Source organism: Macaca mulatta, chromosome 12, assembly GCF_049350105.2.
Source record: "Macaca mulatta isolate MMU2019108-1 chromosome 12, T2T-MMU8v2.0, whole genome shotgun sequence".
Taxonomy (NCBI): Eukaryota; Metazoa; Chordata; class Mammalia; order Primates; family Cercopithecidae; genus Macaca; species Macaca mulatta.
In genome coordinates, this window is record NC_133417.1 from 23,548,243 (window position 1) to 23,620,331 (window position 72,089).

The 72,089-nt window shown below is 42.9% G+C and overlaps 1 non-coding gene across 1 annotated transcript; it reads left to right on the plus strand.

Moving 5' to 3' along the window:
- Positions 1-41,147: 41,147 nt before the first annotated feature.
- LOC114671665 (small nucleolar RNA U3) lies at positions 41,148-41,363 on the plus strand. The gene has a single exon (XR_003721688.2). It is a non-coding gene; the product is annotated as a small nucleolar RNA U3 (small nucleolar RNA).
- The last annotated feature ends 30,726 nt before the right edge of the window (positions 41,364-72,089 follow it).

Sequence of the window (72,089 nt, forward strand, 5' to 3'; positions counted from 1 at the left end):
GAGAAAATCATTCTGCAGAGAAAGAGTGAGAATGGGGTAAATCCAAAGACACGGACAGAGAGTGATTCCGTAAACTTTCTGCTTCCTGGTTATCTTCCAATTGACTGACTGCATCCCTGCCCTTGGGGCTTATGACATGCTCTATATCCATACACAAATTATCTGTTCCCTTAGATTAACTAAAGTTAGTTTCTGTTCTGCAATCCAAAATATCCTAAACAACACAGAAACAACACATAAAAGGGAGTTGAGAACACAGCAACAGCATATGGGCAAATATAGTTGATTACTGAAGGCATCACAGAGACTCATTATCTGGTGTAGGCCTCAGAAGATGAGTAGAATTTTTATGAGACAAAATTGAAAATATTCCAGCTAGAGAAAATAGTATAAGCAATAGCAAGGGGGTAGAGAACATTCAACCTTTAGCTGAGAGGCCTAATGTGTCAAGAGAAGTCACCGGAAAGAAAATTAGATAAATAGATAAAGGAAAAATTTTAGAGAATCATGAAAACCATTCAAAAGAAGTAAAGAAATTCTTAAATTTCAGCTGAGGGTAACAGGATAGAATCTGTGCTATAGATGCTAATTATTAAACTAGTACTTAGGACAAAAATCAAAGAGTAAGGGGACTGGAGACACGGGCAGCAGATAGAAAGCAACTGCAATAACCCAAGAAAGGAGTACTGAGGGATCCATCTAGGACAGTGGTAATTGGAATAGGAGGGGAAAAGGCCAGTTTGACATTTTGGTGCTGAAATCAGAGTAGGGAGTGAGTGATAGTCCCAGGGCAGAAATAATCTCAGATCTAAATGGTGCTAAACGTGGCCATGTCTGAGACGATTTAATGAGCTGCTTTCCTGGTAGGCGAGGCTACTGGACAAGTTGGATGGATGCTGTAGCAGACAGGTGCTGTTTCCCAACTAGCAGCATCTTTCCCCTTCTTTGGGTAGCATCACTGCAATTTATTTCGAGGAATCGGATAAGGAATATCTCCTAAACTTACAAGATCCATCTCACCTCAGAACTTTAGACATGACACAAATATCAGTATCTCTGTAATGTCTCTGTCATGGAAAGAGACAAGTGAAGCAGTATCAGACTCTGTAGCTCTCAACCCTAGAAGTAAAGAGTCAGGTTTACAAAAACCTCACCCTGAACTCACCTGTTGTGTGATTCCCACTCCAAGTCAGACATCCTTGGTGAGGAAGGTGCTCTGTGGGCATCGAACAACTGTCATACAATTAATCTTCCAAGGCCCCCTCTTGCTACATTTTGCACCGCAGAGTCTATAATGTTAGAATTTTGACTCTCCCATTTGCCAACTGTGCAACCTTGGCCAAGATAATTAACTTCGTTTTGATTCATCATCTTCATCCGTAAAATGGGAATGACAGTAATGACCTACCAGATAGGTATTATGAAGATTAACCTAAGACCCCCAAGGTGCTTAGGACACTGCCTGGTACATGTAGAAGGCTCAAATAAGAAGCTAATAGTATCAGAAGTACTTGAACGTTTTGGCTGGTTATTGTCCAAAAAGCAGCTCAGCTTCTCATTGCGCAAGGGCTCAGATAGTTGCATTTGGCACATTATATCCAATTTCTCATACACAAGCCTGCCCATAAAGTAATTTCATGGTCTACTTAAGAGTGCGCTTCATGGAAAACTCATCCTAGTGGGCCTATTCCAATGATGCAGCTAAATTTGAAGTCAGAAGTTTCACGGAGATTATTCTAATATCCTTCTTTGGTGAGTGAAGTGTTTGGATGGTAATGTGTGCCCTCCACTTTTTCAAAACAAATAATACAGACCTTGGAGTCTAAACCATATACCTTTGCCAATGATTTTTACATCTGCTGTATTTTTTCTTTTAACAGAAAGGTTTCTGTCTCTGGTTTGACTAATACATGGCCCACATGCCAGCACTGCTTTTCCCCAAGCATCTATCACCAAGCATCTCTGCCAAGTTCACGTGCAACCTCAGACCCATCTCAGCCCAGAGGAAGACAGCCTCCCTGGGCCTTTTAAAACTAGATGATGTAAGACCCATTTGCCATGTAGGGTAACTTTTGTCAGGGTGAGGACCAAAAACTTATTTTTTCAACAGAATGGTGAGCTTGTCTCTCCAATCACTTTTTAAATTTGTTTAATTATTTTATTTTATTTTTTGAGACAGAGTCTTGCTTTGTTACCCAGCTTGAAGAGCAGTGGTACAATCATAGCTCATCACAGCTTTGAACTCCTGGGCTCAAGGTATCCTCCTGCCTCAGCCTCCCAAGTAGCTGGGACTACAGGTCTGTGTCACCATGACTGGTTTTTTGTTTGTTTGTTTGTTTGGTAGAGACAAGGTCTCACTATGTTGCCAAGGCTGGTCTTTGAACTCCTGGTCCCAAGTGCTCCTCCCACCCTGGCCTCCCAGAGCACTGAGATTATAGGTGTGAGCCACCACACCTGGCCTCCCTAATCACTTTAATCAACACTGCAGAATTTTCATAATACTAAGAATCAGTGCTGTAGACATTTGCTAGATAATTTGATTGTCAATAGACTGAATATTGAGAGAGCCACTGTAATAGACAACCAACCACATGATTTCCTAGGACCTTTAGGCTGTCTTCTTATTAGGTCATCAGAAAGCCAGAGATTTGGACCTTACATACATAGGGCAAGGGGTTCAGGTTAGGAGCCCTGGCTCCAAGTCCCAGACCTACCACTTATTTGTCATGAGACATAAAGACATTAATACATGTGCTGTTGACCTCCAAAGGGTTCTTATGATGAACCAGGGTGATCACGTGTGTGTGCACATGCTAACACCCTCGCATGCTTGCTCTCCAACTTGTTACCATAACATAAACCTCCAAATATCTGTGGAAACATCTTTGGTAAGGTATGCCTCAGGGATAGGTCTGATGCAACGTGCTGTCATTCATATTTAAAGACATTGCTCACTAATGACTAAATGCTCCTTTTAAAGCAACTTGTGGGTAAATTCCACCTTGAGTTTAGTCCCAGGGAACATTTATTATTTATCAAAATTTTTGAAGGATTTCTTTTATCTGACAAGGAAAATTATGTAATTTTAGTTCACTTTTTGGTTTTGATGTAGAAAGCTTGAAGCCAAGATCAATGAAAAACTGTTAAATTAGCACATTCTAGGTGCCTGGGAACATCTATTCCTGTTGTTCCTTTTAAAGCATGAGTTCTACTGCTATTTTTAACCCAACTCTTCTACATTATATTGAATTTTATATGAAAGCTCACATTCTTTCACAAGGAGGAGTACAAATTAAGGCGAAATCAAAGATGAGTAACTGAGGAAAACTGCACCATCATTCACCGTGAAGATCTTCCAGAAGGAAACAGACACCTGCCCAGCAGGCCAGACAGTCATCTACCCGGAGGTACCTTCTAGGGGCCTCTTTCAACTCGGAGATTCCTTCACTCCATCTGCACCCATGGCATTGTGGCAACAGTAAGATTATTTAGGACAAAGACAATCAACTCAAGAAGCCTACCTTGATCCCCAGCCCACCAATAACCCTTCTCCAGGTGCCAGCAAGTTCCCCACTGGAACCTAGCGAGAAAGGCCCAAGGTGGCTCCTCTCCCAGTCCCTTGGGCTGAGGACAACAGAGGCAGAAAATCCCAGGGCATACACAAGCATCCTCTTTTTCTCTTGGTGTATTTCCAGAGAATTACTCTAACGTTACTTTGTGATAAAGTTAGCAAACATGTGCGTTTTACCCACTACGTGCCAGCAACACATCACAGGGAATAATATAAGAAGCAATTCCTAATCCCAGGGAGACCAAGTGTTGTGGTGGAAAAGAGGCCAGTGATGATACAACCACAGTAGAGGACAGAGTAGCTGCTACACAAAAAACATAAATCAGTTCTGAGACAGTGTGACAAGAAACAGAGAGGTGGAGCGATCAACAGCCTGGACTCCGAAGCCAGACACTATCTTGGCTCAAATTCCTCCACTGCTGTTCACCAAATCCGCGGCCATGAGCAAGTCGTTTAATCTCTCTGTGCCTCAGTTTCCTCTAGGGTCAGGATAATAAGAGTGTCTACATCTTGGGTTGTTATGATGACTAAATGAGTTGATCTATGGAACACACTCAAAATAGTACTAGACATATAATACATGATGTATTGGAGAGAAGGAGTGACCCAAGGGAGGATCAAAGAGATGTAAAAGAAGGCAGTGACCAGTCCAATCTCCTCGTTAAACAGACCCCATGGTCAATAGTCTATGATCCTTGCCAAAAGGGAGACCCCTAGAGCCAGATTGCTCTTGCCTCCTGACAAACTGGCTCCTTTGATCATATTGTCTAAGATACTCCATGGTCACTGGGGCGATGACTCTGCATTAAATACTGAGTGTCAACAACACTTTCTTGTGCCATTAAAATAAATCTAAATAATTTTAAAGCATTAAATTAAATCACTGAATGTCCCTTTCACTGATTTTGTTCAATAATGGTAAGTTTCTCTCCATTTACTTTTGGGATTCAGCTTCCATTTAAAACTTTTCACCTTTTAGTGATTAGTCTCACTCAGTAACCTTAATTTCATCTCAAATATAAGAAATAAAGGGCATCCTAGTGTCCCCAAATAGCACTTGGGGAAGAGAAGAGTTGGAAAGAGAGAGTAAATGCAACAAATGTTGCTCCTTCAAACTGCCCATAACCAGACCCTTCCCTACGTGCAGGGAGGAGGGATCAGATTCCACAAGCGTAACGTAGAGCGTATGTTAGGAGTACTCTGCCCTCACCTTAAAAGAGACCTCAAGCTCCATAAATGGGTGAGCATAGCCAGCTAGTTATCATAAATAATAAAGTGAGATGAAGTTTGGATAGATAGATGGATGGTTGGATGGATGGACAGATATGTGTGTTTTTAAATATCAAGAAAGCTTTTACGTTCTCGAATATTTTCCCCAATCTAAGATTTACTGTGCCTGAAATTCCACTGTTAACTTGTTTTTCATTAAGCCTCGCTCTTTGCAGACATTATTTAATACATTCGAATAGTTTCAAAATGGGTAGCTCGCTATGTCTCCGATACCTTGGCATGAGCCGTCATCAGATTGCCCTCCGCCTAACTGGAAGAACAAGGATGGTGGGAGATGAAACCTGCAGAGAGTTCTTGAAAGGCCAGCAGCAGAGCAAAAAGGTAGTCAGTGCCCAAGACAAACTTTCTGCTCTCAGTGTTTTGCTGAGAGCTAGTCTTAGATCCCTGCCTTGTCCAATATCATTATCTAACTTAATAAAAAGGTCAGAAAAAGATTTGTCCTTCAGTCTTTGCTGTTGCCTTGTAACTGGAGCTTCAGGAAAGTGACGGTTGGACATGCCTCAGTTGGTATGTCAGTCGTGACTTGGTTAGCACACTTTTTAATTGCCAGATAAAATAAATAGTCGAATTATAATCAGTGATGACATTGCTCTGAACTGCTTGGACTGCAAGAAGAGAAGTAAGTGGGAGTGAAGATGCTGAAAGAACAGCATCGTCATGGGTATTTCAAACCCAATCCAGTCAGCCAAATCAATCAGGGTAAAAAAAACTGGCTAAAGGCCACCCTCTAGTCAATCCAGGAAGAGAAAACTGTAGCAACATATGTTCCCTTAAAAATGGAAAATTGCAATTCATTTCCAAAGTAATCATTTCTAATGCCTGCCCCAACTTTTTATGCCTCTCTAAAGAGCCCAAAAACTTTCTTCCTGTGTGTGTGTTCACGCTGTGTTTTATTTGCATTGCAGAATATCACTGTAGCCCTCCCAGTCCTTATAAATTAAGTTTATTTTGAGATGAGAGAAATGGAACAGAAGTAGTCCCTGCTGTGACTTAATGTTGTAAGAGTTTATTTCTTTGTTTTTCTTGGGAAACAATATTGATGGGACAGGAGGGGAGAAAAAGATAAAATCCCCCTCCTCCTACTCCATGTCTGTTTTCATTCTCATTTTTAAAAAGCAAATGTATTCAAATAATCTCTTTCCAGATGTACTCAGATCAAATGGGGACACTGAATAATTGAGAAACAAGATTTCCATCTGCTCTATCCATTGAAAAGCAAAAAGTGGGAAGGCCAAAAAAAAATTGAATCAATTCATTCTTGCCCATGAGCACTATGAATTGATGGTTGATCCAAATGCTCCCGGGGCTGAGCCTCGCTGAGATCCCTGAGTGACTGACAACTGCAGCTCCTCCTCAACCATGCTGAGTGCCTGCATTCTCCAAGGCTTTGACTCAGAAACAGGCAATGCCCCCCCGGCGTCCCATCCCATTGGTTGTCATGTGTCTCATGCCTCACCCCCATTGGCTGCTACAGTTTCTTTCCCCATCCCCATTGGCTATCATACATGCATTTATTCACCTATTGAACCAATATTTTGGAGGCCCTTACCACCTCACTTTTCCTCACTAATTTAGGATTTCACCACCGCCCTACGAAATGCAGATGGACACCCACTTTGTTTTCCTAAAGTATTGTTAACTCCCACACTGTATTAATCTTTTCAGATATGTATATTTTGTTTTTCAAGCTATATTGGAAGCTTTCCAATAGCGGGAAGCTTGCTTTTCACACTTCACATTCTCCATATTTCCTTCTAGCAAAAAGCCTTGCAGATAACAACCAGAAGTACAATAAATCCAAATGAAAAAAAAAAAAAAAAAAGGTTGATTTTATTTCATCTCAAAAAAGGAAATGGTAACTATGTGAGGTGATGTATATGTTAACTAACTTGGTTCTGGTAATCATTTAACAATGTGTGCATATATCAAAACATCAAGGCCAGCCATGGTGACTCATGCCTGTAATCTAAGCACTTTGGGAGGCTGAGGCAGGAGGATTGCTTGAGGCCAGGAAGTCGAGGTCACAGTGAGGAGCTATGATCATTACACTGCACTCAGCTGGGTGATAGTGAGACCCTGTCCCAAAAAATTAGGTTTTACACCTTATATATATACAATTTATATTTGTCAATAATAGCTGGAGAAAAAATAGCATCAATAAAACTGGAGAATAAAATAGACCAGGTGTGATGGCTCACGTCTATAATCCCAGCACTTTGGGAGGCCAAGGCAGGCAGATCACCTGAGGTCAAGAGTTTGAGACCAGCCTGGCCAACATGGTGAAACCCCATCTCTACTAAAAATACAAAAATTAGCCAGGCATGTGGTGGTCACCTGTAATCCCAGCTACTCGGGAGGCTGAGGCAGGAGAATCATTTGAACCTGGGAGGCAGAGTTTGCAGTGAGCTGAGATTGTGCCACTGCACTCCAGTCTGGGCAACAGAGAGAGACGCCACCTCAAAAAAAAAAAAAAAAAAAAGGAAAAGAAAAAGGAAAAAAAGAAAGAACTATAATGGTATGCCCAGCAAAGCAGAACTTCATCACATATGAATTTATGTTTTTAATTAGTAGTGAGGAACTGACTTTCTCGAGTCTCAGCCCTTCCTATCACAAGCAGCAAAAAAATCCATTTTGGAGCAGATCATTGTTTTGAGAAGAAGCATTTCAGTGGTCTCTCTAAATTATTCAGGTTAAGGCAAGGGCCCATTCATTCTGGAAGAAGAGTATAACTGGATATTTTTGTCTTAGCAAGGAGCAGAACTTTGCTATGACAGGTAGAAGTCTGTCTGTGTCCTTTCCTGGTGTTTATATTTCCCTCTGCTAATTTAACCCAGGGCCCAGAAGTCTTCTGGTAGACAGGGGAGTAGGGCCCAGTCCCCTGCCTGTTGCATTTAAAGTTATTGAACATGTCCATGGACTACGGTAGCAGCTGTTGGGAAAGAACAATGGTAGCAGCTGTTGAGGCTTCCGAGGAGAAATGTGTCTTCACTGGGGAACATTAATCAGCTTAGGTCCTGCCCCTCATTGAGGAGGGCTGGGGCTGGCCCTGGTGGATTCCCTCCAGATCTGCCTCCATCACTGAGAAAGACACTTGTGGAAAATGGCCACATGCATGTTGTCATGGACTGAATTATGCCCTCCCAAAATTTTTATGTTGAAGCCTTAACTCCACAGTGTGACTGTATAAGGAGACAGGGGCATTAAAAAGGTAACAAAGATTAAATGACATCATAGGATGGGGCCCTAACCTGGTAGGAGAGTTCTTTCCTTCTCTCTCTGCCATGTAAGGACACGGAAAGAAGGTGGTCATCTGCAAACCAGGAAGAGATCGTACCAGAAACGGACTCTGCTGGATCATGATCTGAGACTTCTAGCCTCCAGAACCGTGGGAAAATAGATCTCTGTTGTTTAAGCCACTCAGTCTATGGTATTTTATTATGGAAATATGAGCTGCCTAATACAACTATTATCATTCTTATTTGGTGGGTAAAAAAACTGGACTCAGGAAGATTAAACAACTTGCTCAAGATCATACAGCCAGTACGCAGTAGAGTCACTCTTTTCATTTTGCCATTCTTGGAATTCTCATGGAAAGCCACATTCATGTTGATCGATGCTGTTACTTAAAGGGAGGTAGGCTGTTTATCACATAATAATGAGAAATGTATAAACCATTGTAATAGCTTTAGGTGGCCTGAAATAATAGAAAACAGCAAGGTCTACCAAAAACCCTTGCTGAGTGAATTAATGGATGGATAAATGAAGTCTTCCAGGCTGGAGCTAGCGAGGCTGATGGAAGAGGTGACAATTAGGAAGCTGGCATTCTTTCTTCAACACCTTGGACCTTCCCTTAGTGAACATCTTCCTCACTGTCACATTCTCTGAACATTGATCTGTCTCTAGTCACACACCACTGAGAGACCTGGGCTTTGCAGACCTAATCTTCTCTGCTTATCCCTACAACATCTTGCACGGAAATGACAATTAACAAATACATGCTGGTTGGTTGCTGGCAACCTCTTCTGCTCTCATTTTTCTGTGTTTGTACTTTTCCTGCCATCCAGGTAGAAGCTTCATATCTTGATATGAATTTTATGGTTTTGTCCCTATATCTGTGCACATGTCTTTTCTCCTGGCCTCCACTTTGCCTGAGATATACGGTTGTTGTATAGAGAGAATGAATGTCTATACATTTTACTGCTAAAACAGCAGGAGATCTGAGATAAGAAGGCCTAAAATAAGTATATTGTGGTATTATGTACCACCACTGAATCGGACTGAGAATAGAGAGAAAAGAAGGCCACCCTGCTCCAACTCATTCTATCCTCAAGGAGACAAGAAGAGGGTCACCAGGAGGGAGGGCCATAAGGTTTGACTTCAAAGACTCTCCGCCACTTGCATGAGTCTGGAAAGAAACAATATTTATACAACATGTCAGGCAAAGCAACAACACATCAGGCAAAGCAAATTTACTGCTCACAGACAGGCACCAATGATAAACAAAAGCCTAGGATCCACGGAACCAGTACCCAAGAGCTCAGGAAAGCTGCCCGGGGTGGATGGGGTCTCTTCCATGCTCATCCACATTATATAGCAATTGAGGCACCCCAAAAGTGCTCCGCCCTGAATTTTATACTCTGGGAATTAACTGGAATTGCTGAGCTCAAGCACCACAGGACATCCTGTTCTGGGAGGAATGAGGATATAGCCTGAGCTGTTTTCGACACTTCTTCCTTGTCTCAGGACATTGCATTCTAAGTGCATTCTACAGTTATTCTGAGAACTATAAGCAGGAGGTTGTGGGGAGCTGCAAAGGTCAGGGCCATTCAGGGATCCATCCTCTTACAGAAATCTTAAAAGAGATCAGGAGGAGAGATATACAGGTTCTAGTCTGGGGACCAGGGTGAGAGGAGGGGCAGCTCCGGAGTCAGGCCCCAGATGGCTGGTACCTGGGAGTGGCAGGGGAGCCTCGCCAGAGGGTAAAAGCCAAACCAGCAGCTAGAGTCGCGAATTACCACATAATGTGCCATGCTGTCCACATGAGAAGCCCCATTCGGTGTTTATCGCGTGGTGCTGTTGGAACCTTCCACCCTCAGCAGCCTGTGCTCCGCCTGTGTTCACCACCAGCTGAACCCCACCCTCATTGTCTTGTGTGGATTTTGTTTGTATTCAACATTAAGATACTAGTTAACCATAGAGCTTACTGTGTTGTGTGTGTGCATGTATGTTTATATTAATTTATTTATTAAATCCTCAAAACAACCCTCAGCAGTAAATGCAGTCATCCCTTGGTATCCTTGGAGGGTTGGTTCCAGGACCCCCACCCCATACCAAAATCCACAGATGCTCAAGTTTCTTATATCAAATGATGCAGTATGTGAATGTAACCTACGCCCACCTTCCCGTATACTTAAAAAAATCATCTCTAGATTACTTATAATACCTAATACAATGTAAATGTTATGTAAATAATTGTTTACTATATTTTTAAATTTGTATTTTTATTGTTTTATTGTTATTTTGTATTGCTTTTTTTCCCCAAATATTTTTGATCCATGCTTGGTTGAATCCATGGATAAGGAATACCACGGATGTGAAGAGCCGGTTTTACTCTTGTATCATCTTCAGTGGGCCGATGAGGAAACCATGGCACAAAGACGTTAAATAACCTGTAAATAAGTAAAGAACAGGAGCTGAGCTTCAAACTGAGGCAGTCTGGCTTCAGGTCCCTGGTTTCTACCACTGTATAACACTGCCTCTCATTACCCAGGATGCACCTAAGACTCCTAGAAATGGGGACAGGAGGACCAAAGCAGCAGTGGTAGGAAGTGGAAGGAGCAAGCCAGCAGGCTACTTCAGTGGCACTAGACAGTGGAGATGCCACCCCCATTACACGTGGGTCCACTCTCTACCTTGCATGGACTTTCTCTCTCATCATGGGCTTAAACTCTTCCAGAGCCAGAGCTCTGCCTTAGTTATCTTGATACATCCAAAGCCCAAGGATGATGTCTCGTGCATACAAAGAGCTGAGTGAACACTAGATATATTGACTTGCTAGAAATTACTAATAAAAGCTTTATGGTTGTGCATGGTTTTTGCCTTGAAGCACTGTGAAGGATGCATTTCTCAGAGGCACGTAATGACACCAGGAATGGAGCTGTTTAGGTCACAGTGCTCTTCCGCTGGGACCAACACCAGTCTCGTTCTCTCGACAGTCTAGAGAGAATAACTTGTTTTTAACAGTGCTTTGCACTTTTCACAATGTTTTTGAAAATACATCACCTAAGTTAATTTTCACCAACCCCAAATGAAAGGTAGTTAAAGATGATATTACACCTATTATACCTACTGCACGGGTTCATAAACTGAGGAGTTAGAAAGGCAGAATGATGGATCCAAGATTATGTAGCTAGTCAGTAGCAAAGCGAGGACAATACAATACCTGCTCCCCAGTATCTGCCTTGGCATTCTTTCTTCTACATATAGATGTAGCCCTCAGTCAGTGAGTGTATTTCTCACCCTGAGATTCCATAAGCTTTATTCCACAAGTACCCTTTCACTGGGCTACAGACCTGCTGGGGAAGGTGTTATGTAGGGCAATTGGCATAGAGTCTTGCTAGTTAAACTACCCATTGCTCCTGCCACAGACAAGCTGCACAGCATCGCCTGGGAGCTTGCTAGAAATGCAAACTCTTGGACTCCTCTGGGACATATTGAATCGAATCCACATTTTAACAAGATCCTCAGGTGATTTGTGTGCACATAGAGGTTCACAAACCACCCTTCCTGAAGATGTGCCCATAAGGACTGTCATCAACAAATATAAAATAGTTGAATGCTCTCAGGTGTGTTCTGTGAAAGTTAAATGGGTATTTATATATTTGACTATGTTCCGATATTGACTTGGTAAGCATCACCTGGGACTCACACACGACCAGAATGAAAAGGGTATCAGTACGTGCCTTGGACTGGGACCAGGGAGAAGCTTCAGGCAGCATATGCCAGGGAATGCACAGATAAGTCTGTGTGCCTGGCAGTCTCTCCCACATTGGAAACCTGGGGGAGGGAACACCCGGCCTAAAGAGATCTATGTGTGGCTTTTCTGCTCATAAACAGAGTATTGGCAGCCACTATTGTCTTACTACATGCTCTCAGATGCCGCACTGGGGCACCGTGGGGCTCAGTGTTCTGAACACAAAGGCCCAGCTCTGTTTAGCATAAGCCAAAAAGGTGACTGTTTCCATTACAGAAGCTGCTGTGCCCTGAACTGATTGCTTGGAGGTCTGTCACCTTGTCAGCAGACAGGTGGCGGGCTGAATTGGAAGCCTCCTCTGCCCACCGCGCCGCTCCTTGCCAGCTCTCATGCGAGACAAAGTCTGAACCAAACACTGTTTTTGACTTTTTGTAAATTATCTCTACAGAATGGTGTTCAGGCTATCACAGGCAGAGTGTTTTACAGAACCAGCTTTTAAAGTGTGTCTAAAAAATTTAAACATCTTGGTAGGTTTTTCTTAACAGGAGAAGTAATTGCTGAATCAATATGAATTTGTTGATTAACCTTAATGGTGCTATAGGGGGTTGAATAACGTCCCCCTGGAATTCATGTCCACCCAGAACCTCAGAATATGACCTACTCAGAAATAGGCTCTTTACAGATATAATTATTTAAGATGAGATTGTACTGGACAAAGGATAGGCCCTCAGGCTAATAGCTGGGGTCCTTATAAGGGCAGGGAGGTCATGGAGCTACGCAGATACACACAGGTGAGAAAGCCACGTGAAGATAGAGGTATAAGTGGGAGGGATGCAGCTACCAGCCAAGGGTTGCCAAGGATTGACAGTCACCAGCAGAGCTAGGAAGAGTCAGGAAGGAGCTTTCAGAGGGAGCGTGTCCCCACCAACACCTTGATGTTGAACTTTTAGCCTCCAGAACTATGAGAAAATAAATTTCTATTATTTTAAGCCTCCCAACTTGTAGTACAGTTTTAAGCAGCCCTAAGAAACTAAAACGGTATCTAAGAACTAATGCCACTACCATTATTTTGAGGACTTGCAATGTGGAAGGCTCTGCTCTGAGCACTTCACATGTATTTACCAAAAACAACTTCCGCAAAAGGTACTGTTATTCTCATCTTACATGAGGAAATTAGCGTGAAAAACAATACTGAGTCACTTGCCCACATGTTGTCCACTAGACAGGTGGCAGAGTAGGCTCTACCCCAGCTGTACAGGCCCCACACAGACTCTCCAACCTCGAGCTCTGAGAGTTGGGAGACGAACACATGGGCAAGAGATTGTGTGAACACACAGCACGCCCCATTGCTGCGCCCCCTCCATCCCACTGATGGAGCAGGAACGAGTCCCTGGGGACAGGCCCCACAGGAATCGGTAGGAAAATCAGGAAGCTTGGCCACCCAGCAGTAGGAATTAATGCCATTTGGTTTCTAGGAAATGGAGTCATTAGCTAGCGCTTTCAAAAAGGAAAGAAAGAAAAACCCTCTAGTGTAATAAGCTAAGCTTAAGAGAATTTAGGGCTCTGTAACCAACATGCCCAGGACTGTCAGCAGGACGGAAGTTTCAAAGAATACTGAGAGTTCAACGAAGACTCATTTTCACTCCTAGACTCTACAGTGAGTGCACTTACAGCAGCAGTTGGGAGGGGGATTACTAAATAAAGAGCAACATTGCTGAGTTCAGATGTTAAATTCTTTGAATAAATTTTCCTTAAGTCTGTTACAGCGTGTACTAAAAAGTATTTCTAAAATTACCGTACTAATGTACAGATCGAGTTGGTTGAAAAGGTAGGCTGGTAGCTAGAGTCTTTCAAATACCCACTTTCAAAGAAGGCCCCAAGGATGGACCACAGACTAGAAAGAGCTAGATGCCATGTGGTAGCAGACAGTTCTCACTGTAAACACAATGCCTGAAGCCTTAAAAAGGTGTGTGGAATGAGTGTATCCAACAAAGTCTAGAGCAGGGATTCTCAGCTTCGTCACTTGATATGCTAAGCTGGATGATTCTTTGTTTGGGGGCCATCCCCCGCATGACAGGTTGTTCAGAAGCATTCTTGGCCTCTACCCACTACATGCCAATAGCACCACTGCCCAATCTGTGAAAACCAAAAACGTATCATCCAGGGGGACAAAATCACACCTCCCCCCCAATAGAGAACCACTAGTCCATATAGAGAAACAGAAATATGACATCACCAACTTGGGAAAACTTTGTGTTTACAGACTAATTAAATGGTTCAAGGCAGGAATAGGACAGCACTCCCTGTATGTCAGTTCTATTCACACACTCTTAGCCCAGAATTGGCCACAGCCCCTAAAGTCTTATTTGCTGTATTTTTGTTTGCCTTCCATTGTTTCTCTAGCGTCTCTCTCTCCTTTGTTTCATTTCTGGCCCTTTCCATTCTCCTTTGTGACTGTTTTTCCTTTACTTGCTCCTAACTTTGGTGTTCTACAAAGCTTTACCCTTAACCCTCCATTCTGCCTTCCTAAGTTTAAATTTCACTTATCAGGCTGGGCATAGTGGCTCATGCCTGTAAACCTAGGACTTCGGGAAACCAACGTGGGAGGATCACTTGAGGCCAACAATTCAAGACCAGCCTGGGCAACATAGTGAGACCCCATCTCTACAAAATAAAATAAAAATAAAAATAAAATAATTAGCTGAACATGGTAGCATGCACCTGTAGTCCCAGCTACTCAAGAAGCTAAGGCAGGAGAATTACTTGAGCTCAGTAGTTGGAGGTTACAGTGAGCTATTATTGCACCACTGCACTCCAGCCTGGGCAACGGAGCAAGACGCTGCCTCAAAAAAAGTTGTGCTTATCCTGTGACCTCATTTCTCACCTATATGTTGATGACTGATTTCTAAATCCATATCTTTAGCCCTGACCCCTGCACTAAGCTTTAATTAAAACGTATAATTAAGTAGAAAAAAACTATTTAAGTATAAAAAAGTACTAAACTAGTATTCTATTATTCCCAACTAGATATCTGTATATATTTCACAGATATCTTAAAACAAAATATCTAAAACTATAAAAAAAGTTGTTATAAAAATTTTAGGCAGCTTAGTCTCCTATCACCATCCATCTGTTCAAAATCTTATCAAAATTATGAGACACATCTCTCCTGCAAGGCCCCTCAGTCAACAGGTCACCAGGCCTTGTTGCAGATTCACAGGTCCGGGCTCTCCTCTCCACTTCTGCTGCTGTCACCAAGGCCCAGACACTTTTTGGAACTACAAAGCTGGCCTCCACATCTCCAGGCTTTCTCCCACTGCTGCCTGAGGCTCCTTCCAAAACACAGTTAGCATCCAATCCACCTCTCCTCCCTGTGCTTTTACCACAATGACAGACTCGGTGATCCAGCCAGCTACCCAAACCAGAAACCTGAACCCCACTATTGACTCCTCTCACCCACGAGGCAGCACAGTCAGGATCTTCCCACCTGCGATCCATCCACTCCTCTCTTTCTACCTCTCCTACCTTAACTTAAGAAGCTGTTATTTCCTTTCTATTCAACACAGTACTGGAAGTTCTAGACAGAGTAATCAGACAAGAGGAATAAAGGGCATACAAATTAGTAAAGAGAAAGTCAAACTGTCTCTGTTTGCTGATGACATGATCGTACACCTAGGAAATCCTAAAGAGTCGTTCAAAAAGCTCCTAGAACTGATAAACGAATTCAGTAAAGTCTCAGGATGCAGAATCAATGTACACAAATCAGTAGCACTGCTACACACCAACAGCAACCAAGCTGAGAATCAAATCAAGAACTTAACCCCTTTTACAATAGCTGCAAAAAAATAAAAATAAAATACTTAGGAATATATCTAACAAAGGACATGAAAGCTTTTACAAGGAAAACTACAAAAACATTTCTGAAAGAAATCATAGATGACAAAAACAAATGGAAACACATCCCATGCTCGTGGATGGATAGAATCAATATTGTAAAAGTGACCATACCACTAAAAGCAATCTAGAAATTCAGTGCAATTTCCATCAAAATACCATCATCATTCTTTACAGAACTGGAAAAAAATCCTAAAATTCATATGGAACGAAAAAAAGAGCCTACATAGCCAAAGCAAGACTAAGCAAAAAGAACAAATCTGGAGGCATTACATTACCCAGCTTCAAATTATACTATAAGGTCATAGCAAAACAGCATGGTACTGGTATAAAAACAGGCATATAGACCAATGGAAAAGAATAGAGAAGCCAGAAATAAAACCAAACACTTACAGTCAACTGATCTCCAACAAAGCAAACAAAAACATAAAGTAGGAAAAGGAGACCCCATTCAACAAATGGTGCTGGGATAATTGGCAAGCCACATGTAGAAGAATGAAACTGGATCCTCATCTCTCACCTTATACAAAAATCAACTCAAGATGGATCAAAGATTTAAACCTAAGACCTGAAACCATAAAAATTCTAGAAATAACATTGGAAAAACCCTTCTAGGCATTGGCTTAGGCAAAGACTTTATGACCAAGAACCCAAAAGCAAATGCAAAACAAAACAAAACAAAACAAACAAAGATAAATAGATGGACTTAAACTAAAAAGTTTCTGCACAATGAAATAAATAATCAGCAGAGTAAGCAGGCAACCCTTTGTCTGTTTACTCAGAGTGGGAGAAAATCTTCTCCATCTATACATCCAACAAGGACTAATATCCAAGATCTATAAGGAACGCAAACAAACAATTCCATCAAAAAGTGGGCTAAGGACATGAATAGACAGTTCTCAAAAGAAGATATACAAATGGCCAACAAACATATGGACAAATGCTCAACATCACTAATGATCAGGGAAATGCAAATCAAAACCACAATGTGATACCATCTTACTCCTGCAAGAATGGCCATAATCAAAAAATTTTTTTTAAAAAGTAGATGTTGGTATGGACATGGTGAAAAGGGAACACTTTTACACTGTTGGTGGGAATGTAAACTAATACAACTACTATGGAAAATAGTGTGGAGATTCCTTAAAGAACTAAAAGTAGCCCAGATGTGGTGGCTCATGCCTGTAATCCCAGCACTTTGGGGGACCAAGGTGGGCGAATCACTTAAGGTCAGGGGTTCAAGACCAGCCTAGCCAACATGGTGAAACCCTATCTCTACTAAAAATACAAAAATTAACCAGGCGTCGTGGCCCACGCCTGTAGTCCCAGCTACTGGGAAGGCTAAGGCAGGAGAATCACTTGAACCCGGGAAACAGAGGTTACAGTGAGCTGAGACTGTACCACTGCACTTCAGCCTGGGCAACAACAATAAAAAGAACTAAAAATAGATCTACCTTTTGATCCAGCAATCCCACTCCTGGGTATCTATCCAGGGGAAAAGAAGTCATTACACAAAAAGATACTTGCACGTGCATGTTTATAGCAGAACAATTCACAATTGCAAAAATATGAAACCAACCCAAATGCCCATCCCATCAATCAAAGAGTGGATAAAGAAAATGTGGTGTATATATATCCCATGGACTACTATTCAGCCATTAAAAGGAACAAAATAAAAGCATTTGCAGCAATCTGGATGGAACTGGAGACCATTATTCTAACTGAAGTAACGTAGGAACGGAAAACCAAATATCGTATGTTCTCACTCATAAGTGGGAGCTAAGCTATGAGGATGCAAAGGCATAAGAATGACACAATGGACTTTGGGGACTCGGGAGAAAGGGTGGGAGGGGGGTGAGGGATAAAAGACTATACACTGCGTACAGTGTATACTGTTCAGGTGATGGGTACACCAAAATCTCAGAAATCACCACTAAAGAACTTATTCATATAACCAAACACCACCTGTTCCCCAAAAACCTACTGAAGTAAAAAAAAATAAAACAAAAACAATAAAAAAGAAGCTGTTAATTTTTGCCTGAACTCTTCAATCAAGTCTCCCTACCTCCAACGTTTGCCCCATCCCATTTATTTTATACCCAGTCGCTAGAATGATCTTTAAAAATGAAAATCTGCCATATGATCTGGCAATTCTACTTCTGGGTATTTATCCAAAAGAATCAGAAGCAGGGTCTGAAAGAGATATTTGCAAACTCACATTCACTGCAGCATTATTCACAATAGCCAAGACATGGAAGCAACTCAAGTGTCCATTTATGGATGAATAAAGGAAATTAGGTGTACACATACAAAGGAATGTTATTCAGCCTTAAAAAGAAAGGAAATGCTGTCGCATGTTACAAGTTGGACACTATGTTAAGTGAAATGAGCTAATCGCAAAAAGACAACTGTGTGATTCCACTTATATGAGGTAACTTACATGAGGTAACTAGAGCAGTAAAACCCATAAACACTGAAAGCAGAATAGTGTTCCCAGGGGCTGGAGGGTTGAGCAAAGGAGAATTTGTTTTTCAATGAGTACAGAGTTTCAGTTTTGCGAAATGAAAAGGTTCTAGAGATCTGCTGTACCAACAGCTTGAATATACTTAAGACTACTGAACTGTGCACTTAACATGGTAAAGATGGTAAATTTGATGTTACATAATGTTTACCACAATTTTTAAAAATTTAATTAAAATCTGTCTGTATAATTGCCTTGTGTAAACCCTTCCCCTCCCCTTTATCTCTTGCCTTTGCACAATCTGTCAGCTCTGCTTGGAACCAGCTTCAAAATACCTCCCTTCCCGCTTATGCTGCTCCAGGCAAATGCCTCCGGGTTCTAGGGGATGACTTCTCTGTCAATGCCTCCTGGCAGAGATGCTCACGTAGCCCCTCAATGTACCCCATGGGGTACTCACACTAAGGAAGGGAAGCCCATTCTCCATGTATGCCTACCCTAAAAACCTATGACATCCTAACATAGCCACTTCAGCAATTTTTATCTGTGTCCCTGTGCTCCCGAACAAAACTGAGGGCCGGGCTGCTATTTCTTGTGGCCCAATAATAAGATGCAGATGAACTGGGGAGGAAGAGAGCTTTTTTACTTCTGTAACCAGTTACGAGGAGAAGGCCGGGAAAATATCGCCAGACCAACTCAAAATTACAAAGTTTTCCAGAGCTTATCTACCTTCTAAGCTACATGTCTACACGGAAGTGTGCATTCATCTAAAGACATAAGTGATAACTTCTTTTAATCTACTGTAACTAAGGTGTGACTCTTGAAGACCTTCCCCTGGAGCCTCAGTAAATTTACTTAATCTAAATGGGTCCAGGTGCTGGGGTGATTGCCCTTATCCTAGAGGTTTAGGGAGTTCCTTCAGACCCCCGATAAACTTGTTTGTGGGGATCTGGGGAGTTTCTTCAGACCCCCCAGTAAAACTTGTTTAATCTTAAACAGGTCCTGTTAAGAATTTTTTCATTATCTTTTCATGCTTTAAGGCCCAGGAAAGGCCTGGGCAGAACTCTGGGTGGGCTTTTGTTCTATTCCAGCCTTTGTATAAGGGCACTAGCTCCTTCAAGTTTTAATACTTAACTGTTCAGTCAGTACTAAAACAGTTGTTATGGAGGCCTGCGTTAGTGAGGCCTGGCCTGCCAGGGAACGAACCCATGGCCCAGCTCATTTGTCAAGGCATTCATCAGAACCCCGTGCTCTGCCTAAAAGGAATCTGTTGAATCATATATTTGCTCCACCTCATTCCACCTGCAACAAGTGCTTCTCTTTTTCCCCCAAGTGCCCCTTTCTGTGTAGTCTCTCTTCCCGTTGAACTTCCCATACTGCCTGGCCTGCCTTATCTTCCATCAGCCTTTTGGAGTTTATTTTCCTTATGCTTCTCTCCTGGAGCAGCTGGATTCCCAAGCTTTTCATCAATATATGCTTCTCCTCAGACAGTAGGCAGGATGACCCACTGAGCCATAAAAGTCTCATTTTAACGGAGACCAAATACGACACAGCAGTGGCCAGCTGGGATTATTTATATGCAGTTTAAGGGATAATCCTTCAATCCAATACTGTGAGCCATTGGAGAGCAGATTCGTGAAATCTTTTCCACCTCCCTGTTTTGAAACAACAGCTTTATTATTCCATTCTAGTGAGACAAAGAGATTAGGAGATGATTGCAATGGAAAAGATAATTTATTACTCACAGTTCCTAAGAGACAGTTTATTACTCGCAGTTCCTAAGACAAGGGGCATGCCACACCACAGGGGGTGAGGGCAACAGCGTATGCCCCAGTTCAGTCCAGAGGCTGGGGGGCAAGCAGAAAGTATGGGTGAGAGACTTAGGTTTTTGAGGGAAGGAATGGGCAAGGCAGGGTATCCAAGTTCCGAAGGTTTAGGACTGGCTAGTTTGCATAGTTTCAGTGGGCTCTGGGGCCTAGGGGCTGTCTTGAGTTGTCTGAGTTGTACCCGGCCCTGGGCTGATTGGGTCAGAGGGAAATTTGCCTCATAAAGGAGGTGTTCGGGGAATATGGGCTTTGGATTCATTGGTTTGCATATGGAAGTTGTTCTCACAGGGGAGTCGTTTGCTATCTCTAGGAATTAGCTAGCCCCAGGAGGGCAGTCTCTCCCTAGTCAGCAAAGCCCCAAGATATCAAAGCATCATAAGATACATGGAATTAAAAGCATGATTAATACATTCTCCGACACCAGAATCAGAACATGGGGTATTCAGTATGGCTGCAGAGAGGACAAAGAAGGGGGAAAAAATAACGATAATTCCGCTAATAACATTGTGGGTACCCAGGCTACAGCAGCTGTTGACTCTTATCAATTTGATAAGAAAAATTCTCCCTGCTATAGATTAAAAATATCCATCCAATTTCTGAGAAGTCAGCTACTAAAACATTTGCTTTGGATTTCTTTTTACATGAAGTGATAAATACACATTTTCCCCCATGGAGAATATTTATGAAAACTTTTCTGGGAAACGTCTTTCTGCTAAATATAGGGTCTCTAGAGACAGCTTGGGAGAGCAGCCTCCTGAATGTGCTGTCAGTTGTGACCTGCCAGTCTGAATTACCATATTTTTACATTGTAACTCACTTCCTTTAATGATATATATATTCTACTAATGGTGTGAAAGGGATGGAAACTGGCAGTTTTAATAGTGTGTGATGTATGTGCTCCCTCAGCGTTAAATGGGAGGTTTTGCCTGAAACAAGAATCGGCTTTGGTTGGCCTTCACTGGAGCACGGACTTGAGCGTGACACTCAGCAGAGGTGACTTTGGTGGTGACATGGAGTGTGAATCCCATTTCCTCAGTGCACAGTAATGATGATGGCCGGTTTGGCAACTTCTGAGCCTTTTACGCTCCCCTTTCTTCCTCCCTCCCTCCCACTTTGGTCCCTTTTTCCTGGCTCTCTCCTTTTTCTCTGTCTCTCTTTTCCTGGATAAGGCTTCTAGCCCTCTCAGCACTTACTGGAACTGACTGTGAATTCAAATGACTCCACCGTGGGGTCATCCTGCTGGAGGAGAGGTGTGACTGTTATGCATCTGCCTTTCAGAGATCGGGACATTTAAAAAGAACACAGGCTTATGCTGCAGGACCATCAGCCATTGCATGCCTTCATTACTGCCCACACATCTTTCCAGATGCCCCAGTTCCACAAACCCATCCAGTGAGGGCAAATATGTATCTAGAGCACTGGATGTACGTCCTCCCCGTGTTTCGCTCTGTTCCCCTTTGCCTGTCATCACAACCCTGACTTACCCAATCCCTCATCACACTTCGAACGCCCATCTGTTTGCAGATAGAAGAGGATGTCCTATTCACTGTTTACACTTCAATCTAAGGCTCCTCTCTCCCAGACATTTTACCCCTCATTTCTGACTGTGGAGTAAAATATGTAGGTTCTTCTTGAAAAAATTTCAGATGTGATCCAGTAGGGAGAAGTGGAATAATTTGACAGGCTAGGAAGCGGCCCTTTCCTGGAGCCCTGACATCCCATGATGTGAGCAGCCTACAGGCCCCTCCGCCCAATAGAGGGCATCAGTGCCTTCTCACTGTTTGGATGGCAGCAGGACAGGGCCCAGGCTTCCAAGCTTGTCAAGAATTTCCGGATGGGGCATGTCTGTTGCGATCATTTTCTATAACATACTTTGTTGACCCCAACAGAGACATGGATTGCACATGCGTCTTGAACCCCATGAGTATAATCTGAGACAACTGTTGTTGTTTCAGCTTCTACCAGCTCTGCTCCCTCCCTTCCTCTTTTTTTTGTTTGTTTGTTGGTTGGTTGTTTCAGACAGGATCTCGCTCTGTCACCCAGGGTGAGTGCAGTGGCACAATCATGGCTCACTGCAGCCTCAATCTCCCGGGCTCAAGCAATCCTCCCATCTCAGCCTCCTGAGTAGCTGGGACTACAGGCATGCACCACCACGCCCAGCTAATTTTTTATTTTTATTTTTATTTTCCTGTAGAGATAGGGGTTTCGCTTTTTTGCCCAGGGTGGTCTTGAACTCCTGGATGCAAGCAATCCTCCCATCTTGGCCTTCCAAAGTGCTGGGATTACAGGTGTAAGCCACCGCTCCTGGCCTCCTCTTCTTTCTTAAGAATGAAATCTGCAAACTCTCCTTCCCCAGCCCCATCAACTCTAACTGTTGTTTGGCTTCTGAACATCAAGTATATCAAAAAAATTTTAAGACAAAAATTATACAGGTGTTTTGAATAAAATGCAAAAAAAAAAAGAAGGAAGGAAGTAATAAAGAAAGAACTGAAAGGATTATTCAAGAGAAACCTGACTGCATGAACATCAATCAAAAGACTATCATGCATAAGCCTAGTCCAGTATCTGTCTGTTACAGGTAGTAGTCCTTAAGAAGTGAAGAAACCTTGGTTTTTAAATCAAGCATGTAGACACAGGTAGAGAGTACTACAAATTAAAGCATTCTTTACAAGCTTAAATAATTGAGGAGATACACAATGCATCTGTGTTTGCAAATTAAATCTTGCAAAGTCCTCGCAAGATGAATTTCAAGCTTTAAGACAATCTCCATCATATTCTCAAATTTTTTCTTCAAACATAGTATATATTAATTCTAAAGTTCACCTAAGAGAAAAAAAACAGGTAAGCATAGTAAAAAAAATAAAAAAATAAAAAACCTTAAAAAAGACTACTTAATTTATATAAAAGATACAGTCTAGAATTAGATTGTATTACAAAATAAGAATTTAACATAATACATATAAAAAGGCATAAACCAATAAACATAAAGGTAGAAATAATCAATAATATTCATTTTGCTGATTAGCATTAGGGGAAGAATCACTTTAGACACAATTAATATAACATATAAATTTTTCATGAATTAAGAAGTTCCATGTAAAGCTCCAATCATGAAAATACAAACACAGACACTCATATAATTGACAGTTTAGTACGTCTGGAAAGTTTGGAGGAGAAAAGACTTTCTAAGTACTATATATGTGATAAAATAAATTAGAAAGAACAATGAACAGATTTGATAGAAAAATTAAAATGCCTACACTACAAGGAAAATTTTTAACAAAAGAAAAAATAGATCAGACAAATACAATATAGAAGTGATTGATATTTTTGAGGCATAAGGGTTAATGCTTTGATTGTTTTCAGAATTCTTGGCGAAAAAACAAGTTAATGCAATTTGGAATAAATGTTAAGACCTGAATAAATAAAGCAGAAGACAATAAGATAATAAAACTTATAAACACAAAAGAAAACATTGTCAATTATAAAAATAATGCAAATTAAACATTAAGGTACGCGTTGTACCTATTAAATTAACAAAATAAAAGTCTAATGGTAATTTATATTGCCAGTAATTGTATATCAAAAATATTGTCATCTACATTGCTTGTAGCATTATAAATTGACATAATCCTTTTGGAAAATTATGTAGCAATATATTTCAGGAACCATATGAAAGATTATATCATTTGATTTACTAATTCTACTTTCATACAAAATGTGGGAAAAGCTATATACATGAAGATGTTTATCACATTATTTTTAATAGCAGAAAAAAAGTAAACAAATGCCCAATGAAAAGGGAACACCAAAACTAGTTATGGAACTGTGGCAATTTTAAAATATCTGCAAACTCTTCCTTCCTTCTACCACTGAGACATATTCCCTCCCTTTGTCAAGGCTGACCTTGATTACTAGTTAGCCAGTAGGGTACAGCCAAAATGGTGCTATGTGAAGGCCACAGAAGACAATGTACCATCTGCCTGGCTTGCTAGAATATTTGTGCTGGAGCCCTGAGCCACCACATAAGATGTCCCAGCATCCTGAGGCTGCCGTGTTGTAAGGAAGCCCAAATTGGCCCATATGGAAGTACACACCGAGATGCTCTCAGACCACATAAAAAGACAGGAGGTCCCCCAGTCTCCAGCTGCCCAGGTCTAGTCACTCTATGACAGCAACTCTGTGAGCTCAAACCACCCAGCCAAGTTCTTCCTAATCCCCTGACACACACAAACCAAGAGAGATAATACAATGATTGGTGTGGCTTTAAATTGCTAAGTTCTGAGTGGCTTGTTGTATGTCAATAGATGCCTAGAACACAGATCTCTACTGAATAGAACAAAGTACAGCCGTTCACTCACTCAATTTAAAAGACTATGGAAAACCATAGGTTCTTTTTCATAATATTTAGTTTAAAAATACATAAAATGCTGTGTATATTATGATTGTAGCCATTAAAAATCAATATTAAAAAGGACTTGATTCATCACAGTGGTTCTTCCATGACCTGACAGTGACGTTAGTAACACTGATGTTACTAACAATGGTGTTAGGTCATGGAAGCACCATTGTGATGGCATTATTTTTGGTTATTATTGATGGTATTATCAATAATGCCATATTGATGGTACTATTTTTCTAATGTCTACACTTACTAAAATATAATTCTAATGATTGTATAATTAATTAATGAGAATTACCTGTCCCTCAAAGGAGAAAAAGTAAGAGTCAAGAAATTTTATCTTAAAATATTGCATGAGAAAAATGAAAAAATCTACAACTTTAGAAGCACAAAAGCAGTATGACCAAATTCACCTCTTTCCCAAGACTGATTATAGATTGAGAAGGAGCCCCTGAGGTTTGTGTGTTAAAATGTAAAAGTTGTATCCTCTGTGTTTCGAGAGTTTGAAGGGAGCCCATGAACATTGCCCACGGTCCAATATGCACTGCGTATTGGGGATCAGTTAATCTTATTGCTCTTATTTTCTTAAGACAAGTTAGACAGGTGTTGTGTATACAATGCACACAACATAGAAATGTTTGAAATGTCTGAAGAAACTGTGGATTTAGAGTCTTCTCTCTCAGGACTGGCTCACAGACATCCACTCACAGCATGTCTCCTCGTGCCCGGGATCTCCAGAGATACTCAGTCCCTTCCATCAGGAACACATGTGGCTGCCCTTACTCAGTGGCCTATCAACTACAGGACACACACACATACACTCAATGTGCAATGATGGAATAAGACTCAATAACAGCAAATAAGACTATTGTCAGTAACAGAGAGGCTCGGGAAGCACATAGCAGTCACTGGCCATTGTAGTTCCTCAAATTCCACAGGGCATGGATTGAGAAGGCCCCTCCTAGCCTGTGGAATAAGTTGCTTGGTGGCCCACCAGTCACCGTGTGTGTCACACTGGAAGAGTGGGGAAGGCCTTGGAGAGTGTACTCTCCTTGGAGGCTGCCAGCTTGCATAGCCTACTTTCTGCTGATGCAGGTTGGGGATCAGGGGCATTGCTGGAAGGATGGAACAATTACAGGCTTTTGCAGGGAAGATAGTGATTGCTTATAGCAATACAATTCCCTCAAACATTTGCTAAACTTCTTACTTATGTATTTGCCTGCAGTCAGTCACTCTGTGTGCAAGATCCTATCTAGACCTAATATTTATGCCTAAGACCCTAGTCTAGAGGTTGGCAAATACTTCCTGTAAAGAACCAAACAGTAAATATTTTAGGCTTTCTGGGCCAAAAGGCAAAATCAAAGGTATTATGGAAGTACTTATGTAATAAGAGAGAAAACAAATGTACATAGATTTTTTTTTCATCATTTGTTAACTCAGGGCCACACCAAAACAAGTGGCAAGCTAAATTTGCTCAGTAGATTTGCCTGGGTTGCCATCTCCACTCTGGTCTGTTACTCACCAGCCCCTGCATGCCATACCCTTCTCTTTCATCTTCATACTGGCCACCATGAGGCCATCTGAACTGTAGGCTGGAGAGGAAAGACAGCACCCAATCTCATCTGTGCTGCCTTTTGTCTTTTTTTTTTTTTTTTTTTTTTTTTTTGAAACGGAGTCTCGCTCGTCACCCAGGTTAGAGTGCAGTGGCATGATCTCGGCTCACTGCAACCTCAGCCTCCCAGGTTCAAGCAATTCTTCTGCCTCAGCCTCCCAAATAGCTGGGAATACAGGCTCCTGCCACCACACCCAGCTAATTTCTTGTATTTTTAGTAGAGACGGGGTTTCGCCGTGTTAGCCAGGATGGTCTCGATCTCCTGACCTCGTGACCCCCTCGCCTCAGCCTCCCAAAGTCCTGGGATTACAGGTGTGAGCCACCGCGCCCAGCTGTCTTCTGCCTTTTTACTTTGCCGATGGTGGTGTTTGCCAGACAACTCTCAATAGAAGATGCTTGAGAAAAACCTGCAACCATAAACTTATCTCCTGGTCAAGCTGCCCCCTCAGTCATGAGCCACTGCTTCAGTTTGCACTACAAATGGAATGGGGGCTTTCCACTCTGCCAGGTCCCCAGTTATTAGACTCTCAGTTGACTTAGATTGTCAGACGTCGCCAGCTCTGGCCAGAGTTCCTCTGTGTTATGTCAAGTGTCAAGATCCAGCCAACAAGCACGGCATGCCAACATTTTCCCACCAGTCTCCTAATGCTGTAGACCCAATCTGTCCTGGTCTGCTCCCCACACACTCAAGGAACAGTTTTTACCAAATGTTTTGCCACCACCTAGCAAGGTTCACCAGCTGGCTGGCCAGCAATATCTGTGGTTTTTTAACTTTTCTGTTAAGTTCAGAGGTACATGTGCAGGTTTGTTCCATAGGTAAATGTGTGTCATAGGGGTTCATCGCACAGATTATTTAATTGGCAAGGTATTAAGTCTAGTACCCATTAGTAATTGCTCCTAATCCTCTCCCTCCTCCCACCCTCTATCCTCTGACAGGCCCCGGTGTGTGTTGTTCCCTTCTATGTGTCCATGTGTTCTCAACATTTATTTAGGTTGGTCCAAAAGTAATTGAGGTTTTTTGCCATTACTTTTAATAGCAAAAACCACAATTACTTTTGCACCAACCTGTAGCTCCCACTTATACGTGAGAACATGCAGTAATTGGTTTTCTATTCCTGTGTTAGTTTACTAAAGCTAATGGCCTCCAGCTCCATCCATGTCCCTGCAAAGGACATGATCTTGTTCTTTTTTATTAGCCTGCAATGTCCGTATCTTCACACCCACTGCCTGGCCACTTCAACTAATCCTATGTCACAAGCTAAGGTTCTGTGACTTACAGCCTCCACTTCAGGGATCAGATTCTATTTTGTAGCTCTTGTATTCTTGGCCTTGATTTCATAATCTGAGATTATTGTATCAGCTTCCACAGAGGATAGAGGAAGAGACAAAGTCAAAAAGAAAAAAAAGGGCAAGTTCAAGATGCCTTTTAATGAAGGATCTTATGAGCTGCTAAATGATGCTTTTGCTCACAGATCATCGGCCAGAAGGTATAGACATGGCCCCATATCAAACTAAAAGAGGGGCTAAGAAATGTAGTCTCCATCCTGAACAGCCATATGCCTAGTCAAAAAATGGGGTTCTATCAACTGTGTAAGTGAGAGCAGTAAGTAGGGCTGACCAGCAGTCTCTGCCATAGAAAGATACCAGTATAATTCCCATCTTGAAGATGACAACACTGAGGCTTAGAGAGGCTAAGTGCTGCTTGAGAGTATGTGATAAAGCCGATTCCTGCCGGTGCTACCTGAGAAGTCTGTTCTTAACAAAGGGTCAACTGGCTTGTATGTAGTCTTCACACAAACAGCTTGGGGGTGCTCTTCCAACCTACGGATAAGGCCGATGCTGGTAAAGGAAACAGCTGTGGGTTTCGTGTCTGATGGCTTTTGAAAGGTTGACACTCCTAGCAGAGTTCTCAGACTAAGTTTGAGAAAATAGGGGTGGGGGGAAGAAAGCTATGGTTCATCAATGGAAAAACAAAATATGCTATATCCATAAAATAGAGTATGATTTGGCCATAAACGGGAATTAAATATTGGTGAGTATTACAACACGGATGAACATGAATAATATGCTAAGTGAAAGAAGCCAGTGACAAAGAAACACATACAGTAAGATTTCATTTCTATGAAAGGTCCAGGGTAGGAAAAGCCAGACATGGAAGGTAGATCGGCGGTTGCTTGGGGTCAGGGAATGAGGAAAGGAGAGTGACTGCTAAGGGTTTTTTTGGGGGGAGATGAAAATATTCTAGAATTGATTGTGGTGATAGTTACAAAGCTCTGGGAATATACTAACAGCCATTGTATTATACCCTTCAAATGGGTGAGTTATGAGATATGTAAATTTTGTCTCAACACAGCTGTCACCAAAATTAAAAGTCCAGGGAGACACTGAAACAGTAAAGTTACCTCAATGTAGTAGCTTGATGTACATGTGAGTATTTCATGTCCTTACAGAAATATTTTGTAACAGTTCATGAAAAATTATGCAGTAGGGGAACATGTTACAGTAAAGCCAGCCCATGTTAGGAATCACAAGTTGTAGTTGCCATGAAAAAGATTAAACAAAAGGAGAAGGAAAGAAAGAAGGAAGAAAAGGAAGCTATGACAATGGCGAAGAGCAGGATGAATGAAATTTCCCTTAAAACTGTTAAAATGTTTTTTGCTTGTTATAGACTGATAAACCATCCTTGACATGTTTCATGACTCAATATAAGACCGAACATTCTGCATTTGCACTGAAAAATCATGTTAGAAAAAGGAACTTTCTTTAGCAGCATTGACTTGTTCTGGCAACACAGATGGTGTTAAGCACTCTCCTCCACTTAAGGCCTGGAAAGAATTACTCAAAATTTCACCTATTACCAAAACCAGACACCTCAGAGGTCACCTTCTCAGTAATTAGCCTCAGAAATTAATCCCTGCTTATTTTACAGGTTAAGCAACTAAATAATCTTTGTGTTCAGTGATTTTTCCAAGGTGATGAATCCAATAGGAGCAGATCTTCTGATCCCCCAACCCCTGGCCAATATATAATCCTTTAATCCATACCAAGCTCAATCCCAAAATAGCACTGAAGAAACTCAGTGAAAAGCTTCAAAGTTAAGAAACCTTTGTTTAGTGTAAGCATTCTCAATAACTGTAGCTCATAGGAATGAAAATATTACTGTAAAACAAGAACAACAAAGGAGCATGTGTAACCATTCACTGTGGCCTCTAAGAAGAAAGAATTCCTTCAAGCCAGGTCAGCTTCTGGGCTGTCCTGCAAGTTTAGAGATTCCGAATAGGACAAAAGGGAGAAGAGAGAGAAAAAATTACACTTTCAGGTGATAGTTTTTAGGGATAAGGAAGTGAGAGTAGAAGACAAAGACTTTCCAAGAGACATCTGCTACCCTAGAAAAGGACATTAAAAAGAGAAATGATGGGGAAAGTATGTTCAAGATGGTGACTGTGTAATAAGAATGAACTAGCCTTGCCGGGCGCGGTGGCTCAAGCCTGTAATCCCAGCACTTTGGGAGGCCGAGACGGGAAGATCACAAGGTCAGGAGATCGAGACCATCCTGGCTAACACGGTGAAACTCCGTCTCTACTAAAAAATACAAAAAACTAGCCGGGCGAGGTGGCGGGCGCCTGTAGTCCCAGCTACTCGGGAGGCTGAGGCAGGAGAATGGCGTGAACCCGGGAGGCGGAGCTTGCAGTGAGCTGAGATCCGGCCACTGCACTCCAGCCTGGGCGACAGAGCGAGACTCCGCCTCAAAAAAAAAAAAAAAAAAAAAAATGAACTAGCCTCACATATACACTATGTGAGGAATACTATGCAGTCATAAAAAAGAGTAAGTCTGTGTCCTTTGCAGGGACACGGATGAAGCTGGAAACCATCATCCTCAGCAAACTAACATGGGAACAGAAAACCAAACACTGCATGTTCTCACTCACTAGTGGGAGCTGAAAAATGAGAACACATGGACACAGGGAGGGGAACATCACACACCAGGACCTGTTGAAGGATGGCGGGAAGGGGAGGGAGAGCATTAGGTCAAATACCTAATGCATACGGGGCTTAAAACCTAGATGATAGGTTGATGGGTGCAGCAAACTACCATGACACATGTATACCTATGTAAAAAACCTGCATGTTCAGCACATGTATCCCAGAACTTAAAATAAAATAAAATAAAGAACTAGCCTCTTTTCCATTTCAATAAAAAATCAAGTAAAAAAGTGAAATATTTATAATCACCTCTTGGCCACTTTATTAGATATGCCTAACATTCTGTAATGGAATTACCAATGTGAATATCCTACCTTGAGTTTTAATAATATTGCAAGGCAGGGCAGTGGAAAGAGCTTTGGTTTTAGAGTCTGGGTTCCTAGGGGGATGTGGACCCTCTCAGCCTCTACTTGCTCGTCTGTTGGATGGAGGTCATCATTTCTGCCTGTATTAGTCAGGGCTCTCCAGAGAAACTGAGCCAATGGGATATATACACGGAGAACTATTTATGTTAAGGAATTGGCTCAAGGGGTTGTGGCCGCTGGCATGCCTGAAATTTGTAGGGCGGATCAGCAGGCTAGAAATTCAAGTCAAAGTTGATGTCTTGAGTACAAATTCTGCAGGGCAGCAGGTTGGAAGCTCAGGCAGGGTTACTATATTACAGTGGTAAGGAAAATTCCTTGTTAGTCTTTGGGAAACCTCAGTCTTTGTTTGGGCCTTCAACTGATTGGATGAGGCCCAGTCTCATGGTAATGGGTAATCTGCTTTGCTAAAGTCAGCTGATTGCAAATGTTAATCACATCTTTAAAAATATCTTCATATAACATCTAGACTAGCGTTTGACCAAACAATTGGTCATCATAGTTCGACCAAGTTGACACATAAAGTTAATCATCACATTGCCCTCCTGCCTCATGAGTCATTAGTAATGCATCATTCTTACACATTTTGTTTACTGATTTCTCTTAAGCACCTATTTAGTACCTGGCACACAATAGTCACAGCATAAATACTTAGTGGATATATGGTATGATAACACTTGGAAATTACGAACAAATATATATGCTAGGCTTGACCAGTGTGGTTTGGGGGAATATGTATATTTTTGAGCATACACACTGAAGTCTCACCCATTCATGCCTTAAATTCACCATCAAACTAATACACCAGCCCAGCTCTTCTACTTCCAGAAATTATTTCTACAGATATACTCACACAAATGTAAATTGGCTTAGAAACAAGATTATTTATTGCAACACGGTTTGTAAAACAAAGGTTCAAAATGACCTAAATGTCCATCAATGTGAAATTTGGCTAAATGAACTCAACAGAATTTGAAGGGCTGAAGAAGCTTTTTACATACTGCTGTGGAAACATCTATGAGATAGATATACTGTTATGCAAAAACAACAAGGAGCATAACAACAAGGAGAGAATGATACTAGTTATATAAAAGAGTAAAGAAGGACTATATAAAAAATATAAATGTATCCTTTATGCATAATAGATATTCCTAAATGTACATAATAAATTAATCATATTGGAGAGAGGCACTGGGTATCTGGGAGAAGGGGGTGGGACTGAGACACTTTACTAAATGTCCACTTACATCTTTGTAATTTTGAACCACATGAGTATACTGCTGATTAAAAAATTAAATTTAAACAAGGAAAGAAAATGAGTTCATTTAGTACTTGATTTAAAAATAAACAAGCAAATAAATTGGTTATTTTTTTCCTAAGCTTACTTATACCTACTTTTGAACTTTATGCTATCTCTTCTGGGGTCTGAGAATGACTATCTCATGGGATGGGAGGTATTGAGAAGACTAACATAGGCTCAATTTCAGTAGGGGGAAGACTTAAATTTTAGATTTGGTGATTGATGTTTGACTTGTAACAGATCCTCCTCTTGAGGAAGGAAAGAAAGAGAGAGAACAAAGAGTTAGCTCAGAGGAATATTCCAGGAAATCGATCTGAGTCAGAAGCAGCAAGAAAAGTTTTTTAAGAAAGCAGGTGAAACACATTGGCCCAAACATAGCAACAGTGTAAAAAGAAATCCTAAATTATTTAGTTTAAAGACAAGATTCCAATGTCTTTACTGCATGCAGCCCATCAGAACTAAAACAAGCAAATCAGGAGAAGACTTTAGAAGATATTGTAAAAGGTGTATCCTTAGAAAACTAAGCTTGCAAACTTGCAACTCTCAGTTGGCCAGAGGTCGGCAGTTCAATCTGTGAATCCAAACTGATTTTTCATCTCTTTCAGGTCCCTGCTCTCTGCTTTCTAACATTTCAGCAACTCTCTCAAGCCTGAGAGGGAGCAGATAAAGAAAATCTGAATAGTTTATCCAGGAATTTGGATTACGAGAGTTTTTTTCTAATTCCTCTTCCAGTAAACTGATACTTCTCTAGATCACAATCTCTACTACTTGTCAACTGTGTGGTCCATTTCTTGCTGTATCCATCAGGATATGCTGGGTTATACTGCAGTAACAAACATCCCCCAAGTCTCAGAAACTTTAAAAAAACAATGGTTTATTTCTCAGTCATGCAAAAGTATAACCTAAGTTTTTGCACCTTCCAGACACTGTCTTCACTGTAGCACTACGATATCACCATCTACTTGCACGGTCACTGCAGGAGGGAAGAGAACCACACACCAGGACCAGCTCTCAAATACTTCCAACTAGAAGAGACCTGCCCCTCCTCCACTCAAATTCCACTGACCGGAAAAATCACATAGAATGTCCATCTTCAGAGGGGAGAAGTACAATCTTACTGTGGCTAAAGGAGTACAGGAGGAAACACTGTCTTTCTCACTCACTGCTCCTAAATATAAGAAGCCTTGCTATTATTGGGGATTTTGTTGTTGTTGTTGTTGTTGTTGTTGTTGTTTTTTGAGGTGGAGTCTCACTCTATCACCTAGGCTGGCACGTAGTGGCGTGATTTTGGCTCACTACAACCTCCACTTCCCAGGTTCAAGGGATTCTCCTGCCTCAGCCTCCCAAGAAGCTGGGATTACAGGCATGTACCACCACACCCAGCTAATTTTTGTATTTTAGTAAAGATGGGGTTTCATCAGGTTGGTCAGGCTGGTCTCGAACTCCTGACTTCAAGTGATCCACCTCCCTCGGCCTCTCAAAGTGCTAGGATTACCGGCATGAGCCACTTCACCTGGCCTTGGGTTTTATTTTAATTTTTGAAACTTGTGTTATAGAGTTTTTTCCTGATGCTTGAAGATAAGAGTGCCTGAATGAATTAACTTGTGAGACACAAGTTTGGCCACTCCTGGCCTGCTTCTTCTCTGACATAAACTACCATTTGAAAGTTCTTTTCATACACCAAGGCAACCCTAAAGGCTCTATTAGTAGTAGTTATTCCATAGGTTTCCATTTTTGTGAGCCATTCTCATTCCTTTTGTCACTCTTCCTTGTCATTAATGACAAAAATTTGTGAAATTAGAGAATTCTGTTATCTTGGAACCAAGTTTCAGAAAGTCTAAACTGACAAGGCCCTTAGGAAATGCTTCCAACTCACCAACTTCCCACTGCACACTACAGAGGGGAAACCTGAAGTCCAGAAATGGAAACGACTTGCCAGAAATTACAAAGCAAATACATGGGCATTGTTTGAAACCACTAAATACGTAGTAATTTGTAATAAAGCAATAGAAAACTCATGCAAAGTTGTGATCTTTCAAGAGTACTTTTATTTTAACTAGGCCCATATTAAGACCGAAAGCACCAATAGACACTAAAAGTTATCAAAAGATCTTGGCATTCCACAGTTGCTTCTGTGTGTAACTCAAAATATAATGTTATTTTTTTGAAATTAATAGCTTACATGTATGGTGTAATATAAAAAGTTCCTTATAGATTTTCTGATTACAAAAGTCTGAATCTTCTCATTAAAATAAAACTTTTCTCCTTTCTTTCATTTCACTGGCTAATCCACCATTGATTTTTAAGACAAAGAGCCTTAAATGAAAATGTCCAATTATAACATTTCAAAAATCAGGATAGGAATGGATGGTAGGGAGAGAGACCCTCCTAGGGTCTGGAAGTCACATTAATCTCAGTTATCCTCCCAGTCAACAGCCCGACTTCGTGGCGGCAGGGCATTGGCAAATGGTACTTGTACTCCCGACTGGGTTCTCTCGCTTCTGACGTGCTTCTGACAGATGCTTCTACTGCCATCCCCTCCAGCCATGCCAGTGAATTTAACAATCCACAATGAAATTACCGGATGCTATTCAAGCCACAGGCGAAGCTACTTTCAGGTTGCCACTGAGGGGAGAAAAATCAGTGAGGCTGATGGACTGTCCCAGGGACCAGGGCTGCCAAGGTCAGCTGAGCAGCCTGCCAGTGCTCCACTACAAGAGCGGGAGTCCCCCTCGTCTGCGGTTTCTGTTACCCACAGTCAACCAAAAACATTAAGTGAAAAATCCCAGGAATAAGCAGTTCGTAAGTTTAAAATTGCATGACCTTCTGAGTAGCACGACGAAATCTCAGGCTGTCTTCCCCCATCCTGCCAGGGATGGGAATCCTTTTTTGGCCCAGCATTTCCACACTGTCTGTGCCACCTGCTCCTTAGTCATTTAATAGCTGTCTTCAATTATCAAATTGACTGTCCAAGTATCACAGTGGTTGTGTTCAAGTGATCCTTATTTTACTTAATTATGGCCTTAAGCACAAGAATGGTGATGCTGGCTTATTATTATAATTGTTCTATTATGTTATTATTGTTGTTAATCTCTTACTGTGCCTAATTTATAAATTAATCTTTATCATAGACATGTATGTATAGGAAAAAAGAGGGTATATATAGGGTTCGGTGCTATCTGCAATTTCAGGCATCCACTGACAGTCTTGGGAAAGATCCCCTGTGAATAAAAGAAAGCTATTGTAAGCCAAAAGCTCCAAAAGCAACTTCCCCTTTCAGGGTAGCCATTGCTATTCCCTTGATTCGATTATAAAGGGGTGATTGAGGAAGAGGCAGGGAGAGAGAATGTAAAAGAGGAGGTGCTCACACCTGAGTAAAAGAGCAGATTTCAGGTCACTAAGAAATAGAAACGCAATTCTACACACCTTGAACATCTACAGAAGCCATGCTGGCAGCCCTTAAAGCAGTCCTGTACAGGCTGAGTGATGGCTTTGACTGCCTGCCTCCAAATCTTTCCACCCCTTTTGCTACCTGGTACCCTGGGCCGGGCACTTGACTTCTCTAAGCTTTCTTTTCCTCACCTGTAAAATGGGGCTAAGAGCAGATTCCTCATGATATTGCTTTGTGCATTGAATGAATTAAAATATATAAAGTCATTGGCTCTGTTGTCTGGCAGATAGAAAGTGCTCAAAATTCTATTGCCAAGGCACTCTGTTTCTGTTTTCTGTTTGTTTGTTTGTTTGTTTATTTTTAGACACAGATTTTCGCTGTGTCACCCAAGCTGGAGTGCAGTGGCATAATCATAGCTCACTACAGCCTAGATCTCCTGGGTTCAAGCAATCCTCCCAGCTCAGCCTCCTGAGTAGCTGGAACTACAAGTGCATAGCACCTCACCCAGCTATTTTTGTGTTTTTGTTTTTGTTTTTGTTTTTTTTTTTAAGACAGGATGTCACTCTGTTGCCTTCACTGGAGTGCGGTGGCATCATTTCAGCTCACCAGACCCTCAACCTCCCCAGGCTCAGGTGATCTTCCCACCTCAGCTTCCCAAGTAGCTGAGACTACAGGCACATGGCACGCCACCACACCTGGCTAATTTTTGTATTTTTAACAGAGACAGAGTTTCTCCATGTTGCCTAGGCTGGTCTCAAACTCCTGAGTTCAAGTGATGTGCCCATCTCAGCTTCCCAACGTGCTGGGGTTACATGCGTAAGCCACCATGCCTGGCCTAATCTTTTTATTTTTAATAGAGATGAGATCTCACTATGTCGCCCAGGCTGGTCTCAAACTTCTGGCCTCAAGCGATCATCTCATCTCAGCCTTCTCTTTCTAATCATTAGTAGGCTTGCTGTCACCATGGAAGAAAAAAGACAACCGTTCTCCACTTCCCTTCCCACACCCAGCAAGAGCCTTGGTCTTGTTTAAGAGAATCCACTTCCCTTGCTTACAAGATAAAGGCTGGTAGCACAGCTGTAGTTTTCTCTGTGTTTGGAGGAAGCGGCCCTACTTCAACCACTAGTTATCATCTCGCCCCCACTGAGCTGCCTGCCTTCCATGCAGCAGGCCATTCATGTGGACAATTTATTTATTTATTTATTTCTTCATTTGGGGCTAGAGGCAACTAGCTTTCTTTAAGCAATGGAATCATGGCTCTGCTATTTCTCAGTTGAGAGGAGGTCTGGACTTAGCGTGAGGAGAAGCTGTGTCTCTTGCCCATTCCAAGTTTCCCAGAGAATGAATCACCTCTGCTTGAAGGTAAATACGGATGGCCAGCCCAATCCAGCACACATGTGCAGCCTCTGCATGCTGGTGCCCATCTGGAGAGGGGAAACCACAGATCATGCCTTGCCCAAGGCATTTAGCAGAATGCAGGCCAGCTCTCAGAGCAACAATAAAAACCAATGAGAAGAAACAGAAGCAAAAAAGATTATGGCTTTAAGCTATGTGGTCTTTATTTGAAGAGGAGTCAAGGAAGCAGCTTTGAACCCAATATGAAGAGGACAATGTAGGAGGCTGGTGGAGCCACAAACTCAACCAACGTTTGAAGCCAACTCGCAAAGCTGCATCATACTGGAAAGAAATTACCCGGAGGGCCTTTAAACTCACAGTTCAAAAATGACATTCCTTTGGTCAACTTTCCAGCTTAGCCTTTGGAGGGCCTTTCTCCTCTGAGCCCTGGTGCTCAGGATACGATGAAAACACAAATAAGAGATTCCAGTGAAGTCTTTGGTCCCCACAGGGCTGGTCTACTTGGCCCACATGAGCTCCAACATCTCTGAGAAAAGTTGTCTGTCACTCAGATTCACAGGTGGAAAACTCAGATTCCAAAAGCCCCACGGATGAGACACAACAGCAGATACATTATCAGAGCAACAGTGAAAGGATGTTTTCCTATTTTCAGTGTAGAATCATTATCTCATGGTCTAAACATCCTGGTTAGAACATGGGGAGTCATTTATTCTGAAATGTGCCTGTTTCATTTGTCCACGAAGTGGATTGTAATGGACTCTTTCCCAAAGGGAGCAAGAGCAAGAACGGAAATGTAATTTATTTTTTATTGCTGAGTTGGGCCTTTTCAAATGATTTTTGCAGACATATCTTTAATAGATTTTCAGACATATTTTATTTGTTGAAAAATTTCCATGCCCTTGCATAATTTCAATTATTCAATGGAAACCACAGTTTGGGGAATTGTTCCAGTCATTTATTCAGCCCTTGGAATAAGCCATATTTATTACTTAAATTGATTACTTTGTCCATTTGGAGATTAGCTCAGATGAATGGGGATTAAGAGAGAACGTGTTTGAGACCCCTTCCCCCTGCAGTCACCCAGGGGCCTTTTGCTTTTTGGAGTAGCTCATGAGCAGCTTCAAATCTGGCCTTTCTCATTGGTGTGGTCTTGGGGAAGGGGTTCAGGAGAGCGGGAAGTCTTTGAGGGCATGGTTTCACTGAAGATGGTGCATTCAGCTGCAAGCCACAGAAAGCCTGACTGCAGAGCATTCCCAGGCAGGAGTCTGTTCATTCACAAAACAACAACTCTGCAGCTGGACAGTCACTGCCCTTTGTTCAGAGGTTCAGCTTTGAACCCAATATGAAGAGACGATGTCTCTACATGTGTTTTAGCCAAAAATGGCTGCTGCAAGTCAGAGCGTCATGGCCATGAAGAAGAGGAAAGGCAGAAGGGCCACTTCAGCATGGCCTGTCTCTTTTTATTAGGAAATCAAAACCTTTTCGAGAAGCCTCCAGCTGATGTCTGCTTACCTCCACTACCACCCTTGGTCCGAGGTGCCATCATATGACCCAGTGCCTAGGATGGCTCCCACCTTCTTCCCTTCCCCCATTCTGTCTGTTCTCAATACAGCAACCACAGTGAGCACATTGAAGGAGAAGTGGGGCCGTGCCAGTCCTCCGCTCCAAACCCTCCAACAGCTTCCCAGCACACTCAAGAGTAAAGTCCAGGCTCCTCAGGGGGGCTTAGGAAGACTGCGTGATCTGGCCAGCCCATCTCTGCGCTGACTTCACCCCTACTGCACATTCCTGTCTCTTCCTACTGCACATTCCAGCCTGGGCTCCCACTGCTCTGTCACAGGCCAGGCACTCTCCCTGACTAGGCTTTTGCACTTGCTGTTCCCTCCGTCTGGCATGATGTCCGCCTCTAACCTCCCAGTTTACCCCCTCACCTCCTTCAGCCTTTGCTCACATTTCAGCTTTGCAGTGAGACCTTCCCTGACCATCCTATTCATCATTCCAGCTTCCCTTCCCCCATCCTTTCCATGCTTTACTTTTCATAGCATTATCTAATGCATATATAGTCATGTGTCACTTAGCAGGGATACATTCTGAGAAATGTGTTGTTAGCCAATTTCATCATTATGTGGACATCTTACATTTTACTTACACTAACCTAGATGGTATAGCCTAGCATGCACACCCCTAGGCTATATGGTATGACCTATCGCTCCTGGGCTACAGACCTGTTCAGCAGGCTATTGTACTGAATACTATAGGCAACTGTAACACAATGATAAGTGTTTCTGTATCTAAACATATTCAAACATAGAAAATGTACAGTAAAAATATGGGCTTCTAATCTTATGGGATCACCATCATATATGCCAACTGTCATTGTCCAAAACATCTTCATGTGGAGCATGACTGTACCTATTTCTCTTTTCTGCCTGTCTCCTCTGTGACCAAAATGGTGCCTGGCACATATTGAACGTCCTCATACCCTCTGTTGAGCGCTGCATAGAAGCATGAGAGAATGGATGGGGCAGAACTGACTTGCATGGCCTTTACAAGCAAGAGTTTGGTGCTCTGGCCTCTGAGCAAGAGGCCCTGAGGGGAAAGGAGATTGGGAATGACTTTTAAGTTGTCAAGAAATAGTGTGTGCCTGAAGTCAGGAGATAGAGACCATCCTGGCTAACACGGTGAAACCCCGCCTCTACTGAAAATACAAAAAAAGTAGCCGGCCCAGGTGGCGGGCGCCTGTAGTCCTAGCTACGCGGGAGGCTGAGACAGGAGAATGGTGTGAACCCAGGAGGCGGAGGTTGCAGTGAGCCGACATGGCGCCACAGCACTCCAGCCTGGGTGACAGAGCCAGAACTCCGTCTCAAAAAAGAAAAGAAATGGTGTGTGCCATGTAGATCCACCCACACTTCTCCATGAAGGCGAATTCCCAAACTGAAACCACTTGCAAATGTTCATAGCAAAGCTGCTCAGATTAATTTTGCTTTTTCTCATTAAGTGAGACTCCAAAAGGTTAGTTAGAGTATTAGGTGTAGGGAAAGGATTAATAAAAAATAAGTGGGTCAGAAACATTGATAGACACCTAGACCCCTCATGTATTATTTTATTCTTTAAATGCAGAAGACAGCCCTGTGAGATGGGTTTAGCAATCTGCATGTCACAGAGGAGGAGCACGAGGTTCAGAGATGCTGAGTAATGTGCCCACAGACTCTCAGCTAGCATAGAAAGCTGGGGGTTTAGCCTCCAGGTTCTGTGTTCTCAACACTGTCCCAGGTGTTCTCCTGACAGATACATTGACGTCCTAATGTTTGTATCTGCAGCTGAAAACTTGTCTTCTAGAAACCCAGAGACCGTGGCATCCTCACTGCTGCCTGGAAAACAGTAAGATTGAAATCCTGGGCAAATTGTAAGTGTGAGTTCAGGAAGTCTAGGAAGACCCACTTGCCCTCAGCTCAAAATATGCCTCACCTATGTCCAAGCTGCTGCCTGACACTCCTCCAGCCAAGGATAAAGCTTTTATGAATTTAAATGCTAACTGATTGTATCTAGGCTCACTCACAAATTACTCCTGAAGCTATTTTGATTTTTGTTTGTTTGTTTGTTTGCTATTTCACTGCTTGTTCGCCTATCACAGGCTTTTGCATGTCATCCTAGAGCGTAAGCTGTTGAGGAGAGAACCATGTCCTGCACACCTGGCATAGCATTCTTCCCCACCTGTCAGTCTTAAACACTTGTTGACTGATTATTGTATAAAGTACAAGACACACATCTCTGGGATCTATGTGTTTGCAGAAGTGTACTGTGGAGAAAGCAGGGGCCTTGGGAAGCACACTCACCTCAGCTTCCATCCTAATTTGGCTACTTATCACTTATTGGATCTTCCACCAGTGTCTTCATCTCCTGAGCCCCCATTTTCTTTTTTTATTATTATTATTTAAAATTTTTGATCTCCATAGGTTTTTGGGGGAACAGGTAGCATTTGGTTACATGAGTAAGTTCTTTGGTGGTGATATGTGAGATTTTGGTGCACCCATCACCCAAGCAATATACACTGAACCCAATTAGTAGTCTTTTATCTCTCACCCTCTGCCCACCCTTTCCCCCTGAGTCCCCAAAGTCCATTGTGTCATTCTTATTCTCATAGCTTAGCTCCCACTTATGAGTGAGAACATACGATATTTGGTTTTTCATTCCTAGGTTACTTCACTTAGAATAATAGTCTCCAATCCCATCCAGGTTGCTGCAAATGCCATTAATTCATTCCTTTTTATGGCTGAGTAGTATTCCATTGGATGGATATATATACATATATATATATCAGAGTTTCTTTATCCACTCGTTGATTGATGGGCATTTGTGTTGGTTCCACATTTTTGCAATTGCGTGCTGCTCTAAACATGTGTGATCAAGTATCTTTTTTGTACAATAACTTCTTTTCCTCTGGGTAGATACCAAGTAGTGGGATTGCTGGATCAAACGGTAGTTCTACTTTTAGTTCTTTAAGGAATCCCCACGGTCTTTTCCACAGTGGCTGTACTAGTTTACATTCCCACCAGCAGTGTAGACGTGTTCCCTTTTTTACGGCATCCACACCAACAGCTATTAACTTTTTTAGTTTTTAATTATGGCCATTCTTGCAGGAGTAAGCTGGTATCACATTGTGGTTTTCACATCTGTAAAATGGGGCGACAATACCTGTCCACTGGTTTATTAAGAGGAATGAATTGCAAGACTGTACTTTCAGGGATTATTTCTATAGTTTGCTGCTAGAGAAGTTTCTCTGAACAGGTAGAGCCCCGGAAACCACCGGGTGGAGGCGCAGCATCCTCTCCTAAGCTGAAGCCGGCTGTTGGTGTTCCTTCACTGCAACTACCTTTTGCCATGGATGATCGTCCTTCTCCTCCTCTGGCAGAGGGAGAGGGAGAGGATGTAAGTCTGAGTGGTAGCTCAAAAAAAAAAAGTGGGGAGATAAGTTGGGAATGTTTGTAAAAAGCCTGGCACAGTGTCTCACCTTTCTGGTCAGAGTCAGAATCAGAATGAGCGCCCCTTGATTATGGCCACTGCTCTATGGCCACTGCTTTAGCTGACTGGGACAGCCTATTGGAAAGAGCTCTCAAGAGCAGTTCCTTCTTTTTCTGAAGTGCCAGAGGCTCCACTGTGGCATCATCTCAGAGAAGCATTGGAGCTCTAGGAGCAAGAGAAAAACAGGCAGGAGGACAGGGTCACTCCAAGCCTGCCCCGAAGGAAGACAGAAGATAGTCACCCTTCAGCGAACAGAAGCCACAAGGCTTGGCTCCATCCTGGGCTCAGAACACATTCAGAATAGATTCACTGGGCTAGAACAAGAAGCCAGAAACACTGCGCCTCTGGACGCAACAGTCTCTCAGCCAATCACCGGTGAGAGGGAAGGTGAGTGATGCAGGATGAGAGAGCACCAAGGTTTCTCTCTGAGCCCATTTCTAAGCACCAAGCTTGCCCTCTCAACTGTTTCCAGGAGTGGCGACCCACCTTCCCACCACACCCATCTATTCCTTGGGACCGGTAGCAGAAGCTTCTCAAATCTCTTCTCTACCCCTCCAGATGTGACTCTCCCACCCTTCCCTGCAGTGCAGTAGATTACCTCTTTCCCTGACCCACCCCTCAGCTTCTACAGCAAACGCGGTTGTCACCCACTCCACTCCTCAGCTTCTATCCTGATTTGGCTACTTATCGCTTATTGGATCTTCCACCGGTGCCTTCATCTCCTGAGCCCCCATTTTCTTTTTTTTTATTATTATTATTTAAAATTTTTTATCTCCATAGGTTTTTGGGGAACAGGTGGCATTTGGTTACATGAGTAAGTCTTTGGTGCACTGTGGTTGACAACTGCAATCATCTCAGATGTGTGGCTCCTGAGTGTGTGAATCATGGCTAGTCCGAATTCAGATGTTCTCTAAGGGCAACATGCACACTGGATTCTGATAACTTAGTGTATTCGTCCATTTTGCGTTGCTGTAAAGGAATACTGGATGCTGGGTTATTCACAAAAAAGGAGATTTACTTGGCTGTCACTTCTGAAGCCTATACAAGAAGCATTGTGCCAGCATCTGCTTCCGGTGAGGCCTCAGGAAGCTTCCAATCATGGTGGAAAGTGAAGGGGGAGCAGGTATGTTACATGGACAGACAAGGAGCAACAGAAAAGAGGAGGTTCCAGGCTCTTTCCACAGTCAGATCTGGTGGGAACTAATAAAGCAAGAACTCACTCATTAGCATGAGAAGGGCACGGTGCCATGCATGAGGGATCTGCCCCCATGACCCAAATACCTGCCGCCAGACCCCACCTCCAACAGTGGGGGTCACATTTCAGCGAGAGATTTGGAGGGGAATCTATCTATCACTTAGCATTTTTTAAAATGCAAAATATCTCACTAATGCCTTTTTAGATCGATTATGAATTGAAAGGATAATTTTGACTACAGTGGATTAAAATAAAATATACTGTTAAAATTAATTTCACATGGGGTTTGTTGCTGTTTTACATTTTTAAACATGGGAACTAGAAAATTCTAAATTACATTGGAGGCTAGAATCCATGGCTCACATAATGCTGCTGTACAATGCTGGTGTGAACTATCACGACACTGTTATACTATTATCATTTGTTTTATCTCTGCCTCACTCACTAGACAGGGAACTTAAGGAGAATAGGAAGAGTGTCTTCCACGGCTATGAGAGATGCTTAATACATGACATATATTCCATAAATACTTGTTGAGGGAATGAAGCTATGATGAAAAAAAACTAAAAATATTCAATGATTCTGAAATATTTTAAAAATCACTCAAAATCATGTACTGTATTGACTTGCCCACAACACTTGTCTCCTTGGTGTAAAGATAGCATTCAATTCGTGTGCTTGGTATATGCTAGAGTTTGGTTTGTTTGACCCCTCCAAATCTCACTTTAAAATGTGATTCCCAATGTTGGAGGTGGGACCCGGTGGGAGATGTTTGGGTTATGAGAGAAGATTGATGAATGGCTTGCTGTCATCCTCAAGGTAATAAGTGAATTCTTATCCTATTCATTCCTGAAAAAAAAGCCTGGCACCTCCTTCCCCACCTCTCTCTCTCTCTCTCTCTCTCTCTCTCTCTCACACACACACACACACACACACACACACACACACACACACACAATGTGATCTCTGCACATTGGCTCCCTTTGCCTTCCACCATGGAAGCAGCCTGAGGCCTCACCAGATGTAGGTGCTGGTGCCATGCTTCTTGTATAGTCTACATATCTGTGAGCCAAATAAGTCTTTTCTCTATTAAACTACCCAGCCTCAAGTATTTCTTCATAGCAACACAAACAGACGAAGACAGTATGCATGCTCATATATTTCCACAGGTGTAAAAGAAATGAATCTTCCAACACTACACTGGACCTCATGCACGTAAACTCAAGCGTGACTGTTGCCCTGGCTCAGAATTTGACTGACAGTTGGCTGCCCATTTACTTCCTTGTGGCCCTATGGGCAGTCCTCGAAACAGTAGCATGAGCACCACCAGGGAGCTTGTTAGAAATGCAGAGCTTCCAACTACACTCCAGACCTATTGAATCAGATCAGAAGCTTCTCTATAACCAGATCTCTGGTTAATTGTAGGTTAATTGTAAGCCCTTAACATTTGAGAAGCCTGAACATGTGTTTTTGTTTTTCAGCTCTAAGGAAGAGAGTCACCTGGAAACTTGGCTATTATTCCTTTTTATTCTCCACACATTTTTTGCTAAAAAACATCGTGAGCATTCACTTTGCGTAAGGTGTTATGAATCAGACACATGGCTCTTGGTTGTGTGACTTGTGTCACCCATTACTGATGAGCTCTTGCTGTTCGTGGAGGCAGCTGGACACCCTGGATGCTGAATGCCAGACAGCTCTTCAGGAGGGCTCTGAAGAAGCCAGAAATGGTACAAAATGGCCCTATGCCTGCAGAGAATCTATACACAGCACTTTTATGAGTCTTGCATTCTGAGGGCGTCCAGAGGAAAGAAAGCAGCCAACACTGCCTTTCTCCCAAGAAGGAAATTTTGCCAGAATCTGTTCGTCTCCATGGAGACCCCAAGAATCTGCAAAGCCTCCATCAGCGTCCTGGTCCCCAGGCTCAAGTTCAAGCAAGCTTAATTCCCCTTTGTCTGGGTCTCTGGAGTAGCATGAATTTTGTTACTTTGGGGGAATGCAGATTTTTTTAGTCACATCTGTGTGTTCCTGGAGAGTAAAAGCAACTCAAACTGGACCTGCAGCAGTCTTCAGACACTCTGTGGCTGGGGAATTGCCGTGAAGCTTCAAGGAACTCTCACCTGAAAAATCAGAAGATGCAGTGACCAGAATTCTTTCCCTCCATTTCTATAGTTACAACTGCATTCACCTGGTCAGTTAAATGTATTGAACACCTGTGGTGTTTACCATAAAGCATACAGAGATCATCCTGTCCAAGCAAGAAAAACTGATGTGTCAACAAGCAACAGCTTGAAACACTGGCACAGCCAGGCACGGTGGCTCACCTTGTAATCCAGCACTTTGGGAGGCCGAGCCAAGCAGATCACTTGAGCTCAGGAGTTCAAGACCAGCCTGGACAACATGGTGAAACCCCATCTCTACCAAAAAATACAAAAATGAGCAGGGCATTGTGGTGCATGCCTGTAATCCCAGTTACTCAGGAGGCTGAGATGGGAGATTCACTTGAGCCTGGGAGGTCAAGGCTACAGTGAACCAAGATGGCACCACTGCAACCCAGCCCGGTGATGGAGCAAGACCCTGTCTCACCGAACACAAACAAAAACAAAACACAACAGAGGAAACAGCACTGTCTTCCCCACCAGCACCTGTCTGGCTTTCATTGCTTCACATCTGGTAAATAAGCCAACAAACTCTTGACCCACTAGGCTCTGGGTTCCAGACAGGCCCTGGTCCATCTCACCACCTCCCTGCTCTCTGCACTCCAGCACTACTGGCTGCTTCCTCCCTAACAGCCTTTATCTGGACACCTCCTTTCCCCCTCTTCTTACCTAGTTCAGCCTTTATCTCTCAGCTCTGGGATCGCTTCCTCTGGGAACCTTCCAGATGTCCAACGGCCTGTGTGAGCGAGGCCCCTGCCCTGTGCTCCTGGAACCCCTACCTTTCTCCTTCCTATGTTCTCTTCAGTCATTTCTGCAGAGATCCTGAGTGACAGCCTTCATTCCATAGGCTATGGAATCTGAAAATGTTTGAGCAAGGGAGAGATAAGATTAAAGTTTGGGAAAGATGAGTTTGGCAGCTGTCAAGAGAGTATGTTCAACAAGAGAAGAGACTGCAGGCTCAGAAAGGAAACTGGAATGATTATCTTTTAAATGCCAGACCTGGGGCTGTTTTTTGAAATATTTTCTTATTTGTTTTTCAAGATGTATCTGCGAGTAAGGCATTATTGTCCCCATTTTTTAGTTGAAGAAATTGAGACTGAGAGGGGTTTAGTGACTCGCTCAAGGCCACACAGCTGGAACTTCCGGGCCTGCCTGGTTTCCTAACTCTGCCTCCCAGAGAAGCTGTTGGAAAAATTCCTTATGGGAAATAATAGAAAGGAGAGGACTGACCTGGTAGATGTCATAGGGAAGAACCAACAGAACGCATAGAAGATGGTATGTGGGGCTGGAGCGTTGGAAGTCAGGAACTCATCCAAGATGACTGAAGTTCTCACCAGGCCACTTCCTTCCAGAACCTTCCCCAACAACTCTCCCACATGTTTCCTCAGCACTCTGTGTTTCCCCCATCAGAGCACTTTTCGAGGTGTTTTATAATTCCTGGTCTGTTTGGCTGTCTTCCCCGCCAGCACCTGTCTGTGGTGTTTACTGTTGTAGCCCCACAGGGAAGCAGCGAGCCTCTAAGAGCTCAGTGAAGTCTTGCTAAATGAATGACGGAACAAAGGACTGGGTGATGGAGAGTGAGGACACCTGTGGTGGATTTATAGCGAGAAGTGCTTGGAGCCAAACACGGCATCAGCCAGCCAGAGCTAGTGGGGCAGCTCTCTGGGGTGCACCTGGAGCATTCACCTGTGAGGACCTCTGTGCCTTCTTTTCACTAAAGAACAGGATTCTTCCAGGTGAGAGTGAGGTGACTGGACAGGGCAGGGCTGCAGCATGCTGCCTCAGAGGAGACCCGGCTCAGTGCAGCCAAGGCTAGGTACAAAATCGATAATTCCACAATTGCAGATCTCAGAGAATCCTCTCAGTGATTTATTGGTCACTGCATTTGGCACTTGAAGAACAATTTATGTCATAACTTGTAAAACTTTAACAACATGAAGCACTGGTTTCCCTCGAGAGTTTGCAAGGATGCTCTGCAGAGAGGGAGAATCCTTGTCTTGGCTCTTAAAATGGCATCTACCTCAAACTTTCTCTGTCCCACATCTGGGGAAGGCTCAAAGAGCCCTGCAGATCTGTGATCACCACGTTCTCCTCTCTGGAAGCTGTAAAAAGTCCTCCTCATGCTCTAGGGGTGTCTTAATATCTCCCCCACATCTCTCTGCCAGCTCTAATCAATGTATCATCATCACCTCCTGAACAAACTGTGCACTCACCTCCTTCTAGTCAGCTTCCAATATTTCTTCCATCCTCACCCGTGCCTCCATATTATTAGTAGATTAGTTTTTCTAAAAACTGGTCAGAACTAAGAGTTAAAAGCACAACTCCTTAAGCTGGCATGCATCACCCTTCATCCTCTGGGCTGTACTGTCTCTCTCTGGACTGACCTTCCACTGTGCTTCTGCACATTCACCATCCACAGCCAAGCTAACTCCCAACGCCTCCTATCGCTCATCCTCTGCCTTCCAGCCATGTTGGCACTCCCAGCCTAGCATGCCTTCTCTCCAAGTTCTCCTGTCTAAATCCCTACTGGCCTTCTGGAATGTGTTCAAATGCTATGTCCTCTCTAAAGTTGATCCCAGTTCCCTCAGTGAGAATTAACTTCTCTCTTTATATGTTCCCGCAGTGCCCTCTTTTTATCTGTCATAGAATTTTCCAGTAGATTGTCTGGTATTGGAGTTAACTCCATGAAAGTTTGCAAAGGCAGTCCCACTGCATTACAGTCTCATTTTGTATGTCACGGGTAAGTTCTGTTGATAAATAGCAACCCACCCATAATCAACACATCAGCAGGCTATTCCTATGTTCTTTGCAACCCAAGGGTTTCTGTATTTAATGACTCTAATTAAAACTCTTAGCATATCAAAGGAATTTTTTAGAAAAACAGCAATAATTAGCTTTGGAAATTTCCACAATTTGTTACTTTGTCAAGCTCAGTAAGCACTGGTTTTGTCGTTGGTGTTTTTTTGTTGTTTTTTTTTTTTTTTTTCTGCTTGCAAATGTTCAAAAGAAAGCTTTGAAATCCTGAACCTTACCATCTAGCGAGAAGCAATAGCAAGGGAGACCATTTTGAAACCTTTCTTTCTTTATTTCCCTCTCCTCTCTCAAGTGAAAGAGACACTGTATATAGTTTTTAGGGAGAACCAACTCAAAGACTTATTGTTTCCTGTCTTCTGGATGATTCTTATCAACTTTCAAAAATATACCAGAATCTTCATATTTAGAAACCTTTTCTTAACCTATTTTCTCACTCCAGTAATGGCACCAGCAAAACTTCTTAGAAGAGATTGTCTCTACTCCCTACACTTACTGCCTCACTGCTTGTTCTCTAATTATTAATTTGTTTATATTTACATTGCATTAGAAATATAGATCCATTGTGCAAAATTAGAAAATACAAATAAGCTAAGTGGAAACTTAAAGTACCCGTGTGGCAAAACAGTTAAACCCATGGCAAATGATACTTCCCAGCTTCCCTTACCATTGGGGTGAACACTTGCATTTCACTGGTGAGTGAAACACATTATTTCTACCCCCTTGTAACATACAAGTGATAGTGATGTGTCCTACTTTCCGGCAAGGTCAATAAAATCCCCCATGGACACCCCTCTGTACTCTTTCTTCTTCCTGCAAAATCAAATAGTAAAGACTACAGCAAGCTTGGAAACCATGTTTTTAAAGTGGCATAGTCAATATTAGTCTTGGTCTGTAAATGACCTCTGGAAATGGACTTGAGTTTACCCTAAGCCAATGAAGAAACATCTACTCAAGAAAATATATAAAAATTCCATACAAAATGTGAAGGTCTGTGGTATTTGAATCAAGACTCCTTTTATCTCCCTCCCCACAGTTCAGCAACGTGGAAACTGCCCTCCAGACTACCATAGCCAAGAACATAGGGCAAGACTGTCACATTTCTTATTCTGCCCTTAGCACCTTGTTGCCAAGGCCAAGTCTTGGGTGACTGCAGTCAAGATGTAGGGTGCTTTCTGTTTTCTTCCAATTCCCAGCCATGAAATGAAGGCTTCATTTTAGATGTGGCACACTGAGAATACTGGGGCCTGATAGCCCTTGCCTTCATTCATGAGACAGTGGCTCCACACCAGGACTGGGAAGCTGAGAGAACCCTAGGCTGCAGCCCACCCGCTAAGCTTCTGGAGTACCAGTGTCACTCAAAAACAGGCTTGGCACTGTCCCTACCCCCAGCTCCAGAGTCCTGACTCAGAGATTTTTGCCTAGAAGGGAAAACTGGCCATAAAACAAATAGCTTCTAAACTCTTCCCAAAGGAACTGACTTTATTTGCAACAGAGTAAGCCTAAGAGGACTCTCAAGAACATTGGAGATTGTAGTGGGAAGAGATTCATGGATCTAATGAAGATATAGCCTAGACTGTAGACTGGCTAGTTTACAGGAGAGGAGTGGGGAATAAGCAGCTTGGGGGAGCCCTAATGTTAGAACAAATATTAAACACTGACCTCAGAAACTATTTCTACAAAGAGTGACATCAGCAAGGTGGTAGACTAGGAAGTCCCAACCCACATCCCACCACAAATGCAATGAATGATTTAACAACTAGCACACACAGAAATAATCCAGGAAATCTCCAAAGCACAGTGAAGAAGCTGCAGCAACCCAGTAGAGAAGAAAAACTGAGAGTGACCACGTAGAAAAACATAGGAAGCATTTTACCTGCATCACCCCATCACGCAATCTGGCACAGATCGGCAGTGCCACCACAATTTTTATCACCAGGGACCCCCACAGTCTTTGTCAAAGCTGCACTAGTGACAGAGCTGCCCAGAGTCCACACTGCTCCCCCTCCCCTGAGCAAAAGCTGCTACTGCACCATCCCTAGTGCCAGAGTTGCCACATCCCACATGCCAGCCCTGACACCACCTCACACACACCTACACTCTGGAACTCCAATGCTGTCATCACATACTACACTCTCACCCCCAAATCCTGTTGCCAAGGAGGATCCCCTCAGCCATCACTTCCCTTTGCAGGGGAAAAGGAGAACAGGAATTCACTTCACAGCCAAAGAAGTGTGACAATGGTTTCATGTTCATGAAATTCACTGGTCTTACCATGTTTCTCGTCATTTTGAAGCAGCTGGCTTGCTAAAATTGTGGAATGTCATTTTGAAGTCACAGATGCAGCGCAGCTAGGTGACAATATTTTGTAGGGCTGGAACAGATTTCTCCAGACTGCTAAATATGCTCTGAATCAGTATCCAATATATGCTACGATTTCTCTCATTTCAGCATTCATGGGTCCAGGAATCAAGGAGGGGAAATAGAAAGGCCACCACTCACCATTATCCCTAGTGACCCACTAGCAAACTTTTTGCTTCCCATTCCCACAACTTTATGCTCTGCCAGCCTAGAAGTTAGTTCCAGAAGGAAGAATGCTTCCATCAGGCGACACAACAATGACTCCATTCAACTGAAGGTTAAAATGCCACCCAGCCATATTGGGATTTTCATGTCTCTGAGTCAACAGGCTAAGAAGGGAATTACAGTGTTGGCTGGCATGATTGATCCAGACTACCACTGGGAAATTGGACTACTATTCCACAGTGGAGGAAGGAAGAGTATGTCTGGAATAGAGGAGGTCCCTTAGGGTATCTCTTCACATAACTATGCCCTGTGATTAAGGTCAGTAGAAAAATACAACAACCCAACCCATTAAGGACTACAAATGAAATGAAGGTTTGGGTCACTCCACTAGGTGAGAAAACCATCACCAGCTAAGGTGCTTGTTGAAGATAATGGGAATACAGAATGGATAGTACAAAAAGGTAATTATCAATACCAGCTATGACCATGTGACCAGTTATAGAAATAAAGACTGTAACTGTCATGAGTATTTTTCTCTATTTTGCTTAAAAATATGTTTGTGTGAACTGTCACAAGGACAGAAAATCAAACACCGCATGTTCTCACTCATAGGTGGGAATTGAACAATGAGAACACTTGGACACAGGGCGGGGAACATCCCACACCGGGGCCTGTCATGGGGTAAGGGGATGGGGGAGGGATAGCATTAGGAGAAATACCTAATGTAAATGATGAGTTGAGGGGTTCAGCAAACCAACATGGCACAAGTATACATATGTAACAAACCTGCACATTGTGCACATGTACCCTAGAACTTAAAGTATTAAAAAAAAGTTTATGTATATATATACATATATTAAGCAAATATCTTTGCTTTATTTCCTCTCCTATTCCTTTATCATGTAAGATAAGATGTATTAATTTTATATCAGTATTTAAGTATTGCTAATTTTATGTCATAGTATTTAAATTATGGACTATCAGGAGAAGAGTAAATATCCCTCAAGGACTTTACCTCCTCTTCTCAGGAAGCGTTTGGTGCATTTTCAGGTGTATCATGTTAGGTTGAACTATGACCTTGTTATTGTCTTCATCTGAAGATGAAGTATGGCTTAAGGAGATACATGTGGATGCCAAGTTGACAAACAGCGAACTTGTAATGGTTAATGTTAGGTGTCAACTTGACTGGGTTAAGGGATATCTAGATGGCTGACAAAGCATTATTTCTGAGTCTGTCTGTGAGGTTGTTTCCAGAATAGGTTAGTATTTGAACTAGTGGACTCAATAAGGAAGATCTACCCTCACCCAGATATGAGCAGGCACCATCCGATCAACTGAGGGCCCTAATAGAACAAAAATGCAAAGGAAAGAATTTGCTCACACCCTCTCTCTCTCTCTTCTAGAGCTGGGAAACCCATCTTCTCCTGCACTTGGATATAAAAACTCCAGACTCTCTGGCCTTCAGGCTCTGTGACTTTCATCAGTGCTCCACAACTCAGTTCTCAGGCCATCTGCTTTGGACTAAGAGTTACACCATCAGCTCCCCTGGTTCTCAGGTCTTCAAAGTTGGATGGAGTCATGCTACTGACTTTCCTGTTCTCCAACTTGCATATAACACATTGTAGGACTTCTTACCCTCCATAATTACATGAGCCAGTTCTTCTGACAAATTTCCTTTCATATGCCTATATCAGACAGATAGATGATAGGTAGGTAGATAGATAGATAGATAGATAGATAGATAGATAGATAGATAGATATGCATACATACATACATATTTATTCTATTGGTTCTGTTTCTCTGGAGAACCCTAATACCGATTACGGATGGTTAAAATAAAAAAGTCATATAACAAGTGTCGATGAGGATGTGAAAAAATCAGAATCCTCATATGCAGTGGAAATTTTGAATAATACAGCCACTTTGGAAAACAATCTGGCAATTCCCCACACTATCAAATATACAGTTACAATATGACCCTCCTAAGTACATGTATTCTACTCTTAGGTATACACCCAAGAGAAATGAAAACATATGTCTTCACAAAATCCTGCACATAAGGCTTCATAGCAGCATTGTAGAGCCAATAGGTGGGGGAAAAAACAATGTCCATCAACTGATGAATGGATAAACAAAATATGGTGTATTCATACAATGGAATATTACTCAGTCATAAAAAGTAATGAAGTCCTGATACACGCTGCAAAATTAATGAAATTGAAAATATTTTATTTTTTATTTATTTTTTTTTTTTTGAGACGGAGTCTCACGCTGTTGCCCAGGCTGGAGTGCAGTGGCGCGATCTCGGCTCACTGCAAGCTCCGCCTCCTGGGTTCACGCCATTCTCCTGCCTCAGCCTCCTGAGTAGCTAGGACTACAGGCGCCCGCCACCGCGCCCGGCTAATTTTTTGTATTTTTTTTTTAGTAGAGACGGGGTTTCACTGTGGTCTCGGTCTCCTGACCTTGTGATCCGCCCGCCTCGGCCTCCCAAAGTGCTGGGATTACAGGCTTGAGCCACCGCGCCCGGCCTCGAAAATATTATGCTGAGTGAAAGAAGTCAGTCACAAAAGATCACTGCTATGGTTTTAATATCTCCTCTGAAACTCGTGCTGAAACTTGATTCTCAGTGTGGCAGAGTTGAGAGGTGGGGACTTTAAGAGGTGACTGGATGATGAAGGCTCTGCCCTCATCAATGGACCTACCCATTCATGGATTGACAGATTATATGGGTTATCATGGTTGGCCTTTTAAAAGAAGAAAGAGATTTGTGAGCTAGCACATGAGAGCACCTTAACACAGTCAGCCCCTTGGCATGCCAGAGTCCCCAACAGCAAGAAGACTCTCACCAGATGTGGCCCCTTGAACTTGGACTTCTCAGCCTCCATATTTACAAGAAATAAATGACTTTTCTTTACAAATTACCCACTTTCAGGTATTCTGATAAGCAACAGAAATTGAACAAAGATAACCAGATATTATATGATTTCATATATGTAAAATATCCAGAATAGAGAAATCTGCAGAGACAGAAGTAGGTCCAGTGGTTGCTTAGGGTTGGGAGGGTGGTAATGCGGGGGTTAGAGGAATGATAACTAAAGGGTACAGAATTTCTTTTTGAGGAGGTCAAAATGTTCCAAAATTGACTATGGTGATGATTGTACATTTCTGTTAATTTACTGGAAAACACTGAATTGTACACTTTAAGTAGGGTAATTGTATGGCATATGAATTATATCTCAATAGAGTTGTTGGAAAACAGTTTGAACCCATTAAATATTGGGGTCTATTTGTTATAAGACTTCAGCCTACCCTAAATAATATAACCCATAATATCACAATCCAATGATAAGCTTATTTTGATGTATATATTCTATGGTTTGTTTTGCTTGGATATAACTTTTTAAAATTAGCAAACCAGCTAATATTCTGTAAACTGTACTTTTTAGCTTAAATGATTGTAACTACCTTTCTATGTCAATAAATATGCTTTTTTCATTTCATTTAATACCCAACACTAAAAATTTTCTATTTTATAGTAGCTTAACATTTTGATTTTGACAAACTACTAAACTTTATCTTTCATTTTTATTTTATCAAAGCAATGTCAATTTTTTAATTTTTCTTTTCTTTTTCCATCTCTTTTTGTTCTTGTTATGTTTTACATTCTGGAAGATTTCCTCAACTTTCTGTGCCAATTATTCTATCATATTTTAAAATTCCAATCCTCTATCTTTTTCTCTGGTCCTTTTTAATAGTACCCTCTTCTTTTCCTATGTATGTAAAATCCCCTCTTATGTCTCTGAAAATATTAATTATGGTGTTTTGAAGTGTTTGATCTCTACATTGTCTGTTTTCTCTGGGTTTTTTTCTCCTGTTTGTCAGGTTCAGTCTCTGTATTTCACAGTAGAGGATGCTTCAAATGTATGTTCTTCACTGGGTTTCTGTACATGTTTTAAAGTAAGACATGAGAATGCAACCAGAAGGCATGGGTGTGGGAGTGCAATATACTGACTGGTGTGCCTCATTGTACAGTCACGGGGTGGGTATCTGGCCCCTTTGTTTTGGTTCCTCAGATGTCAGTATCTGGAGTTCTTTTGTCTTCACTAGACAGTTGCTCCAGACAAAAGTCCCCCAGACTCCTGCCTTGCACACATAGGGATGGCTGCCAGTATCGTGACTGCTGAGAAAGCCGAGGGCGCTGGAGGTTGCCCTGCTCAGTACATCGAGTTTCCCTTGGTCTCTTTTTCACCTCCTTGCCTTGCTTCTCGTCTTAGCTGTGTGACTGACCCAGGCCCAGAGTTTCTTCATCTCAGTTTTCCCCCCGAGCGCTATTCTCTCCTCAGCCCACTGTACTCAGTTTTCCATCATGATTTCTGACATGAAGACCCTCTTGCCCAAGTCCTCAAAGGCTTCCACCCTGCTGAACCCAGAGGATGATTTTCTGCCCTCATCTTACTTGGCCTTTCAGAAGAATTCAGCATGGTTTTAGTGTTCTCATATTCTAAAAATTCCTTATTGATTTCATAACAGGCAATTTCCTGGCTAAACTTGGGATCCATTTCCCACAAACTTTTGTAAATGTAAAACAGTCATGTCACTCTCTGGCTTAAAACACACTAAAGCTTCTCATTGCCCTTTGAATGTATCCGGTTTTCCTTGCTGTGGCCCACAGACTCCGCATCATCTTTCCCCACCTGCCTCCAGCTCATCTCCAACCTCCCTCTGTGTGATCAAAAAAAAAAAGTGATCAAAATGCCCCACTGGCCCTCTTTCTGTGGCTCAAACATACCCAACTTAGTCCTCTTCAGGGGTTCTGCATTTACAGTCTTCTCCACTAAGTAGCATTTCCTCAGATCTTCCCAAGGCTGGCTACTTCTTAATTATTATTCAATTCTCAACTCAAACATTAACTCCTCAACCAATCCAATGATATATCCTCCTACCACTTCCCTGGTCACACCTATTAGATCGATATGTTCTATTGCCACCATGACATTTACAATCGTGTAATATCATCTTGATTTCTTTTTTTTATTCTGAGCCCTCTACAAGAACGAAAGCCCCGTATGGACAGAGGTGCTGTCTGTTTTGCTCCCAACTGTCATCAAACAGTGCCCAACACATAGCAGATCCTTGATAAGTGTTTACGGCATGGATGAATGAAGTGGGTAAGCAGTCATATGCTCAGCCCTGCATGGGAATCGCCGCAATACTACTGAGTGAAGGATCCATTGTCAGCTCAGACTACCACCTAGATGGACCTCTTCCCACCAGAATAGATTTGAAGTACTCCTCAACCACCGTGGTACCCAAAAGTACTCATCACCTCAGGGAGCACAGAAGTTCTACCTAGAAAGGCAGAAGACAGACCTCACCGTGCCATTTTTCATCTGCAGAAAAGCAGGCGACTAGCAAGCAATAAAATCTTCCAACGAAAACACTTAAGAAAAATTCAGTACATTAAGATGGAACATTGAACAACTGAGCAACTAAATACTAAGAATTTAGCACAAATAAGTGCAGCATGTGGAAAACAGAAAAATATCTAAAATAGCCTTTACGAGAGATCATTCTCTTGGCCCCACCAGTTATGGATTCTAGTCACTTCTTTGATGTAAAATAACTAAAAGTTGCCATCAGAATTTGCTCTAAATATTTTAGTATTCATGTTACATAAATATGCATAGTGAGCTGCATACAGGTCTCAATAAAATGGTAATGGATTAGTCAATAACCTAATTCAACAATTACCTAAGTTAACAAAGTCTAATTTAAAGATTATCTCTCAGTATTGCATATATATAACATACAAACAAGTGAATACTAACGACGCTTTCTTAAAAATGTGAATACTTTTTGATTCTGCAATTCTACTTTAAAGAAGTTAACTTAAGCAACTAATTAAGAATACAAATTAATTTGTGGCTATAAAGATAGTCCTTACGATATTATTTATAATAGCAACCTAAATATCCAACAATAAGAGATTGGTTATAGCCATTTTAAAAATTATTCTATGGATATTTATTGGCATAGACTGTGTTCATTAGATTGAAAAAGCAGGTTACAGAGCAATGCAATCCCGTTTATTTATTATACACACGTGAATGTGTAAATATATGTGGGAATATGTAAATGTGGAAGAGACAGAATAAAAGAGCAAGGAAGGGCATACACGAAACAGATTTAGTTAGGTTGGTGCAAAAGTAATTGTGGTTTTTGCCATTGAAGGTGATAGCAAAAGCCACAATTACTTTTGCAACAACCTAATAAAAGCAGTTTCACTGAATAGTAGTATTAGGAAAGATATTTCTTTTACATATTTTTGATTTTTCTTTATCCTAATCTAATATTTTTCTATAATAAATAGTTGTCACCACTGTAATATGAAAAAAACTAAATTTTTAATCAAAACTATGTTGGTGATCAGAATGGGTGTTTCTTAATTCATTTATTCCACCTGAAAGTGCCACATATAATACACACATGGACAACACCACAAAACTTTAAGCACAAAATAGACCTATGAGCCCAATGGACACCCAAAATCTGTATCTTTTATTCACACAGTTGAACTGTCATTTCTCTTTACACCAGCCTAATTACTTCACCTCCATGGAGCTATTATGCCCTGCTTCTCCCCTTAGCCTGCTTGTTACTTTTGTTTGTTTGTTTGTTTTTGAGACAGAGTTTTGCTCTTGTTGCCCAGGCTGGAGTGCAATGGCACAATCTTGGCTCACTGCAAACTCTGCCTCCAGAGTTCAAGCGATTCTCCTGCCTCAGCTTCCCGAGTAGCTGGGATTACAGGAACCCACCACCATGCTCAGCTAATTTTTTGTATTTTTAGTAGAGACGGGGTTTCACTATGTTGGCCAGGCTGGTCTCAAACTCCTGACCTCAGGCGATCCACCCACCTCAGCCTCCCAAAGTGCTGGGATTACAGGCATGAGCTACTGCCCCTGACCTTGTTAGTCTTTTTATTCTTTTTTACAGGCTTCTTGTTTCAGTCAATTTGGGCTACTATAATGAAACACCATAGACTGGGCAGATTAAACAGCAGAAATTGTTTCCCACAGTTCTGGAAGCTGAGAAGTCCAAGACTAAGGTGCCAGCTGGTTTGGTTCCTGGTGAGGGCTCTCTTGCTGGCTTGCAGACAGCTGCCCTCTTGCTATGTCCTCATATTCCTTTTCTCAGTTTATGCACATGAAGAGAGAATGAGACTTCTCCCTCTTCCTTCTTATAAGGCCACTAATCCCATCAGAAAGGCCCCATCCTCATGGCTTTATCTAACCCTAGTCACCTCTCAAATCCCCATCTCAAAATACCGTCAAACTAGAAGTTAGGGCTTGAATATATGGATTCGAGGGGAACACAAACCTTCAAAGTCCACAGCACTTCTCTTCCTCTGATTAAATATGAATGTTTCACAGGGCTCTGTCCTGATGTTCTACACATCCTCCACCCTTCACACACACTGATGGTTTTCACCACATCTTTTTAAAATCTCAAGTATGTACTACTATCCCAGGGAGACCCAAACTTCAACTCCAGACCTAAATCTCTCTGGGGTCCCACAAACAGCTCAAGCAAACACACCCTAAAGTTTCTTCCCTTATTGAATCCTATCTCTTCTTTGTGTTTACCATGGGGGTGAATGAATGGCACAACCATGTACACATTCACCGGAACCAGCAGCCTGGGAGACCACCTACACTCTTCCCTTTATGATACAAAGCTTTGTATCATAAGCTTTGGCCAGTCCTACCCAGAGAAAGATCACAAAATAGATAAGAAGTGTTCAGGTCCAGAATCATATGGAGAGAAAAGAGAAATTGCTCAATCCAGAACTTTAAGACCCAGAATTCAGACTTTAGTGTGAGGAGTGTGACCTGCCTTGCATGGAACTATCAGTGGTTCTAGGTGCTAATGTAACCAAGCTCATAAAACTCACAGTTCTTAGCCTCTCTGGCCTGGTGGACATGTCACTTACGTGGATTACCAACATCTGCAAAATATGGGAAACCACTAGAAACAAGAAGGGCAGTGGGAGGCCTTTGTTCTGATCCCACAAATGGCATTAGTTTGTTGATTTGAGGTTTTGTAAGCAAACCAAAGTAAATGCAACCTTGAACAGAGGTGAAGTGGTACTTCTCACTAGATTTGGCTTGCCTCACATTGATCCTATAGATTTCTCAAATACATCTCAAATTTCCTTTTTCCATTTCCTTTATTAGCTCATGTTCTAGCCATTTCTCTCCAAGATGAGGGCTCAGCTCCTAGTTTTCGCCCTCACTGAAATCTTCTCCGACTCTTACCTATTCTCCACACTGCCCCAGGAGCCATCTTTCTAGCATGTTGCCCGTTGAAAATCCTGGAATGGCTTCCCATCTCCCCCTGAAATAGAAGTCCTCTCCCGCAGGCTCCTGCTGGCCTGTCCACACCTTTGCACCTGCATCCTCCACACTGTGGCTGCACTTGCCATTCCCAAGCACTCTACTCTCTGTCTCCTCCACTCAGTGCAGGTGCCTTCACTCACCCTGGCTCTCCCCCTGCCCAACCTCCCAACTCCTCTCCCATTGAGAACTTCCCTGGGAACACTCCCCAACACCAACCCCCAGAGGTTTCAGAGCTCCTTCCTACTTGCTCCCATCATTCTTCCAGGGCATAGCCTCCAGGGTAGCCAGATCTCGCTATATTTTATAGCAGGTGTTTCTTGACCTCTCTCCACCACACTGAAGGCACTTAGATAGGCATGGAGGCTTTTCACCTTTCTTCTGACATGTAATTTGGGGCTTGGACATAAATATTCAAGAAGTATTTCTGAATAAATGGTTTAAATAAAATGAACAAACCAAAGAATGACTGAATGGCGCTGATGATAATAGGTATTCACCTCTAGGGTGAAAACCTGCTTCAATAGTGCTTAGGAATCCTTGCCTTTAGAACACTGAAATTGGATAGTGATGTTAGCCTTGTGAAGCTATTTGGGTTATGTGGAAATCAGGGGAGTCAGGATAATCCAAAGAGGAAAAGGCGTAAGAGACCGGCCTGGAGAGATTTTCAAGTTTCTGCCATATTAGGGTTTTTCCAATAGCCGCAAGAAGATATTGCAGCTCAAATCCACCTTTTCTTAGCAAATAAGCTCCAAAAGATGATCCGGAGAAAACAAATTCCATTGAAAGCAATGTTCCATTAATCAGGGGCTCTGAGATGTGACCTGCCCAGGCAGCTATTGGCCTCTTCTGCCATTTTATATTTCCTCTTTAATCAAATCCCTGGATGTTACAGTTCTCAACTTGCAGAGATTTAAAAGGCACTTTGATTAATGGACTTGATCAGTGTCCGCTCTTGTTTAACCACGGTGCTCTCCTCTGCGTTTCACACCCACATCACACCATCCCCTTTTATTACAGGAACTGAAGAATGTGATGGCCTGCCAGACAGCAGAGTAATTTATGAAAAATACATTTTTAAAGGGAGAGTGTATTAAAGCTTGAAAAGAACTCAGAGCCCGTTGCTATTTTAATTTTAAATAGGCTATGCAAATAATTAAATGTCAGGTCATATTGACACCATCAGATTTAGGAGAGTATAGATGGTATACAACCCCAGAGTCCTAGAGAATATTAAATCAGATCTGTCAGGGCACTGCCATCATATCCTGCTTTTGACATGAAACAACAGTATCTATCGGGTTAAAAATGAGCCAATTTTCCAAAACCTCTACCTGCTACAAACGTTTTCACATATACCACAGCTCTTTAAAAAGAGATAAAGAGAAATTGAGACGAATTCATAAATACATTTAAGCACTAAATCCCTCTTTGGTTTTTTTATTTTTCTTAAGCCTCTCCTGCCTCACAAAAGCCTATTTCAAATATTGACTTCAAGGAGAAGATGGATAAGAACAGCCAATATTCAGGGCTAAGGTAATGGATGCTGCTCACCCTACTTTAGAACAGTTTAATTTGGATATTTACCTGAACTCTGCTCATGACTTTGTACACCTGAGTCTCAATCAGGCACACCAACGTGTACTGTGTACCGTGAGCTATATACTGTGTTCTGTGGTGCAGCTCTTTCAGATTAGCAGGAAAGTTTTTAAAAAATCCTCTTAAAATGACATTGAGAAAGCACAAATTGTCAGTGAACAAATATTTATTGTGCACCTACTATGTGCTAAGAATTCTGCAACATTGTAGAAGTGTCATGACGAATAAGACAATGAGGAGAAGAGATAGCAGAAAATATGCCTTTCTTCTTTTCAGTTGCCTAACTAGTGATTCTGGGAATTCTTCCTTCCAGAGTACCTAATAACTGGTTATCCCACAATGGCCCAGCATCAAATTGAATGTCAAAAGGAAACCAGTCTTGCATCTGGGATTGGTTGGTTGGCCAATAAACACCAGTGACAAAAGCTTTGCATTGACCCTGGTAATTTGTCTCTCCATTGCCCATGGCAGACATCACTAATCAATTACAGCATTTGGCCATCTACTCCACAATTATTTATTGAGTGATTCCTACATGTCAGCACTCTAACAAACACAGCAGATCCTGCAGTGGACAAGATAAACAAAGTCCTTGCCCTCTTGGAACTTACATTCTCGTGGGGAAAAAAGGCAATAGACAAGAAAAATAATTTTAGATAATGAGTGGTGATAGGATACAATTAGGCAAGGAAATACAATTAGGCAAGGAAAGGGGATAGTGTGTGCCTGAGGGAATGGGGGAGAGAGAACACTTTTTAGCTAGGGTGGTCAAAGTTATCTCAGTAGAGGTCACATTTGGAGAGAAACCATGAGATCTATTCCACTGGCTCCTCCTCAGGACAGCACTCCAGGCAGCCATTACCAGTCAACTGCTGATCAGACATTTATTTGCTATGAACAAGCCCTGAGTAAGGCATAGTAGGGGATGGAGAAGAATCCAAAGTAAAAAGCATTCAGTGTAGCTATGGAATACATATTTAACAAAATCAAACATTACAAGATTGAAAGAAGACTTGAAATACTTGGATTCTGGTCTTATTTTAACCTTTTAGACTCTCAGTTTCCTCATTAATGAAATAAGAAGGTTGGATGAAATAATCTATACAATTCCTTTCAGATCCTATGGTCAATAATTCTAAGAAGTAAAGTGGGGTTTTAGACAATTGGAGAGAGAGGGTAGATTAAGTAGAGAAGTATTTTTGTAAAAGAGGTCATTTGAACAGTCAGAGGAGAAATGAGACGTAGCTATGACTTCCTGGAGGCTTCTGGATGACCAGCAGAGCCACCGTCAGCTTCTGGTTTTGCAAACAGTGTCAACTACTACCATCCAAAGCAGTTTTCACCTTAAATTCTGCATATAGGCCCATTGGTGTGGTCTTCTCAGCCGGGTGCACATTCAAAATCTCCAGTATCCCAGTCGTCATCTGCTCATCTCCGAACACAAAGATCTACACGAAGGCAAATCATCATGTTGTGAGACAAAGAAGAAAGGGTTATTAGAGATTCGTCGGAAAGAATCTGCCTTTCACTGCTGACTGCGACAGGGGAGTCACCACTTCAGAAGTGCCACAGGAGAGAATTACAGGTTTGCACAGTCATGATGGGTCTGGATCAAGACTCAGGTATTTATTTTGTAAATTCTTGATTTTGCTCCACAATAGCATTAAAAACAGGACCCAAGTGCATAAAAATGTCCTCTTTTTATACAGGTAGTACTTCAAGTTTGGGTCCTTAGCCATAACCCAGATACTTATATGTTACTACGATACTGTGAGTTTGGATGATAAATGACTCAAATTTATTTTGTGGGTACAAAGTGCTTCATAAATACTTAATCTCCACAGTGATTTCAACTTAGAATTTCTGACTCTATTTGGACTTCTCTTTATCCAAGTCACACCGGGTCCTTGTTCTATTTGTAAATATGCAATGTTCTGCACCACTCCCCCTGCTGCTGATGGATGCTGACTTGGGTCCTGCATCCAGGCAGCCTGAGAGATGCAAGAGAAGCCAGGAATGGCCTTTTGAGTAGCCTATGATCCCAGAACAGCCCCACTGATTTACTGTATCTCCCGTTTTCCATGCTCTGGAGCAAAGACGGAACCATCTTTGTGACCTCTGCCAGACCACAGGGTTGGATGTTTTCATGAGAGGATGCTCTCTCCAGAGAAAAGCACATGATAGCAATCCAGTATTCTGGACCCACCAATTGTTCATCCATCAAATCACAGACCCCACCCTTCTGCCAGGAGTGAAACAGAAAGGTGATGAGGGACTTGCTTTCTCTGGGAACATACTAGAAATGGCAGTACAGACATCATCTCTTCTATTTCCCTCCTAAAATAGCACTCCTGAAGACACTCGGCATGGCTTTGGCCTACACTCCAGAGACCCTTGAGGATCAGGCTGGAGTCTACTGGCCTGAAAATGCGTGGTTAGTTACAGAGCACAGCAGCAAAACGACTTAATCTCTCTGGTCTTCAGTCTTCCCATTTATAAAATGAATGTTTAGGTCTGTCTCTTAGGCATTAACCTCATGGTAGCCTATTTGATGAATTAGCCTGGTTTGAAATCCCATCTGGCACTTACTGCTTGTGCTGCCTGGCCTCAATTTACTTGTCTATATAATGGAAATAATACTCACTTCAAAGAGTAACTGTAAGAAAGAGATTAGTTAAGCACATGACACAATTGTTAAACTGCAGTGAGCTATCTCACCTTATTTCTGTAGGCAGAGTCCTCTAACCTTACCATCCAACGGAGTTCTCTTTCCCACGGAGGTGCTCACTAAACCTGAGCACCTCCAAATCCAATTTGACAACAAAATTGCAGTGCAGCCCAAACCCTGTTTGAATGAAGAGCTTATCTGGATCGTTTCTGTTGAAGATGAATATCCCAGGCTCATCACACCTCCCAACTTGCGAAATCGGTGAGAACAACCAGGCATGCAACACAAAATGGGGAAAGGAAAAGCAGGCCCCCAGGAGAGAGTGTTAAGGGCATATATATCTGCTCTATTATCTTAGTGACTTAGGACAACAACCATTTTAGCTTATCTCGTGATCTTGCGGGTCAGTTTCAGGGACAGTTTAGCTGGGTGATGGTATCAGCTGAGGTCAGTCTGTGGTATTTAGATGTTGAGTGGGCTGGACTGGAGGGTCCAAAACAGTTTCACCCATGGTTTGGGGGTGGGAATGGCTGGAGGGCTGGGCTCAGCTGGATCCGTCTACCAGAGCATCCACCCATAACTATGCCAACATGGCGGTCTCAGGGCGTCAGACTTCTTACACGGTAAGCTGACACTTAGAGAGAGTGTTTCAGGAGACCAAGGCAGGAACTTCAAGGCTTCTTCTGATCTAACCTTGGAAGTCATGCACCATCACTTCTACCACATTGTAATAAGCAAGTCCTCAAGGCTGGTCCAGACCCTAGGAGGGGAATAAGACTTCACAGCTCAATGGGACAAGCAGCACAGAATTGGCAGCCATCTTTAATCAACCTCAATACCTGAGCCTCAGTTCTGCTCTGTAGAACGGGCTGTGGTTAGACGTCTCCCATCTTTGCATCCATTCCAGCGTCACTGCCAACGTCTTTAATACCTAATGAGGAAGCCAAAGGCGAGAGGTCACAGGGCAACAAAAGACCTCCAACAAGTAGGACCTAGAGGCTCCCCTGACTTGCCACCATCTCAAAATGTCTGCTGTGTTCAGCTGCCTTTCATCAGCCTGGAACCCGGATAGCCAAAAACTCCTCACAATTTCTGCTTCACAGAGACCTGTACTGTGGATGGGAGGCTGTCTGGAGGCTGGCGCCCCCCGGAAGCTCTCTGTCAACTACTGTTTTCCTGATGTGAAGCCTGCTGACATGTGGAGGGGAACTGCATTTTCTCAGGAAGGACAGGGAAACTGAGTGCCTGAAATGGGCTGTGTGCTTTTGCAGCTGATAGCTATTGTGCAAGAAGAACTCAGGCCCTGTTAGGGTTCCCAGGGTCCCCAAGCCCTCCCCATGAATTGAGAGCATCCAAGGGCTCGCAACAACAAAAGGTTAATTTTTCATATGTTGCCTTCACCGTGAGTCAGTTATGGCTTTGTTCTGCATCATCTTTACTCCAGGACCAGGACTGAGAAAGCAGTTTCTGTCTGGGACAGTGCCAGTTGCTGTTACAGAGGGAAAGGTAAACACAGTGATTCTTAATCCTTCTGCTCAGAGGCTACACCTGTCACTTACATGCATGTGTCATTGGTTACACCTGTCACTTACATGCGTGTGTCATTGGTTACAGCAAGTCAAATGGTCACACTGCATTCAACAGAGCAAGGACGTAGAATCCTCCCGCTGCAGGGAGAAGCCCTGCAGAGGAGGGTGACACAGTATTTGGTGAACATTCGTATGATCCTCCACAGTCTGTTCTCTGGTTAGCAAATACACAGTTCTCTCCCCTCTTCTCACAGTAGATCACACTTACTGCTCCCCAAGGGACACAACCCAAAACTCCCCTCCAGGCACTGCTCAGAGCTGAAAGTCCAGGATCTGTGCCAAAGCACAAGCCTGTCTAGAGCAGGTTTGGACACGCCTCCTTTAGATGGGGACACCAAAGAAATAACAAGGCAAGTCACCTGCTCCCACACACAATCCCAGTATGCAGCTGGGGACAGGGACACAATAAACACTCTCATTTGGAAAGAGAAGCGTGGGAGGCACACAGGAGTCACTGACCCGTGTCATTTTAAAGTCCCCCCAGGGGACAATCGTGAGCAGCCCTTTTCCTAAGGGTGGGGAATATTCCTTGACCAGCCCCACTGATTGTTTTCCCTGGGAGAAACTTTCTGCCCCATTTTTCTCTCTGGCCCCAGGCTCTGCCCACTGGGAGGGCCTCTCAATTTCCTACCTGCCTGAGCTGTAGCTGAAAAGGACCTTAAAGAATGTGCACTCCCTGGGATGCCAAGCTGGCCTTCAGCCTGCTTCCTACCTACAGATGTTGGAGTCCACAGGCTGTTTTAAGCCTCAGACAGGCACAGTCTCTTCACTCCAGCCACTGGCTCCTTTGCCTGTGCAATTCTCTTACAACGTAAATTGGTTTCTTCTATGTTTGAGTGTAGTCTGTATCTAGAACCATGAAAGATAATAATAAAATGAGGCTGGGCGCCGTGGCTCACGCCTGTAATCCCAGCACTTTGGGAGGCCAAGGCGGCCAGATCACGAGACCATCCTGGCCAACATGGTGAAACCCCATTTCTACTAAAAATACAAAAATTAGCCGGGCATGGTGGCACACGCCTGCAGTCCCGGCTACTCGGGAGGCTGAGGCAGGAGAATCGCTTGAATCCGGGAGGTGGAGGTTGCCCTGAGCCAAGATCTCGGCACTGCACTCCAGCCTGGGTGACAGAGCGAGACTCCGTCTCGAAAAAATAAATAAATAAAATGATTACTTTCGCTCCAAGACCCTTACTTTTAGGTTAGCTTGTTATGCAGCTCTAGATAACAGAAGAACATTGTTTAAAAAATACAGATACCCAGGCCCACTCAAGGCCGCTTCAATCAGAGTCCCTGGCAGAGAAGCCTCCGCAGCACTGATTCATTTCTCCAGGTGCTTCCATTGTGGTTGAGGGTTGAGAAGCTGCTGATCTTCCATAGGCGATGCCGGTGAAGAAACCCAGGGATCTAGGCAAAAAGTCATCTTTGGCTTCTCCTTACCAGAAACTACTTTTTAAATTTTTTCTCCCACTGCGTTCACTTAGTGAACACAGCCTGCTACAATTCGGTTAGTATATATTACCAATGGTAAGTAAAGTTCTGGAAACTACATCATATGAGGAAAGCGTGGTAAAAAAAAAAAAAAAAATGGAGAGACACATAATCCTGAGAAGAAAAGATAAGGGAATGCAACATTTACTTATTTTCACATATTTAAGTAGTGTATGGAAAGCTTTTTTCTGCTCACTAGAAAGCAATGGTTAACCACTAGATAGAAATAACAAGGAAAAAGATTATGCTTAATATGAATTTCTTTTTTTTTCTTTTGCCTTCACCCCCACCCTTACCTCTAATTTTTGTTTTTAATCAGATGGAGAAATCACTTTTTCCTAACAGCAGTTATGGAAATATCTCTAACCGTGGTGGTGATTTGGGCTGTTTACAGGTAACCTAGTGCTCACTCCTTCTGAGCACAGGTAGGACTTCATTTCCCCACCCCTTCCAGGTTAGGAATGGCCTCCTGGATAGCCTTGGTCAAAGACATGCGATGGGAAGTGCTGTGGATTCCTCCACCCGAAAAACTTCAAGAGCCGTTGTGCAAACTACCACATCCCCTTTCTCTCTTCTCAGATATTGACATGTGGAGGCACCGTTAGCCTGAGTCCTGAGTGGAGGCACCGTTAGCCTGAGTCCTGAGTGAAGACATAGAGCAGACCTCTCAGCAAGATTGTCAGCTCAAACACAGGATGTCCAGTTACATCTGACTAATTTTAGGAAAAAGTAATAATTTTTAGTATGCAATATTTGAGATACACCTATACTAAAAAATTCGCCAATCATCTGAAATTCAAATTTGAATGTCATGTATTTTTCTTTGCTAAATCTGGCAACCCTATCCTTAAGTGATTCACGGTCGTCGTGAAACCTCAGGAGGAAATAAACCTTGTTATTTTAAGCCACAGAGATTGGGGATTGTTACTGTCATCCGCGTCCATGTGAAGAGACCACCAAACAGGCTTTGTGTGAGCAATAAAGCTTTTTAATCACCTGGGTGCAGGCAGGCTGAGTCCGAAAATAGAGTCAGCGAAGGGAGATAGGGGTGGGGCCGTTTTATAGAATTTGGGTAGGTAAAGGAAAATTATAGTCAAAGGGGGTTGTTCTCTGGCGGGCAGGGGTTGGGGGGTCATAAGGTGCTCAATGGGGGAGGTTTTGAGCCAGGATGAGCCAGGAAAAGGAATTTCACAAGGTAACGTCATCAGTTAAGGCAGGAACAGGCTATTTTCACTTCTTTTGTGGTGGAATGTCATCAGTTAAGGCAGGAACCGGCCATCTGGATGTGTACGTGCGGGTCACAGGGGATATGATGGCTTAGCTTTGGCTCAGAGACCTGACAGTTACTGCCAAATAACTTAGCCTATCCTGACTTAACTACTTCCCATCTCTGATGAGGGAATATGTTGAAGAGGCCTAAATGTAGCCTCAATATTTGAAAGGAAGAAGACAGTTTCTGTACATAATAAAAGAGAAACTTGGGAGCTCTGGGACATAATTTGAGAAGGAAGGACGGGTATAAAATTGGTATAACACAGCCTCAGCCATCGGAGAACTTCATGGCTACCTGGAAAACAAAAATTAAAAATAATAATAATAATAATAATGGTAGAGAAAATTCCTGAAAATAAAGAGGCCATGTGGGTTTGGAGCAGGCATGGAAGGACTTCATGGGGAAAGGAGGTTTGCCTGGCCAGGAGATAACCAAGTAAGTAGGACTGGGGTTGTAGAAGGGCTGAGAGCAGCCATTCCTCAGGGAAATGAGTAATCATGGTTTGTCTGTGAGATTATTGTCCAGAATTGCCAGAGTCTACAAGACCAGCTGTCCCTGCAGGGCTGGAGATACAGTGCGAGGTGGTGTGGAAGTTTAAGAATCAAAACGGAGTTACTAACGTCTTTTCTTAAAAAAAAGCAAAAACAAACAAAACCCAAAAAAACTCAACAGGCTGTGTGCAGTGGCTCACACCTGTAATCCCAGCACTTTGGGAGGCTGAGGTGGGCAGATCACCTGAGGTCAGGAGTTCGAGACCAGCCTGGCCAACATGGTGAAACCCCATCACTACTAAAAATATAAAAATTAGCTGGGCGTGGTGGCGGGCACCTGTAATCCCAGCTACTCAGGAGGCTGAGGAGGGAGAATCGCTTGAACCCGGGAGGTGGAGGTTGCAGTGAGCCAAGATCAGGCCACTGCACTCTAGCCTGGGGGACAGAGCAAGACTCCATCTGGGGGTGGGGGGAAACTTGACAAATAGAGCTAGGGAAGGCCAAGAAGAAAGGGCTCCTAAATTTGTATGCCAGATAACAAAAACCAACACAAAAGACTCTGCAAAACCACAACCTTGCACAAAGGCCATCACAGCCTTCCACATTAAAAAAAAATAAAAATAAAAACCCTCCGCAAGGACATCCGCCCAGCAACTGCCCGTCTAACCTTGGACTGGCAACCCCTTTGTTATTGATCTTTGTAACCAAGGATAACCATTTCAAAACAAGTATGAAATCCTCCTCACTTTTTATGTGAAAACTTTCTCTTCCTTTCTTCCTTTGCCTCCTTGAATATGCACATAGTTTACCGTGGCATGCGTATTACCATTGCAATGCTCTGCTCCTGCATAAATGCCTTTCTTTACAGAGCCTCTCACTGTGTGGTTATGTAGGTTGACAGGGGCTAGCTGGACCCAAGTTTACTGCCTCTGGCAGGCAGTGGTGATAAGAGGGAGTAAAAGCACCTTGTTGGGGAGTTGAAGGGAAAGACCTTTCAACGCACAAACCCAGGAACTTTCACTACCTTTTGTTTGAAGCATCGGTGTTATAAGAAAATTCCTTGGCAGCAAGGGCCTGGCTCTCTTCTTCTCCATGTGTCCGCATGCCACATGGGTCCCATGCTTAGCCCACGGCGAGTGTTCAAAAAGCATAGAATGTATGGCGGGATAGGGCGCACTGTGTATACACTGTGACGCCCTTTTAGCCGCGACAGTAACTCCCCGTGGCCACCAGGGGGAAGCAAGGTGCCTCAAACCATAAACGGCTCCGGGCTTCAGAATCCGGGCGGGAACAGTGATTCGCAAAAGCCAGTTGGTGCCTGGATGCCAGTCTCTGCCAGCATTTTCATGGGATCACGGCTAAGGGGGGTAGAAAACAGCAAAACAGTCATTCTCTTCTTCCATAAAGCTATGTGCATCTAATGTAAAGGATTATCCTACTTGGAGATTGTCGTTTTCACTTTTCTGTCATTCAAACATCCTTTCTTTTGTGAATGGTGGTGACTATACGTGGTAGAGTTTGTTTATTGTTAATATTCTTATGTAAGTAAATAAATAGTGGGAACCTTTTTGCATTCCAGAATGTTTTTAGAAAACTACTTTTTAGTCTTGTAAAATCAAAACAGAGACCCATTAGCGTGGAATGTGGGGATCAGCTCAGCATCGCGGGGCTGGGGGCAGCGACCCCCACCCTGGCTCCCCAGCCTTCTCTCCTGCCACCTACGCGTCCCTCCTTTCTGCTTACTCCTCTCCTGATCGACAGGTCAGCTCAGGGTCCTGCTTCCAACCTCCTCCTCCTAGTTGAAGCTGGTTCTCAGGAAAGAACCTGCCATCCACAGCTTACACCTCGGGGAGAATTTAAATCACTCTTTTCCCGTCCCAGGAAACTTTGCCTTTCCAGTCTTATCTCTGATTCCAGAATGCAGGTCTGTGTGGCCGGTTCAAGGAATTTCAAGCATCAGCAGGCAGAGGAGAATACCAGAGTGGAAGGCAGCCCACAAGGTGTTGAAAGCACGCCACCCAGGGAGCCTGCAAATCCCACCCCTTCTGTTAGAGAGTTTGGTGGGGAGCACTTCCAATGCAGGGAACAGAGTCACTGCAACCTCCACCTCCTGGGTTCAAGTGATTCTCCTGCCGCAGCCTCCCAAGTAGTCGGGATTACAGGCGCGTGCCACCATGCCAGGCTAATTTTTGTATTTTTAGTGGAGAGGGAGTTTCACTATTCTCTTTTCTCTCCCCAAGCCGGGCAAGTTGTATCTATTTACCACATGTTCTCCCACATCTATTCGGTTTTACCTCTGTAATACCTGAACTCAAAAGCCAAGAAAAAACCTCTTTCTCTATAACTTTACCTTTTCTGACATGTGCCTCCCTGGCAAAATGAAGCAGGGAGATCTGGTAAGCAAATGCCAAGAATAAAATGATTAATAATGTGAAGATATTCAGATTGCCCAGCTCACTGAACCTGCGTGAGGATCCAGCATTGTCCCTAGTGTGAACAGCTCAGTGCACCGAGATAACCAACCGCCTGGGTTTGCTTTACTGTCAGTGCTAAAGGCAGGAAGGCACCTGCCAAACCAGGACAAGGGGGTCACCCCATGGTGAACATCAGTTACCCTCCCCAGCCCACACAGGCAGACAACCTGGGGAGACGACGGCTCAGGGCTTAGAACCCAAAGGCCTGAACAAATGAGGAAGTTTCTCCAACAAAGGCCTTCTTTGACAGGGTAACCAGTCATCATTTCTGAGCATTCCAGGACTGCTGTGCAGACTCACAGGTATTTGGCAACCAGTGGGATAAAACAAAGATGCCATTGAGGATATTTACAACCAACCCCTCTCAGGAGATAACCTCAAGGTCTTTCCCTTGCACGCGGCCTTTCCGTGACTCATCCACAGCAGCTCCCTCCCTCCACCACACAAAGACCCTACAAATTCTCTTTCGTATTCCTGAGAATAAAAACACTGTGGGTCATCCCCTGGAATTGGTTCTCACCCATTTTCTTTCCTTTGACCGTAGCCAGGGCAGGCATCTGATTCTATAGCTTGTCCGTAGAGTGGAAAACCAATTTGGATTTTCACAACCTGAAACCTAATTTCTGGTAGGAAGGTACCATCTGGTGGATATTTGTGAAACTGCTCACGTCCTGTGTTTGAAAACGAGCATCTGGGGGCAGCGCGCCTCTCCGAATGTCAATGGGAACGTTGCTCCAAGAGGAGGAGAGTGCCACACTCAATGTGGCTGATCTTCTTAACTATGTGATGCTGTGTATGTGACTATGTGGGAAGCAGTGTCATCCCTGTTTACAGTTTGCCCAGTTCACAATGAATTCAAACAGCTACTCATTGTCTCTTCCTCTCAAGCATACTCCTTGCTCCTCTGTGACAGGCACATTGATCTATGAGAGTCGTCTCTTGAGAAATCTAGTCATATCGCATGCAAACATTGTCTAATTGGTGCACCTACCCCACTGTGGGCATGTTCACACCGTGTCATGGGCCCTTTGTGGAGAGCCGTCCCCTTTGTTCACCACAGTCTGCACCCCCTGTAGGAGGTCAGGGGATGTCTGCCACGTTTGTGGGACTAGCCCCCTAACAGCAGGGTGAGCAGGGTTGACCACTCGCTCAAGCTGGGCAGTCAGATTTTCACTCTCTTGAGATCTGGAAGCAGTATTCAGAAACCACGAACAAGTGCGGCTGGATCTGCGGTGGGGTGGATCCCGGCACTCAGGGCCATGCTGCCGCTGCCATGTGCACAAAGCAGCAGCCCTGCCTGGCCTGCAGCGTGAGTACCAGCCCAGAGCAGAGAGAGCTGAAGAGACCCTTCTGCCTATGCCCTGAGGCAGTCCACATCGCTGGGCTGCATTCTGGCCCTTGAACTTCATGGGTTATTCTATTAAAACAATGAATTCCCCTTGACTACCGAAGCAAGCTCTGGTGGTTACTTACATTTAGACACACACACACACACACACACACACAACACACACCCCTGCTGACAAAGGTCTATCAGCAGATCCTGAAGCCTGACCCAGTGGGTCTCACAGAAATTTTTTTTAAAAAGCTTCAATCAAAAAAAATGTCAAAGGATTCCATGTTCCGTATACATCTGCAGTCAACAGGGAGATAAAGCAACCTGCCCCCAGCCTGTTTGAAGGCTTCAGCAAGGGGGGCCATTAAGCCTCTGCCCCAGCTGAAGAGCAGGCTGTCTCCACAGGAAAGATCATCGCCCGTGACGTAAACGGTTTGTGGAGGAAGCGCATGGTGAAGGAGGAAGGAGGCACTCCCTAACCAAAAGAAGGAAGTTGGAGTTTTGGTGGGGAGGGATGAGGCGGCCAGAGAGCGTCTCTGCGATGCTGCCTGGGCTCCCCGGAAGCCGACTCTGAGCAGAGCTCAGTGGGCAGGAGGTTTATTAAGGAGTGTTCTCGGATCCACACCTGTGGAAGGAAGGGAGACAAGG